The following is a 67,584-nucleotide window of genomic DNA, read 5'->3' as shown; positions in this document are numbered from 1 at the left end:
CAATCCACCCTCCTTAACTCTGCCCATTAGGAACTGATTCTGGGACAGATTTGAAATGTGTTGGGACTAATCTGAACAAAATCAAGAGATTCTCCCCACTGTGAGGGTTTGGGTTAGTTGTGATTCTGGCTTTCTGGTTGTTGGTTTGGTTTCCAATATGGCCACCGGCCAGCCGACTGACCTGGGGCTAGATGGCTTTATACTGACCTGACCTGCGGCTGGTTTGTCTACTTCCTGCTTGCCCTTCCTGCTCCACTCCGCACCGGCCTCGCTCTTCCCTGGGCTTGTGTGTCTGTGGTGGATGGGTATATCCAGGTTGGATGTGTTTGGGTGTTTTGTATATTTGTGAAATCAATTCTGCTCTAAGATCTCTGATGTTTGCTGTGCTTTTTTAAAAACAACTGTCAAGTCATCCTGCTGGACCACAATGCAAGACACTGAGAGTTGAGCAAAACTGAGCTGTCATAAGCTGTGTTCAAAGTTCTTCTCAGTTTTTTGTTGGTTAAAAACAACTCATGGTCCCTTGGGACCTATGCAATGTTATTGGGTCAAATTGCATCAGTGATTCAAAAGGAGAAATTTACAAATGTTTGCTATGAAAATAAATTTGTGAAACCTTGCAAGCAAGCAGTGAGGAAATTTCTTCTTTTGAATCACGTTTTATTTTTCAATGCACCTCCAAAAGCATATTTTTTTCAAATTGCATTATTGAAAAATTGTTATGGTAAGAGATTATACACCTGAAATGCCTCCCCTTTGAATTCTGTGTTTATTTCATGTTGACCATACTGTCTGTTCTGGGAAAAGTATGAAATTGATAGACTAATTTCTGTACCTGGGAAGAAGGTAAGACAGACAATATTTAGTGTTCAAGCCAAGGACAGGTCCTGAGTGTTTCTCCTCAGTAGATAAGGAGTATGTTCATTGTGAGATCTCTTCTATGTATTCTATGTGATATTCTTGGTGTCTTTCCTACAGGGAGCCTGGTTTCACAGTCCTACAAACAGCATGATATTGTGGGTCTGGACTGAGCCAGCAGCTTCATCATCGCCCCCCGTGGTTCTGGAAGGAGAAGGACAAGGCACCTGAACAATTTTTTTTTACTCTCCTAAACTCAAAAGACAATTTGTGACATCACTCAAGACTCTCATTATGACATCACATCCTTCTATCAGTCAGGCTGTTGACTGTGGGGTTTCGTAAACCCACAGGCTGTCTCTCTTTTTGTGTTGCCATGGTTACTTGGATTATCTCCCTTCTATCAAAGACTGCTGTATGAGACCTAATAATATCACAGGTTTGGATGAGAGTTCTGACTGGTAACTCTATGCCCCAGCAACATGGCAGATTCACACTTTCTCTTTTTGCAGTTTTTGGTACTAGTAACAGAAATGGAACAAGAGAAGGGTGGCATGTAGCCTAGTGGTTAAGAGCTTTGGGCCAATAACCGAAAGGTTGCTGGTTTGAATCCCTGAGCAGACTAGGTGAAAAATATGTTGGATGTACCCTTGAGCAAGGCACTTAACCCTAATTGCTCTTTTAAGTCTCTGGATAAGAGCGCCTGCTAAATTACTCAAATGTAGAAGAGGGAAGCAACAATCTGCAATAGTAAAGGATCACCTCTTCTCCATGTCTGTCTTTTTCTCTGTAGTATGACTGTACAGATATAATCATCTGCAGTGTAGTCTGCTTTTAACTCCTATATATATATATTTATGTATTATTATTAAACTATTTTGATTTTGGTGATGCCACCTCTGTAATTATTGAGTCTTCCTGACTGGAGTTTCTTGTCTGTGGAAGAATAGGGTTTTCCTGCCAAAACCCACTGCCTTTTCCCGGGATAAATATGTGAGAAACCGTTAAATTATTTATTTTAAAATTATATGAACAGCGTAATGTGAAATGGAACCGTTAAATGATATGAGATGTCTAAATCTGTCTTCTGTGCTATCTGCATGATGAATCATCAACGCTCAGGGTGGGGACAGAGACCGCATCTCAGTAGGCTATGGAGCGCAGTCCATCTATCATCTTATGGTAACTTTTTTTTCTTGTGACAGTTGGGCCTACAGTGCATTTGCTGTATAATGCGTTGCCTATACTACAGTATGATAATATAACAACTGAATGCACATCTCATTTACACATCTCCACCTGGCTTTCAGGGGTCACCTTACTTTTTCATAGTAAAGATCTATATATTTTTTATTTGCAGCTGCAGAGTTTTAAACAGTATATTACTAGGATACCATTGCTTTAAATCAGTGCACATTTGAACACTGTCATTCTCCATTAATTCCATTCAAATTGAGTCCAAAATAGATAATCCTGTTCAAGATTGGTGTGTGTGTATATGTCTATACATATATAATATGTTTGTATATACAGTTGAAGTCGGAAGTTTACATACACCTTAGCCAAATACATTTAAACTCAGTTTTTCACAATTCCTGACATTTAATCCTAGGAAAAGTTCCCTGTTTTAGGCCAGTTAGGATCACCACTTTATTTTAAGAATGTGACATGTTAGAATAATAGTAGAGTGATTTTATTTCAGCTTTTATTTCTTTCATTACATTCCCAGTGGGTCAGAAGTTTACATTCCCAGTGGGTCAGAAGTTTACATACACTCAATTAGTATTTGGGAGCATTGCCTTTAAATTGTTTAACTTGGGTCAAACGTTTCAGGTAGCCTTCACAAGATTCTCACAATAAGTTGGGTGAATTTTGGCCCATTCCCCCTGACAGAGTTGGTGTAACTGAGTCAGGTTTGTAGGCCTCCTTGCTCACACATGCTTTTTCAGTTCTGCCGAGAAATGTTATATAGGATTGAGGTCATGGCTTGGTGATGGCCACTCCAATACCTTGACTTTGTTGTCCTTAAGCCATTTTGCCACAACTTTGGAAGTATGCCTGGGGTCATTGTCCATTTGGAAGACCCATTTGTGTCCAAGCTTCAACTTCCTGACTGATGTCTTGAGATGTTGCTTCAAAATATATCCACATAATTGTCCTTCCTCGTGATGCCATCCATTTTAATGAAGTGCCCCAGTCCCTCCTGCAGCGAAGCACCCCCACAACATGATGCTGCCAGCCCTGTGCTTCACGGTTGGTTCTTTGGCTTGCAAGCCTCCCCCTTTTTCCTCCAAACATAACAATGGTCATTATGGCCAAACAGTTTTTGTTTCATCAGACCAGAGGACATTTCTCCAAAAAGTATGATCTTTGTCCCCATGTGCAGTTGCAAACCGTAGTCTGGCTTTTTTATGGCGGTTTTGGAGCAGTGACTTCTTCCTTGCTGAGCGGCCTTTCAGGTTATGTCGATATAGGACTCGTTTTACTGTGGATATAGTAATTTTTGTTCCTGTTTCCTCCAGCATCTTCACGAGGTCCTTTGCTGTTGTTCTGGGATTGATTTGCACTTTTCGCACCAAAGTACGTTCATCTCTAGGAGACAGAATGCGCCTCCTTCCTGAGCGGTATGATGGCTGCGTGGTCCCATGGTGTTTATACTTGCGTACTATTGTTTGTACAGATGAACGTGGTACCTTCAGGCGTTTGGAAAATGCTCCCAAGGATGATCCAGACTTGTGGAGGTCTACAAAAACAGACTTGTGGAGGTCTTGGCTGATTTCTTTTGATTTTTCCATGATGTCAAGCAAAGAGGCATTGAGTTTGAAGGTAGGCCTTGAAGTACATCCACAGGTACCCCTCCAATTGACTCAAATGATGTCAATTAGCCTAACAGAAGCTTCTAAAGCCATGACATAATTTTCTGGAATTTTCCAAGCTGTTTAAAGGCACAGTCAACTTAATGTATGTAAACTTCTGACCCACTAGAATTGTGATACAGTGAATTGTAAGTGAAATAATCTGTCTGTAAACAATTGTTGGGAAAATTACTTGTGTCATGCACAAAGTAGATGTCCTAACCAACTTGCCAAAAGTATAGTTTGTTAACAAGACATTTTTGGAGTGGTTGAAAAACGAGTTTTAATGACTCCTACCTAAGTGTATGTAAACTTCCAACTTCAACTATATAATGTTCGGGAGCCAAGCTATATTTTTTATTTTACCTTTATTTAAGCATAGAGTCACCATATTGGATAACGGCACAATAATTTGGCCTTCTTTGGGCATGGACTCATAAAGTTTCCATTGTGTATTTTTCATCAGGCTCAGGTTTGAATTTTCAATCAAGGCGTATTTATATGCTTTAGAATGACACTTCCGGTTTTGGCGGGAAATACCGGGGAGAAAAGTGATTTATTCTTGGGATGGAACATTTGTAAAATTCCGGGAAAATATTCAGCCCTATTACACAGTACACATACTGTAGTATGCTCTCCACCAATCAGAGCGAATGCAGTCCAGTCACCATTGTAACCTTCAGAATACTATGACACAGGTTTGTGCCACATGATGTCGCTGCTGCAGCACCAATCTCCCAGCACAGCGGAGTGGAGCCTGGTGAGGTATAGCCTCACTGCCTGGCAAAGCTACATGGTGATAATGAATAGCTTTTCTCTGTCATTTGGATTCCATTTTGTGCTTCTGCACAGTTGGATTCCATTTTGCCTTTATTTTAAAAAGAACTGACAAAAAAAAAGAGAGAAATATGGATTGTGATTGAGAATAGAGAAAAGACACATAGCCAACTGGCCAGTTCTACATCAGATCCCAGTGTGTGCATTGTTTATCTGGTAGAGGGAACCAACTTTGAGTGTTGCAGATGAAAATGTACCATATAGGTAAAAAATCACAGTTGTCTGACTGTGTGTGTCTGCACATCTGGCCACCCTCTCAGGCTGTCAGGGTGAAATAGGAATGAGTGAATGGGCAGAAAAATGAGTGTTTCCTTAGCATGGCTGACTGGCTCATCATTCACACTGGTTACATAAGACTGAGCTCATTAGATGATTGGCCAGATGTATCGCGTGTTGGTGTTCTGGTGTTGGGTGGGTTCTGCTGACGACATGGGTTTGGAGTCAGGCTATGGACAGGCTGGAAGAATTTAAACCAGGAAGAAGTCTCATTCAGATCAATGTCAGATACTCAAGTGACACCCTATGCTACCTTGGCTGAAGACAGTACTGTGCCATGGCCTATAGCATGCACTATGATGGTGTTGACCAGAGTGTTTATGTGGGGTCGTCGTGCACTTTATGAAATATGTGAAATAGGGTGTCATTTAAGGTTTGCTCAAGGAATCTATTTCCCATTGTTGTCAGCTATTTACAGTACATGGTATAATCTTTCCAGATATCAGATCATCTCTGTAATGACTGATGACTGACCACCATAATCAAAACCTGTTTATTAGCTAGCCTGTTGTCAACATGACATGAACTACGGAGGCCTACGAGGGTGAACATTGACCACATATTGATGTGGTGTAAAGGGTCCATTAAGAGGAGTGAGTCCATCTACTTGTCTCCTTTTAGTTATCGACACACTGATATAAAAGTTGACCGGTCGAATCAAATTCCTGCCAGGCCATATTGCATTTAGCCATCTTGTTTCTTCAGATCAGTTAGGTCCATGTTGGACAGCTCAACGAGGGCAATGGTGTCTCTGTTCTAGGAAACAGAGTGGAAGACCACATGTACATGTGACTCAACATTGTAAATGGATGTGGAAACAACTCCATAATAATACCGATTTACAAAATGACTGGAGGCCAAACCTGCTGTGAGAACTAAACACATTAGCCTAGTCTGAAAAGTAAACAACAAGCTCCTACCCCTTCTGTTTTAGCAAATCTGAAGGAACAGAATAGGTAAGGAGGCTCTATGGAAGGATAGATTAAGCTAAATGCACCTTATCGGATCACATCGTAGAATCTAAATTCAAACACTGGACAGGTTTTAGTAGCTAATTAAAATATATTTATTACAACCACATGTACATCATCCTCATGTTCCAAAAAGAGTCTTCTGAAAAGTGAAAATGAGCAGAACCAGAGATTTGCAGGGAAACAGTCCGAGGGGAAACAGTCCGGGGGAAACAGTCCGGGGGAAACAGTCCGAGGGGAAACAGTCCGAGGGGAAACAGTCCGGGGGAAACAGTCCGGGGGAAACAGTCCGGGGGAAACAGTCCGAGGGGAAACAGTCGGGGGGAAACAGTCCGGGGGAAACAGTCCGAGGGGGAAACAGTCCGGGGAAACAGTCCGGGGAAACAGTCTGAGGGGAAACAGTCCGGGGGAAACAGTCAGGGGGGAAACAGTCCGGGGAAACAGTCCGAGGGGAAACAGTCCGAGGGGAAACAGTCCGGGGGAAACAGTCCGAGGGGAAACAGTCCGGGGGAAACAGTCCGAGGGGAAACAGTCGGATGGGAAACAGTCCGGGGGAAACAGTCCGGGGGAAACAGTCCAGGGGGAAACAGTCCGAGGGGGAAACAGTCCGAGGGGAAACAGTCGGGGGGAAACAGTCCGAGGGGAAACAGTCCGAGGGGAAACAGTCCGAGGGGAAACAGTCCGAGGGGAAACAGTCCGAGGGGGAAACAGTCCGGGGGAAACAGTCCGAGGGGAAACAGTCTGAGGGGAAACAGTCCGGGGGGAAACAGTCCGGGGAACAGTCCGGGGGAAACAGTCCGAGGGGGGGAAACAGTCCGGCGGGGGAAACAGTCCGGGGAAACAGTCCGAGGGGAAACAGTCCGAGGGGAAACAGTCCGGGGAAACAGTCTGAGGGGAAACAGTCCGGGGGGAAAACAGTCCGGGGGGAAACAGTCCGGGGAAACAGTCGGGGGAAACAGTCCGGGGGGAAACAGTCCGAGGGGAAACAGTCCGGGGAACAGTCAGGGGGGAAACAGTCCGGGGAAACAGTCCGAGGGGAAACAGTCCGAGGGGAAACAGTCCGGGGGGAAACAGTCCGAGGGGAAACAGTCCGGGGGAAACAGACCGGGGGAAACAGTCCGAGTTGAAACAGTCGGATGGGAAACAGTCCGGGGAAACAAACCGGGGGAAACAGTCCAGGGGGAAACAGTCGAGGGGGAAACAGTCCAGGGGAAACAGTCGGGGGGAAACAGTCCGAGGGGAAACAGTCCGAGGGGAAACAGTCCGAGGGGAAACAGTCGAGGGGGAAACAGTCCGGGGAAACAGTCCGAGGGGGAAACAGTCCGAGGGGAAACAGTCTGAGGGGAAACAGTCCGGGGGAAACAGTCCGGGGGGAAACAGTCCGGGGAAACAGTCCGGGGGAAACAGTCCGAGGGGGAAACAGTCCGAGGGGGAAACATTCCGGGGGGAAACAGTCCGAGGGGAAACAGTCCGGGGGGAAACAGTCCGAGGGGAAACAGTCCGGGGGGAAACAGTCCGAGGGGAAACAGTCCGAGGGGAAACAGTAAAGAGGGGGTAGAGAAAAAACTCTGAGGTGTGCAGAGCTTTAAAACACAAGTGTCTCTCCTGTGTGCTTTCACTTCTCCTAGGAAAGGAGGGCTATTTTCAGCCTTGATAATCCTCACATATAGCGGGAGGAGGGGGATGAAGGGAATAAATCCTATCTTCTCATCCATTATTCAGGGAGTTTGAGTCATGCCGAGTGTGACGTGGAACACCTTGAGGAGAGAGCGAGCAACATTTTCTCTCTTTTTATTTATTTATTTATCCGTCTATATATATATATATATATATACAGTTGAAGTCGTAAGTTTACATAAACCTTAGCCAAATACATTTTAAACAATTCCTGACATTTAATCCTAGTAAAAATTCCCTGTCTTAGGTCAGTTAGGATCACCACTTTATTTAAGAATGTGAAATGTCAGAATAATAGTAGAGAGAATTATTTATTTCCTCTTATTTCTTTCATCACATTCCCAGTGGGTCAGAAGTTTACATTACACTCAATTAGTATTTGGGAGCATTGCCTTTAAATTGTTTAACTTGGGTCAAACGTTTCAGGTAGCCTTCCACAAGATTCTCACAATAAGTTGGGTGCCTTTTGGCCCATTCCCGAGTCAGGTTTGTGGGCCTCCTTGCTCGCACACGCTTTTTCAGTTCTGCCCACACATTTTCTATAGGATTGAGGTCAGGGCTTTGTGATGGCCACTTTTCCATGATGTCAAGCAAAGATGCACTGAGTTTGAAGGTAGGCCTTGAAATACATCCACAGGTACACCTCCAATTGACTCAAATTATGTCAATTAGCCTATCAGAAGCATCTAAAGCCATAAAATAATTTTCTGGAATTTTCCAAAGCTGTTTAAAAGCACTTAGTGTATGTAAACTTCTGACCCACTGGAATGCTGATACAGTGAATTATATGTGAAATAATCTGTAAACAATTGTTGGAAAAATGACTTGTATCGTGCACAAAGTAGATGTCCTAAGCGACTTGCCAAAACTATAGTATGTTAACAAGAAATTTGTGAAGTGGTTGAAAAATAAGTTTTAATGACTCTTACCTATTTGTATGTAAAATGCCAACTTCAACTGTATATATATATATAATCTCTCTCTCTCTGTTGTTCCTTTCTTTTTCTTTCTTCTGCCTCTCTCATCTCCACACCAGACAGGTGTGAGTCCTACTTGCTGTGTGTGTAAGAATCACATGCACGCTGAGTGAGTGTGTGAGAAACACACACAGTGCATTAAGGTGTGTGATCCTGTAGCCTCAGTAATAATGAGTGCTGATAACGCTACGCAAAAAGCAAATCCCACCTCTGATCACACCTTTCATTTCAGTTATCAATGATAGTATGAGTAGTACCTACCACAGTGGCTTTAGTTAACATTTGCTGCATAGCCCTGACATAAGCCTGCATAACCCTGACATAAGCCTGCATAACCCTGACATAAGCGTACATAACCCTGACATAATCCTGTATAACCCTGTCATAAGCCTATTTGACATCTGACCCCTATCTATTGATCAATTAAGTGAGAAACAAAATGTGACAGACAGAGCGTGACACCACACCACCAGTGTTGAACCCGAGCGTTGTACCCTAGCGTTGTACCCTAGCGTTGTACCCTAGCGTTGTTCCGTACGTTCCATAATGAATATGTACTAAACAACAACAGCCCTGACCTCCAGAGACCTCCAGCAACAAACCACCAACCCCTGGCCAGCTCAGCCTACACCATCTACTCTGCAGTACCTATCTCTGGAACAACCACTTCAGAATACAGAATGAATGCCTCAATAGACAGGCAATGTAAACATCATTCCAATGATAGGATGGATTGCGTTAGTTGTTGTGCAATCAAGGGTACCAGGTAGTTTTAGCACGATCACATCCGGTAGCAAAATCTTCTACTGCAGCACCATTCCCCTTTCAGACTGTTACAAAAACACATTGATTGTGTAGGGTGGTTATCAATCCACAGTTCTCCACTAGCTTTGTTGTGGCATCTCCTCTCCAGTAAGCTGCTGTTTTCTGGTGGATTCTCTTACAATGCAGTATTGCTTTTAGAAATCTCAATCACAACTTTATTTGAGGCATAAAAGTCCAAATGTAAGAGTTTCATCAATGTCACCAGGCAGCATTTTTGCACTCAAAAGATACCCAAAGATAAAATCAACAAAATGACATGATATTATATTGTGTTTCAAATTGATTCACAAACCCCATGAGCATGAGGTAGCCATACATGGTGCAGACACACACACAGAGACCGATCCTCTCTCACACAGACACACAGATTGTAATAGATACACACTTGCAGTGCGTTGCAGTAGTCAGTAAGAAGGTCTGACACATACACACACTTTGTCAGAGGTGCTGTACATTGGTGACACACACTTATATACTCACACGCATACACTTACCCTAAAACAAATGTATTGTCCATGGTGCTTTATGGTGGAAAAACACACAGACATACACGCAGAGACACACTCTATACTGTAGTCACAGTCAGTAGTGAGCTGGGACAGAGGGACATCTCCTCCCCGGCGCCCAGCCTTGTCCCATGAGTAAGCAGCTCCTCCACCGTCGTCCAATCATCTAACAGCTTCCTGTTCCTCAGACGACTCAACTTCTTTTGGCTGAGCTCAAGCACCGTGCTGCACCGGCCGTCTCCCAAAGACCCTCCCCCTCCAGACATAGCCTCTCCTTCTCGGATAACTCCTCCCCCCTGTCCACCCATAGCTCCTCCTCTTGTGTTGACCCCTGTATCTCTCATAGATCCTGATCCTCCATTGGCTCCTGGCCTGGTGTAAGCCTGCTGCCCTCTGGCCTGCTGTTGTTGTTGTTGCTGCTGTTTCTGCTCGCGGGCCAGTAGGAGGTGCTCCCGTCTCTCAGTGCGGCTCCAGTACCTCCCCCTCATCACCTCCTGGCTCTCCTCATCTGTACTCATCCCGCTGCGCTCGTCCGCTAGCCGCGATGCCCGGTCACGGAGAATCTGGTTCCTCACAGCCCTTGCGTTAGGGTTAGGAAGGTTGGGGTTGGTGTTGGTGTTAGGGGTAGTATCAAGGTTGTGGTTAGGATTGGAGCCCATCCTGGACACTCCAATGACCCCAGATCCGAACCCAGTGTGGCTCTCCAGGGTGCTGTAGAGGCCCCCACCACCCCCGGACCCCTGGCGGGACAGACGGTTGGCTGGTTTAGGCCATGTCTCATGGATGTCCATGGATGTCTGGGGAGGGTGGCTGAGGGTGTGGAAGCGGTGCACCTCTCTTCCTCTCTCTCTTTGTTTTTCTCTTTCCCGCTCTCTTTCTTTCTCTTGTTCTCTTTCTCGTTCTCTTTCTTGCTCTCTTTCTCTTTCTCGCTCCCTCTCCCACACTGGTAGGTCTGTCATGAAGCTCCTCTCCAGCTGCCTCCTGTCATTAACCAGCTGGTCACGGCCTCCACTATTGTCCCAGTAATGTCCCCTGGGTAAGGGCATGGCCCCTCTGTGTTCCCCCGGAGAGGTTGCATGGTGCAGAGGTGAGGGGGCAAGTCCTGCTGGGTGTCTGAGCACTAGTTCTGGTTCTCCCTCTTCAGGCAGGCCCAGCTCCAGGCCTCTAAGTGAAGCTACTCCACAGTGCTGCAGGGTGGCGTAAGAGGGGGAGGACGGGTGACTGGCCCGTCTGACACGCTCCTGGGGTGGAGCCCGGTGGTGCAGGGTCCTGCTTCTCCTCAGCTGACCCTCTGAGCTGGAGCCCTGGTGCTGCAGCAGAAGCCTGTGGTGACCGGAGGGGGTACTGCAGGTGGAGAGGACAGGGGCGTGGACAGAGAGGGGGCCAGAGGTGTGCTGGGGGTTGAAGAGGGAGCCACTGCTGGAGCTGTGTTTGCCCAGACAGGGACGATCCGCTTTCCGGAACTGAACAGACGACACCCTGAAGAAACAGAAAACTATTAGACACAGAAGCGATAAATACAATGGTACCGTGGTGAACAACCTGCATTATCATCGTTGAACCCTGGATGGAGAACACTTTGAAGATGGGGTTTGGATGGTTATGGATCATGTTATCATGATAAGCTATGATAATCACAGTGATGTTAGTCTGGTGATAAGCTCCTACCTGAAGAGTCCTCGGGGTGGAGGGCCCATGGATGGAGCAGTCAGGCCAGGCGTGAGGCAGTGCTGGGGCTGCATGGTCAGTGCCTCAGGGATGGCCTCCAGCAGCTCTCTGTGGTTCTTCTGCCAGCTGTCGCCGCGCTCCCGTGCACACACCTCCCCTTGGTGGTGCAGACGAGCATTGTACAGGCGCATGCGTTTCTCTAACAGCCTCTGGAAACGGCGGAACTCTCCGGTGCTCACGCTATAGAAGCCAGAGTCACTCAGCTCAGACGAGATGAAGGATTCAGAGGACGGAGACCCACCACCTCCACCCCCTCCTCCACTGACCAGCAGGCCCCCACCGGAGCCTCCCCTGGGGTGACACTCCTCCAGACCCCCCTCCTCAGTCTCCAGGCCAGAGAGGTCTCCCTGGTGCAGGCTACCGTCGGTCCAGCCCAGGCCGCTGTCCAGCTCATGGTGGAGAGGTAGGTAGCCCAGAGGTTTCTCCAACATATAGTCCTCATCCTCAGTCTGAAGGAGAGAGAGAGAACACAGTCACACACACGTACAGTATGTAGATATACAGTACACAGATACACATACATTATGTAGATATACAGGACACAGACACACACAGTATGTAGATATACAGTACACAGTCACACATACAGTACATAGATATACAGTACACAGACACACATACACACCTGGCTGTGGAAACTGCTGGGCTCCTCAAGGTTGGTGTTGCAGCAGCCAGTCAAACAGCTCTGATCCCTTGGAACACAATGGTCCAGCTCTGGGTCCTTAGGGAGAGAGAGAGAAAGAGCGGTTAATCAATGTTTAACTAACTGTGAATAATGTGTGTTTACGTGAATGAACAAGCATTTAATTTTTTTATGCTAATTCTAGAACTTTGGTTATGTAATTCAAATGTTCATCCAGCCTCTCTCCCCCAAAAATATCCCTAAAATATCCCTATGTTATCAAGAGTCCTGATTATTAAGTATGGCCTTTAATGGAACTGCATCACATGCTGTAGGTTTGCAATCCAGATTGACTGAACTGAAGCTTGTGTCTTGCAGCAGTGGTTAAATCAGTCTGTAGACAGTAAATGTTTGTAGATGGGAGAGAGGAGTGTGTTTTTCCCTCTGTCTCTCTAAGCTGAGCACCCTTCCATTCTCCAAGGGGATTTCATTAGGCACAGCTCACAATCCACCCACTGAACACGTTCTGTTTATGACTGTGTGACTGTGTGATGTAGATGTAGATGTGGTGGTGATTTAGATGTACATGTGGTGGTGATTTAGATGTACTGTACATGTGGTGGTGATTTAGATGTACACGTGGTGGTGATTTAGATGTACTGTACATGTGGTGGTGATTTAGATGTACTGTACATGTGGTGGTGATTTAGATGTACTGTACATGTGGTGGTGATTTAGATGTAGATGTGGTGATGATTTAGATGTACACGTGGTGGTGATTTAGATGTACTGTACATGTGGTGGTGATTTAGATGTACTGTACATGTGGTGGTGATTTAGATGTAGATGTGGTGGTGATTTAGATGTACTGTACATGTGGTGGTGATTTAGATGTACACGTGGTGGTGATTTAGATGTACACGTGGTGGTGATTTAGATGTACTGTACATGTGGTGGTGATTTAGATGTACTGTACATGTGGTGGTGATTTAGATGTACTGTACATGTGGTGGTGATTTAGATGTACTGTACATGTGGTGGTGATTTAGATGTAGATGTGGTGGTGATTTAGATGTACACGTGGTGGTGATTTAGATGTACATGTGGTGGTGATTTAGATGTACTGTACATGTGGTGGTGATTTAGATGTACTGTACATGTGGTGGTGATTTAGATGTACACGTGGTGGTGATTTAGATGTACAGGTGGTGGTGATTTAGATGTACACGTGGGGGTGATTTAGATGTACACGTGGTGGTGATTTAGATGTACACGTGGGGGTGATTTAGATGTACACGTGGTGGTGATTTAGATGTACAGGTGGTGGTGATTTAGATGTGCTGTACATGTGGTGGTGATTTAGATGTACACGTGGTGGTGATTTAGATGTACACGTGGTGGTGATTTAGATGTACTGTACATGTGGTGGTGATTTAGATGTACATGTGGTGGTGATTTAGATGTACACGTGGTGGTGATTTAGATGTACTGTCATGTGGTGGTGATTTAGATGTACACGTGGTGGTGATTTAGATGTAGATGTGGTGATGATTTAATGTACATGTGGTGGTGATTTAGATGTACTGTACATGTGGTGGTGATTTAGATGTACTGTACATGTGGTGGTGATTTAGATGTACTGTACATGTGGTGCTGATTTAGATGTACACGTGGTGGTGATTTAGATGTACTGTACATGTGGTGGTGATTTAGATGTACTGTACATGTGGTGGTGATTTAGATGTACTGTACACGTGGTGGTGATTTTAGATGTAGATGTGGTGGTGATTTAGATGTACTGTACATGTGGTGGTGATTTAGATGTACTGTACATGTGGTGGTGATTTAGATGTACTGTACATGTGGTGGTGATTTAGATGTAGATGTGGTGGTGATTTAGATGTACTGTACATGTGGTGGTGATTTAGATGTACATGTGGTGGTGATTTAGATGTACATGTGGTGGTGATTTAGATGTACACGTGGTGGTGATTTAGATGTACATGTGGTGGTGATTTAGATGTACACGTGGTGGTGATTTAGATGTACACGTGGTGGTGATTTAGATGTACATGTGGTGGTGATTTAGATGTACACGTGGTGGTGATTTAGATGTACTGTACATGTGGTGGTGATTTAGATGTACTGTACATGTGGTGGTGATTTAGATGTACTGTACACGTGGTGGTGATTTAGATGTAGATGTGGTGGTGATTTAGATGTACTGTACATGTGGTGGTGATTTAGATGTACACGTGGTGGTGATTTAGATGTACACGTGGTGGTGATTTAGATGTACTGTACATGTGGTGGTGATTTAGATGTACACGTGGTGGTGATTTAGATGTACTGTACATGTGGTGGTGATTTAGATGTAGATGTGGTGGTGATTTAGATGTACTGTACATGTGGTGGTGATTTAGATGTACTGTACATGTGGTGGTGATTTAGATGTACATGTGGTGGTGATTTAGATGTACTGTACATGTGGTGGTGATTTAGATGTACTGTACACGTAGTGGTGATTTAGATGTACAGGTGGTGGTGATTTAGATGTACTGTAGATGTGGTGGTGATTTAGATGTACACGTGGTGGTGATTTTAGATGTACAGGTGGTGGTGATTTAGATGTACACGTGGTGGTGATTTTAGATGTACAGGTGGTGGTGATTTAGATGTACACGTGGTGGTGATTTTAGATGTACAGGTGGTGGTGATTTAGATGTACACGTGGTGGTGATTTAGATGTACTGTACATGTGGTGGTGATTTAGATGTACACGTGGTGGTGATTTTAGATGTAGATGTGGTGGTGATTTAGATGTACACGTGGTGGTGATTTTAGATGTAGATGTGGTGGTGATTTAGATGTAGATGTGGTGGTGATTTAGATGTACACGTGGTGGTGATTTTAGATGTAGATGTGGTGGTGATTTAGATGTACACGTGGTGGTGATTTAGATGTACAGGTGGTGGTGATTTAGATGTACACGTGGGGGTGATTTAGATGTACACATGGTGGTGATTTAGATGTACACGTGGTGGTGATTTAGATGTACTGTACATGTGGTGGTGATTTAGATGTACACGTGGTGGTGATTTAGATGTACACGTGGTGGTGATTTAGATGTACTGTACATGTGGTGGTGATTTAGATGTACTGTACATGTGGTGGTGATTTAGATGTACTGTACACGTGGTGGTGATTTAGATGTACACGTGGTGGTGATTTAGATGTACACGTGGTGGTGATTTAGATGTACTGTACATGTGGTGGTGATTTAGATGTACACGTGGTGGTGATTTAGATGTACTGTACATGTGGTGGTGATTTAGATGTAGATGTGGTGGTGATTTAGATGTACTGTACATGTGGTGGTGATTTAGATGTACTGTACATGTGGTGGTGATTTAGATGTACATGTGGTGGTGATTTAGATGTACTGTACATGTGGTGGTGATTTAGATGTACTGTACACGTAGTGGTGATTTAGATGTACAGGTGGTGGTGATTTAGATGTACTGTAGATGTGGTGGTGATTTAGATGTACACGTGGTGGTGATTTTAGATGTACAGGTGGTGGTGATTTAGATGTACACGTGGTGGTGATTTTAGATGTACAGGTGGTGGTGATTTAGATGTACACGTGGTGGTGATTTTAGATGTACAGGTGGTGGTGATTTAGATGTACACGTGGTGGTGATTTAGATGTACTGTAGATGTGGTGGTGATTTAGATGTACACGTGGTGGTGATTTAGATGTACTGTACATGTGGTGGTGATTTAGATGTACACGTGGTGGTGATTTTAGATGTAGATGTGGTGGTGATTTAGATGTACACGTGGTGGTGATTTTAGATGTAGATGTGGTGGTGATTTAGATGTAGATGTGGTGGTGATTTAGATGTACACGTGGTGGTGATTTTAGATGTAGATGTGGTGGTGATTTAGATGTACACGTGGTGGTGATTTAGATGTACAGGTGGTGGTGATTTAGATGTACACGTGGGGGTGATTTAGATGTACACATGGTGGTGATTTAGATGTACACGTGGTGGTGATTTAGATGTACTGTACATGTGGTGGTGATTTAGATGTACACGTGGTGGTGATTTAGATGTACACGTGGTGGTGATTTAGATGTACAGGTGGTGGTGATTTAGATGTACACGTGGTGGTGATTTAGATGTACTGTACATGTGGTGGTGATTTAGATGTACAGGTGGTGGTGATTTAGATGTACACGTGGTGGTGATTTAGATGTACACGTGGTGGTGATTTAGATGTACATGTGGTGGTGATTTAGATGTACACGTGGTGGTGATTTAGATGTACACGTGGTGGTGATTTAGATGTAGATGTGGTGGTGATTTAGATGTACAGGTGGTGGTGATTTAGATGTACACGTGGTGATGATTTAGATGTACACGTGGTGGTGATTTAGATGTAGATGTGGTGGTGATTTAGATGTACACGTGGTGGTGATTTAGATGTATACGTGGTGGGAATTTAGATGTACACGTGGTGGTGATTTAGATGTACTGTACATGTGGTGGTGATTTAGATGTACACGTGGTGGTGATTTAGATGTAGATGTGGTGGTGATTTAGATGTACACGTGGTGGTGATTTAGATGTACATGTGGTGGTTATTTAGATGTACACGTGGTGGTGATTTAGATGTACATGTGGTGGTGATTTAGATGTAGATGTGGTGGTGATTTAGATGTACAGGTGGTGGTGATTTAGATGTACACGTGGTGGTGATTTAGATGTACACGTGGTGGTGATTTAGATGTACATGTGGTGGTGATTTAGATGTAGATGTGGTGGTGATTTAGATGTACAGGTGGTGGTGATTTAGATGTACACGTGGTGGTGATTTAGATGTACACGTGGTGGTGATTTAGATGTAGATGTGGTGGTGATTTAGATGTACTGTACACGTGGTGGTGATTTAGATGTACTGTACACGTGGTGGTGATTTAGATGTACACGTGGTGGTGATTTAGATGTAGATGTGGTGGTGATTTAGATGTACTGTACACGTGGTGGTGATTTAGATGTACTGTACATGTGGTGGTGATTTAGATGTACACGTGGTGGTGATTTAGATGTAGATGTGGTGGTGATTTAGATGTAGATGTGGTGGTGATTTAGATGTACATGTGGTGGTGATTTAGATGTACATGTGGTGGTGATTTAGATGTACACGTGGTGGTGATTTAGATGTACATGTGGTGGTGATTTAGATGTACATGTGGTGGTGATTTAGATGTACACGTGGTGGTGATTTAGATGTAGATGTGGTGGTGATTTAGATTTGGTTACTCTTATTTATGCAGCATAGCATCCTGCTGTTTGGGCCTGAGCAATCAGGCTTGTCTGTGTGTACTGTATTTGTATGTGTACGTCTTTGTCTGTGTGTGAGTGTGTGTGAGTGCATGTGTGTGTATAGTTCCACTCAGGTCTCAGATGCTTGGTGGCAGCATGTATAATTCCAGACTGGGTTGGCTGCTCCATTTAAAAAAAGGCATTTTGCCATTAAAGCCTTAATCACCGAACTTCAAGGTGCTTTTCCTCCAAGAGAGACTCCAATATGGACAATATGGACGTTAGCCCTGATTCAGACCAAACAGTTGCAATCTGAATTCTATTCAGTCAAAAAGGTTATCTGGATGTCTACGGTTTATTCCACATACACACACACAAACAAACAAACAAACCTGGAGAAGTAAGCCCTGATCCTCCTCTAGTGCAGTCCCCTGTTCAGAGCCCTGTGTACACTCTGACCTTCAGAGCCCTGTGTACACTCTGACCTTCAGAGCCCTGTGTACACTCTGACCTTCAGAGCCCTGTGTACACTCTGACCTTCAGAGCCCTGTGTACACTCTGACCTTCAGAGCCATACAGCCCACCACTACACCCACACAAGCTTCCCAGTGTTGTTTATTTAACATGACAGTTTTCTTCTATAGAAGATGCATTTCCATCCTCTCAATGGACAGAACAACACAGACACACAGTATGCTGTAGTTCTAGCTACTTCCGTCACATGTGCTGTACCATACAATACAGTGGGTCAATTCTATTGGCTTTATTATCACCAGTGACAGAATAAGTCATATCAGTCACAATAATTAGTGGGGTGCAGGATTTAACACTGGTGTAAGGCCTTTAATTGATGTGTCTTGTAACTGATACAGGTACTGAGTGATGAATGGTGGTACACTCACAAACAGAGTGCCCACATGTGTAGACCTTGTAGACTATAGGGTATGGCTTTGGTTGGCAACATCAAGTGATGATCTTTCATTCAAAACTAAATGGCATCCTACTACTACTACTACTACTAGTGTGTGTGTGTGTGTGTGTGTGTGTGTGTGTGTTTTGTCTCACCTGGTAGCCCAGTGGATCCATGTCCTCTATGTCTTGTGGAGAATTGGGCAGGTACTCATATCTCCCGTTGTCATGGTGATCACGAGGCAGACTCATGTGGCTGCAGTAGTGTCTGAGAGAAAGAAGTCGAGTCAATAAATCTAACATTTATTGGGGTAAGATATTACTGAATTTTATAGACATCTGAAGTGTGTGTGTGTTAGAGAGAGACAGAGAGACCATTTGTCTCTGTGTGTGTGTGTGTGTGTGTGTGTGTGTGTGTGTGTGTGTGTGTGTGTGTGTGTGTGTGTCTATCTTTGACTCTACCCGTCCGGGTTGACCCTGGACATGGTCTCGGCTGCTGTGACCCCCAGACTGTGTAGGGCCAGGTGGGGGGCCAGGGGAAGGTGCTCCCAGTGTCTTTCCGTCTGCGTGCTGCAGTCCTGTAAGCCATAACCCCTCCCACGCCGGCCCTTGATCTGCAGCGTGATTGGGTGCTCATAGGCAGCCAGGATTCTAAGAGCATCCCGTTTGCTCAGGTGAGAAAGATCCCGTTTAGTCAGGTGACTCAGATTCCGCCCATTGACCTGTGAGGAGACACAGAGACACACAGATGACATCCTATTCCCCATATAGTGCACCAGGGATGCATTGTGGGGGTTCAGAGGTGACTCATCTACTCTGGAGAACACTCAAAACAAGGGAGGGGATGCAGAGATGAAAACTAAAGGGTTTCGATACCTGGCTTCTACGTTGTACCCGATGCCAAGCATAGCACCAGAGCCATGCCACTAGAGCCGTGAGCTAACAACACATGACCCAACCCAACCAGAGTGACAGTTGTACACAGCATTTCAGAACTACTCCCTATCACTAACATGACTCACCACCTACTACAGTACACACACAACTACAGAGACAGCACAGGAGGCTGGTGAGAGGAGGACGGATCCTAATAATGGTAGGAATGAAGTGAATGGAATGGTATCAACCACATTGTAACCATGTGTGGGATGTGTTTGATACCATTCCACTTACTCCATTCCAGCCATTACTATGAGCCTGTCCTTCCCAATTAAGGTGCCACCAGCCACCTGGAAGAGACAGAGCGAGAGAGAAAGTATTTACTATGTAGATTACAGAGAGAGTACTGTGTGTGTGCCATATTTCTCTGTGAGGGTAACTGAAATATGTGTTGTATTCAAACACAGTCAAACCCTGTGTGTGGTTCTGATTTGCAGTTGTGTGTGTGTGCGTGTGCGTGTGCGTGTGCGTGTGTGTGTGTGTTTGTGTAAACAACGATGTAAGAGCTTGTTTGTGCATCTGCTTGTCGACATGCTAACGTCATGTGGAGATACCCAGCCAAGCACACATCCAGCCTTACCTGAGGCATGCTGTAACATACACACACACTGGCAGTATTATGGTGGCCTTTTAATGCATGCCATGTGCACTGATACAAAATGCCACCTGTACAAAAAAACTCTGTGGAGGAAGAGACAGGGGACTGGCCATCACCCCACGACAGAAAGAGAAAAAGAGAGGAGAGGAGACTGGGCATCACCCCACGACAGAAAGAGAGAGAGAGAGAGAGAGAGGAGAGGAGACTGGACATCACCCCACGACAGAAAGAGAGAGAGGAGAGGAGAGGAGACTGGGCATCACCCCACGACAGAAAGAGAGAGAGAGAGAGAGAGGAGAGGAGACTGGACATCACCCCATGACAGAAAGAGAGAGAGGAGAGGAGAGGAGACTGGGCATCACCCCACGACAGAAAGAGAGAGAGGAGAGGAGACTGGACATCACCCCACAACAGAAAGAGAGAGAGGAGAGGAGAATGGGCATCACCCCACGACAGAAAGAGAGAGAGAGAGAGAGAGGAGAGGAGACTGGACATCACCCCACGACAGAAAGAGAGAGAGGAGAGGAGACTGGACATCACTCCACAACAGAAAGAGAGAGAGGAGAGGAGAATGGGCATCACCCCACGACAGAAAGAGAGAGAGGAGAGGAGAGGAGACTGGGCATGACCCCACGACAGAAAGAGAGAGAGGAGAGGAGACTGGACATTACCCCATGACAGAAAGAGAGAGAGGAGAGGAGAGGAGACTGGGCATCACCCCACGACAGAAAGAGAGAGAGGAGAGGAGACTGGACATCACCCCACAACAGAAAGAGAGAGAGAGAGAGAGAGAGGAGAGGAGACTGGACATCACCCCACGACAGAAAGAGAGAGAGGAGAGGAGACTGGACATCACCCCACAACAGAAAGAGAGAGAGGAGAGGAGACTGGACATCACCCCACAACAGAAAGAGAGAGAGGAGAGGAGACTGGACATCACCCCACAACAGAAAGAGAGAGAGAGAGAGAGGAGAGGAGACTGGGCATCACCCCACGACAGAAAGAGAGAGAGGAGAGGAGACTGGGCATCACCCCACAACAGAAAGAGAGAGAGAGAGAGAGAGAGGAGAGGAGACTGGACATCACCCCACGACAGAAAGAGAGAGAGGAGAGGAGACTGGACATCACCCCATGACAGAAAGAGAGAGAGGAGAGGAGAGGAGACTGGGCATCACCCCACGACAGAAAGAGAGAGAGGAGAGGAGACTGGACATCACCCCACGACAGAAAGAGAGAGAGGAGAGGAGACTGGGCATCACCCCACGACAGAAAGAAAGAGAGAGAGGAGAGGAGACTGGGCATCACCCCACGACAGAAAGAGAGAGAGGAGAGGAGAATGGGCATCACCCCACGACAGAAAGAGAGAGAGGAGAGGAGAGGAGAATGGGCATCACCCCACAACAGAAAGAGAGAGAGGAGAGGAGAGGAGACTGGGCATCACCCCACGACAGAAAGAGAGAGAGGAGAGGAGACTGGGCAATACCCCACGACAGAAAGAGAGAGAGGAGAGGAGAATGGGCATCACCCCACGACAGAAAGAGAGAGAGGAGAGGAGAGGAGAATGGGCATCACCCCACGACAGAAAGAGAGAAAGGAGAGGAGAATGGGCATCACCCCACGACAGAAAGAGAGAGAGGAGAGGAGACTGGACATCACCCCACGACAGAAAGAGAGAGAGGAGAGGAGACTGGGCATCACCCCACGACAGAAAGAGAGAGAGGAGAGGAGACTGGACATCACCCCATGACAGAAGGAGAGAGAGGAGAGGAGAGGAGAGGAGACTGGGCATCACCCCACGACAGAAAGAGAGAGAGGAGAGGAGACTGGCCATCACCCCACAACAGAAAGAGAGAGAGGAGAGGAGACTGGACATCACCCCACAACAGAAAGAGAGAGAGGAGAGGAGACTGGGCATGACCCCACGACAGAAAGAGAGAGAGGAGAGGAGAATGGGCATCACCCCACGACAGAAAGACAGAGAGGAGAGGAGAGGAGACTGGGCATCACCCCACGACAGAAAGAGAGAGAGGAGAGGAGAATGGGCATCACCCCACGACAGAAAGAGAGAGAGGAGAGGAAACTGGGCATCACTCCATGACAGAAAGAGAGAGAGGAGAGGAGACTGGTTATCACCCCACGACAGAAAGAGAGAGAGGAGAGGAGACTGGTTTTCACCCCACGACAGAAAGAGAGAGAGGAGAGGAGACTGGACATCACACCATGGCAGAAAGAGAGAGAGGAGAGGAGACTGGACATCACACCATGGCAGATAGAGAGAGAGGAGAGGAGACTGGACATCACACCATGGCAGATAGAGAGATTGTGAAAGGAGGGGAGACGGAAGGAGGAGAGCAGAGGAGAGGTGAGAAGAGAAGAGAGGAGGAGAGAAGAGAGCAGAGGTGAGGAGAGGAGAAGAGAGAAGGGAGCAAAGGTGAGGAGAGGAGAAGAGAGAAGGGAGCAGAGGTGAGGAGAGGAGAAGAGAGAAGAGGTGAGGAGAGGAGAGGAGAGAAGGGAGCAGAGGTGAGGAGAAGAGAGGAGGGATCAGAGGTGAGGAGAGGAGAAGAGAGGAGGGAGCAGAGGTGAGAAGAGAGAAGGGAGCAGAGGTGAGGAGAGGAGAAGAGAGAAGGGAGCAGAGGTGAGGAGAGGAGAAGAGAGGAGGGAGCAGAGGTGAGAAGAGAGAAGGGAGCAGAAGAGAGGAGGGAGCAGAGGAGAGGAGAAGAAAGAAGAGGTGAGGAGAGGAGAGGAGAAGAGAAGGGAGCAGAGGTGAGGAGAAGAGAAGAGAGGAGGGAGCAGAGGTGAGGAGAGGAGAAGAGAGGAGGGAGCAGAGGTGAGAAGAGAGAAGGGAGCAGAGGTGAGGAGAGGAGAAGAGAGAAGGGAGCCGAGGTGAGGAGGTGAGAAGAGAAGGGAGCAGAGGTGAGGAGGTGAGAAGAGAGAAGGGAGCAGAGGTGAGGAGAGGAGAAGAGAGAAGGGAGTAGAGGTGAGGAGAGGAGAAGAGAGGAGGGAGCAGAGGTGAGGAGAGAGAAGGGAGCAGAGGTGAGGAGAGGAGAAGAGAGAAGAGAGCAGAGGTGAGGAGAGGAGAAGAGAGAAGGGAGCAGAGGTGAGGAGAAGAGAGGAGGGAGCAGAGGTGAGGAGAGGAGAAGAGAGAAAGGAGCAGAGGTGAGGAGAGGAGAGGAGAAGAGAGAAGGGAGCAGAGGTGAGGAGAGGAGAGGAGAAGAGAGAAGTGAGAAGAGGTGAGGAGGTGAGAAGAGAGAAGGGAGCAGAGGTGAGGAGAGGAGAAGAGAGAAGGGAGCAGAGGTGAGGAGAGGAGAAGAGAGGAGGGAGCAGAGGTGAGGAGAGAGAAGGGAGCAGAGGTGAGGAGAGGAGAAGAGAGAAGAGAGCAGAGGTGAGGAGAGGAGAAGAAAGGAGGGAGCAGAGGTGAGGAGAGGAGAAGAGAGAAGAGGTGAGGAGAGGAGAGGAGAAGAGAAGAGAGAAGGGAGCAGAGGTGAGGAGAAGAGAAGAGAGGAGGGAGCAGAGGTGAGGAGAGGAGAAGAGAGAAGAGGTGAGGAGAAGAGAAGAGAGGAGGGAGCAGAGGTGAGGAGAGGAGAAGAGAGAAGGGAGCAGAGGTGAGGAGAAGGGAGCAGAGGTGAGGAGGGGAGAAGAGAAGGGAGCAGAGGTGAGGAGGTGAGAAGAGAGAAGGGAGCAGAGGTGAGGAGAGGAGAGAAGGGAGCACAGGTGAGAAGGGAGCAGAGGTGAGGAGAGGAGAAGAGAGAAGGGAGCAGAGGTGAGGGAGAGGAGAAGAGAGGAGGGAGCAGAGGTGAGGGGAGGAGAAGAGAGAAGAGAGCAGAGGTGAGGAGATGAGAAGAGAGGAGGGAGCAGAGGTGAGGAGAGGAGAAGAGAGAAGGGAGCAGAGGTGAGGAGAGGAGAAGAGAGAAGAGAGCAGAGGTGAGGAGAGGAGAAGAAAGGAAGGAGCAGAGGTGAGAAGAGAAGAAGAGAGAAGGGAGCAGAGGTGAGGAGAAGAGAGAAGGGAGCAGAGGTGAGGAGAGGAGAAGAGAGAAGGGAGCAGAGGTGAGGAGAGGAGAGGAGAAGAGAGAAGGGAGCAGAGGTGAGGAGAGGAGAGGAGAAGAGAGAAGTGAGAAGAGGTGAGGAGAGGAGAAGAGAGAAGGGAGCAGACGTGAGGAGAGGAGAAGAGAGGAGGGAGCAAAGGTGAGGAGAGGAGAAGAGAGAAGAGAGCAGAGGTGAGGAGAGGAGAAGAAAGGAGGGAGCAGAGGTGAGGAGAGAAGAAGAGAGAAGGGAGCAGAGGTGAGGAGAAGAGAGAAGGGAGCAGAGGTGAGGAGAGAGAGGAGAAGAGAGAAGGAGCAGAGGTGAGGAGAGGAGAGGAGAAGAGAGAAGGGAGCAGAGGTGAGGAGAGGAGAGGAGGAGAAGAGAGAAGTGAGAAGAGGTTAGGAGAGGAGAAGAGAGAAGGGAGCAGACGTGAGGAGAGGAGAAGAGAAGGAAGCAGAGGTGAGGAGAGGAGAAGAAAGGATGGAGCAGAGGTGAGGAGAGGAGAAGAGAGAAGGGAGCAGAGGTGAGGAGAAGAGAGGAGGGAGCAGAGGTGAGGAGAGGAGAAGAGAGAAGGGAGCAGAGGTGAGGAGAGGAGAAGAGAGAAGGGAGCAGAGGTGAGGAGAGGAGAAGAGAGGAGGGAGCAGAGGTGAGGAGAGGAGAAGAGAGAAGAGAGCAGAGGTGAGGAGAGGAGAAGAAAGGAGGGAGCAGAGGTGAGGAGAGGAGAAGAGAGAAGGGAGCAGAGGTGAGGAGAAGAGAGAAGGGAGCAGAGGTGAGGAGAGGAGAAGAGAGAAGGGAGCAGAGGTGAGGAGAGGAGAGGAGAAGAGAGAAGGGAGCAGAGGTGAGGAGAGGAGAGGAGAAGAGAGAAGTGAGAAGAGGTGAGGAGAGGAGAAGAGAGAAGGGAGCAGACGTGAGGAGAGGAGAAGAGAAGGAAGCAGAGGTGAGGAGAGGAGAAGAAAGGATGGAGCAGAGGTGAGGAGAGGAGAAGAGAGAAGGGAGCAGAGGTGAGGAGAAGAGAGGAGGGAGCAGAGGTGAGGAGAGGAGAAGAGAGAAAGGAGCAGAGGTGAGGAGAGGAGAAGAGAGAAGGGAGCAGAGGTGAGGAGAGGAGAAGAGAGGAGGGAGCAGAGAGGAGAGAGAGAAGGGAGCAGAGGTGAGGAGAGGAGAAGAGAGAAGAGAGCAGAGGTGAGGAGAGGAGAAGAAAGGAGGGAGCAGAGGTGAGGAGAGGAGAAGAGAGAAAGAGAGGTGAGGAGAGGAGAGGAGAAGAGAAGAGAGAAGGGAGCAGAGGTGAGGAGAGAGAGAGAGGAGGGAGCAGAGGTGAGAGGAGAAGGGAGCAGAGGTGAGGGAGAAGAGAAGAGAGGAGGGAGCAGAGGTGAGGAGAGGAGAGAGAGAGAGGAGTGAGAAGAGAAGAGAGAGGAGGGAGCAGAGGTGAGGAGAGGAGAAGAGAGAAGGAGCAGAGGTGAGGAGAGGAGAAGAGAGAAGAGAGCAGAGGTGAGGGAGAGGAGAAAAAGGAAGGAGCAGAGGTGAGAGAGAAGAAGAGAGAAGGAGCAGAGGTGAGGAGAAGAGAGAAGGGAGCAGAGGTGAGGAGAGGAGAGAGAGAAGGGAGCAGAGGTGAGGAGAGGAGAGAGAAGAGAAAGGAGCAGAGGTGAGGAGAGGAGAGGAGAAGAGAGAAGTGAGAAGAGGTGAGGAGAGGAGAAGAGAGAGGGAGCAGACGTGAGAGAGGAGAAGAGAGGAGGGAGCAAAGGTGAGGAGAGGAGAAGAGAGAAGAGAGCAGAGGTGAGGAGAGGAGAAGAAAGGAGGGAGCAGAGGTGAGGAGAGAAGAGAGAGAAGGGAGCAGAGGTGAGGAGAAGAGAGAAGGGAGCAGAGGTGAGGAGAGGAAGAGAGAAGGGAGCAGAGGTGAGGAGAGGAGAGGAGAAGAGAGAAGGAGCAGAGGTGAGGAGAGGAGAGGAGAAGAGAGAAGTGAGAAGAGGTTAGGAGAGGAGAAGAGAGAAGGGAGCAGACGTGAGGAGAGGAGAGAAGAGAAGGAAGCAGAGGTGAGGAGAGGAGAAGAAAGGATGGAGCAGAGGTGAGGAGAGGAGAAGAGAGAAGGGAGCAGAGGTGAGGAGAAGAGAGGAGGGAGCAGAGGTGAGGAGAGGAGAAGAGAGAAGGGAGCAGAGGTGAGGGAGGAGAAGAGAGAAGGGAGCAGAGGTGAGGAGAGAGGAGAAGAGAGGAGGGAGCAGAGGTGAGGAGAGGAGAAGAGAGAAGAGAGCAGAGGTGAGGGAGAGGAGAAGAAAGGAGGGAGCAGAGGTGAGAGAGGAGAAGAGAGAAGGGAGCAGAGGTGAGGAGAAGAGAGAAGGGAGCAGAGGTGAGGGAGAGGAGAAGAGAGAAGGGAGCAGAGGTGAGGAGAGGAGAGGAGAAGAGAGAAGGGAGCAGAGGTGAGGGAGAGGAGAGGAGAAGAGAGAAGTGAGAAGAGGTGAGGAGAGGAGAAGAGAGAAGGGAGCAGACGTGAGGGAGAGGAGAAGAGAAGGAAGCAGAGGTGAGGGAGAGGAGAAGAAAGGATGGAGCAGAGGTGAGGAGAGGAGAAGAGAGAAGGGAGCAGAGGTGAGGAGAAGAGAGGAGGGAGCAGAGGTGAGGAGAGGAGAAGAGGAAAGGAGCAGAGGTGAGGAGAGGAGAAGAGAGAAGGGAGCAGAGGTGAGGAGAGGAGAAGAGAGGAGGGAGCAGAGGTGAGGAGAGAGAAGGGAGCAGAGGTGAGGAGAGGAGAAGAGAGAAGAGAGCAGAGGTGAGGAGAGGAGAAGAAAGGAGGGAGCAGAGGTGAGGAGAGGAGAAGAGAGAAGAGGAGAGAGAGAGAGGAGAAGAGAGAGAGAGAAGGGAGCAGAGGTGAGGAGAAGAGAAGAGAGGAGGGAGCAGAGGTGAGGAGAAGGGAGCAGAGGTGAGGAGAAGAGAAGAGAGGAGGGAGCAGAGGTGAGGAGAGGAGAAGAGAGAAGAGGTGGGAGGAGAAGAGAAGAGAGGAGGGAGCAGAGGTGAGAGAGGAGAGAGAGAAGGGAGCAGAGGTGAGGAGAAGGGAGCAGAGGTGAGGAGGTGAGAAGAGAAGGGAGCAGAGGTGAGGAGGTGAGAAGAGAGAAGGGAGCAGAGGTGAGGAGAGGAGAGAAGGAGCACAGGTGAGAAGGGAGCAGAGGTGAGGAGAGGAGAAGAGAGAAGGGAGCAGAGGTGAGGAGAGGAGAAGAGGAGGAGGGAGCAGAGGTGAGGAGAGGAGAAGAGAGAAAGAGAGCAGAGGTGAGGAGATGAGAAGAGAGGAGGGAGCAGAGGTGAGGAGAGGAGAAGAGAGAAGGAGCAGAGGTGAGGAGAAGGGAGCAGAGGTGAAGGTGAGAAGAGAAGGGAGCAGAGGTGAGGAGGTGAGAAGAGAGAAGGAGCAGAGGTGAGGAGAGGAGAAGAGAGAAGGGAGCAGAGGTGAGGAGAGGAGAAGAGAGAGGGAGCAGAGGTGAGGAGAGGAGAAGAGAAGAAGCAGAGGTGAGGAGAGGAGAAGAAAGGAGGGAGCAGAGGTGAGGAGAGGAGAAGAGAAGGGAGCAGAGGTGAGGAGAGAAGAAGAGAGAAGGAGCAGAGGTGAGGAGAAGAGAGAAGGGAGCAGAGGTGAGGGAGAGGAGAAGAGAGAAGGGAGCAGAGGTGAGGAGAGGAGAGGAGAAGAGAGAAGGGAGCAGAGGTGAGGAGAGGAGAGGAGAAGAGAGAAGTGAGAAGAGGTTAGGAGAGGAGAAGAGAGAAGGGAGCAGACGGAGGAGAGGAGAAGAGAAGGAAGCAGAGGTGAGGAGAGGAGAAGAAAGGATGGAGCAGAGGTGAGGAGAGGAGAAGAGAGAAGGAGCAGAGGTGAGGAGAAGAGAGGGGAGCAGAGGTGAGGAGAGGAGAAGAGAGAAGGGAGCAGAGGTGAGGAGAGGAGAAGAGAGAAGGAGCAGAGGTGAGGAGAGGGAGAAGAGAGGAGGGAGCAGAGGTGAGGAGAGGAGAAGAGAGAAGAGAGCAGAGGTGAGGAGAGGAGAAGAAAGGAGGGAGCAGAGGTGAGGAGAGGAGAAGAGAGAAGGGAGCAGAGGTGAGGAGAAGAGAGAAGGGAGCAGAGGTGAGGAGAGGAGAAGAGAGAAGGAGCAGAGGTGAGGGAGAGAGAGAGAGAAGAGAGAAGGGAGCAGAGGTGAGGAGGAGAGGAGAAGAGAGAAGAGAAGAGGTGAGGAGAGGAGAAGAGAGAAGGGAGCAGACGGAGGAGAGGAGAAGAGAAGGAAGCAGAGGTGAGGGAGAGGAGAAGAAAGGAGGGAGCAGAGGTGAGGAGAGGAGAAGAGAGAAGGGAGCAGAGGTGAGGGGAAGAGAGGAGGGAGCAGAGGTGAGGAGAGGAGAAGAGAGAAAGGAGCAGAGGTGAGGAGAGGAGAAGAGAGAAGGGAGCAGAGGTGAGGAGATGAGAAGAGAGGAGGGAGCAGAGGTGAGGAGAGAGAAGGGAGCAGAGGTGAGGAGAGGAGAGAGAGAAGAGAGCAGAGGGAGAGAGAGAAGAAAGGAGGGAGCAGAGGTGAGGAGAGGAGAAGAGAGAAGAGGTGAGGAGGGAGAGGAGAAGAGAAGAGAGAAGGGAGCAGAGGTGAGGAGAAGAGAAGAGAGGAGGGAGCAGAGGAGGAGAAGGGAGCAGAGGTGAGGAGAAGAGAAGAGAGGAGGGAGCAGAGGTGAGGAGAGGAGAAGAGAGAAGAGGTGAGGAGAAGAGAAGAGAGAAGGGAGCAGAGGTGAGAGAGGAGAAGAGAGAAGGGAGCAGAGGGAGAGAAGGGAGCAGAGTGAGGAGGTGAGAAGAGAAGGGAGCAGAGGTGAGGAGAGTGAGAAGAGAGAAGGGAGCAGAGGTGAGGAGAGGAGAGAAGAGCACAGGTGAGAAGGGAGCAGAGGTGAGGAGAGGAGAAGAGAGAAGGGAGCAGAGGTGAGAGAAGAAGAGAGGAGGGAGCAGAGGTGAGGAGAGGAGAAGAGAGAGATGAGAGCAGAGGTGAGGAGATGAGAAGAGAGGAGGGAGCAGAGGTGAGGAGAGGAGAAGAGAGAAGGGAGCAGAGGTGAGGAGAAGGGAGCAGAGGTGAGGAGGTGAGAAAAGAAGGGAGCAGAGGTGAGGAGGAGAGAAGAGAGAAGGAGCAGAGGTGAGAGAGGAGAAGAGAGAAGGGAGCAGAGGTGAGGAGAGAGAAGAGAGGAGGGAGCAGAGGTGAGGAGAGGAGAAGAGAGAAGAGAGCAGAGGTGAGGGGAGAGGAGAAGAAAGGAGGGAGAGAGGTGAGGAGAGGAGAAGAGAGAAGGACAGAGGTGAGGAGAAGAGAGAGGGAGCAGAGGTGAGGAGAGGAGAAGAGAGAAGGGAGCAGAGGTGAGGAGAGGAGAGGAGAAGAGAGAAGGGAGCAGAGGTGAGGAGAGGAGAGGAGAAGAGAGAAGTGAGAAGAGGTGAGGAGAGGAGAAGAGAGAAGGGAGCAGACGTGAGGAGGAGAAGAGAAGGAAGCAGAGGTGAGGAGAGGAGAAGAAAGGATGGAGCAGAGGTGAGGAGAGGAGAAGAGAGAAGGGAGCAGAGGTGAGGAGAAGAGAGGAGGGGAGCAGAGGTGAGGAGAGGAGAAGAGAGAAGGGAGCAGAGGTGAGGAGAAGAGAGGAGAAGAGAGAAGGGAGCAGAGGTGAGGAGAGGAGAAGAGAGAAGGGAGCAGAGGTGAGAGAGGAGAAGAGAAGAGCAGAGGTGAGAGAGAGAAGAAAGGAGGGAGCAGAGAAGAGGAGAAGAGAAGGAGCAGATGGGGAGGAGAGGAGAAGAGAGAAGGGAGCAGAGGTGAGGAGAAGAAAGGAGGGAGCAGAGGGGAGGAGAGTCAAAGAGAGAAGGGAGCAGAGGAGAGGAGAAGAAAGGATGTAGCAGAGGGAGGAGAGGAGAAGAGAGAAGGGAGCAGAGGTGAGGAGAGTCAAAGAGAGAAGGGAGCAGAGGAGAGTGAGGAGAAGAAAGGAGGGAGCAGAGGGAGGAGAGTCAAAGAGAGAAGGGAGCAGAGGTGAGGAGAGGAGAAGAAAGGATGGAGCAGAGGTGAGGAGAGGAGAATTGAGAAGGGAGCAGAGGGGAGGAGAGTCAAAGAGAGAAGGGAGCAGAGGTGAGGAGAGGAGAATAAAGGATGGAGCAGAGGGAGGAGAGAGAGAAGAGAGAAGGGAGCAGAGGTGAGGTGAGGAGAAGAAAGGAGGGAGCAGGGGGGAGAGAGAAGAGAGAGAAGGGAGCAGAGGTGAGGAGAGGAGAAGAAAGGATGGAGCAGAGGTGAGGAGAGGAGAAGAGAGAAGGGAGCAGAGGTGAGGAGAAGAAAGGAGGGAGCAGAGGGGAGGAGAGTCAAAGAGAGAAGGGAGCAGAGGTGGAGAGAGGAGAAGAAAGGATGGAGCAGAGGTGAGGAGAGGAGAAGAGAGAAGGGAGCAGAGGTGAGGAGAAGAGAAGAGAGAAGGGGACAGAGGTGAGGAGAAGAGAGGAGGGAGCAGAAGTGAGGAGAGGAGAAGAGAGAAGGGAGCAGAAGAGAGGAGAAGAGAAGGGAGCAGAGGGGAGGAGAAGAGAAGAAAGAAGGGAGCAGAGGGAGGAGAGGAGAGAAGGGAGCACAGGTGAGAAGGGAGCAGAGGTGAGAGAGGAGAAGAGAGAAGGGAGTAGAGGTGAGGAGAGGAGAAGAGAGGAGGGAGCAGAGGTGAGGAGAGAGAAGAGACAGAGGTGAGGAGAGGAGAAGAGAGAAGAGAGCAGAGGTGAGGAGAGGAGAAGAGAGAAGGGAGCAGAGGTGAGGAGAAGGGAGCCAAGGTGAGGAGGTGAGAAGAGAAGGGAGCAGAGGTGAGGAGGTGAGAAGAGAGAAGGGAGCAGAGGTGAGGAGAGGAGAGAAGGGAGCACAGGTGAGAAGGGAGCAGAGGTGAGGAGAGGAGAAGAGAGAAGGGAGCAGAGGTGAGGAGAGGAGAAGAGAGGAGGGATCAGAGGTGAGGAGAGAGAAGGGAGCAGAGGTGAGGAGAGGAGAAGAGAGAAGAGAGCAGAGGTGAGGAGAGGAGAAGAAAGGAGGGAGCAGAGGTGAGGAGAGGAGAAGAGAGAAGGGAGCAGAGGTGAGGAGAAGAGAGAAGGGAGCAGAGGTGAGGAGAGGAGAAGAGAGAAGGGAGCAGAGGTGAGGAGAGGAGAGGAGAAGAGAGAAGGGAGCAGAGGTGAGGAGAGGAGAGGAGAAGAGAGAAGTGAGAAGAGGTGAGGAGAGGAGAAGAGAGAAGGGAGCAGACGTGAGGAGAGGAGAAGAGAAGGAAGCAGAGGTGAGGAGAGGAGAAGAAAGGATGGAGCAGAGGTGAGGAGAGGAGAAGAGAGAAGGGAGCAGAGGTGAGGAGAAGAGAGGAGGGAGCAGAGGTGAGGAGAGGAGAAGAGAGAAAGGAGCAGAGGTGAGGAGAGGAGAAGAGAGAAGGGAGCAGAGGTGAGGAGAGGAGAAGAGAGGAGGGAGCAGAGGTGAGGAGAGAGAAGGGAGCAGAGGTGAGGAGAGGAGAAGAGAGAAGAGAGCAGAGGTGAGGAGAGGAGAAGAAAGGAGGGAGCAGAGGTGAGGAGAGGAGAAGAGAGAAGAGGTGAGGAGAGGAGAGGAGAAGAGAAGAGAGAAGGGAGCAGAGGTGAGGAGAAGAGAAGAGAGGAGGGAGCAGAGGTGAGGAGAGGAGAAGAGAGAAGAGGTGAGGAGAAGAGAAGAGAGGAGGGAGCAGAGGTGAGGAGAGGAGAAGAGAGAAGGGAGCAGAGGTGAGGAGAAGGGAGCAGAGGTGAGGAGGTGAGAAGAGAAGGGAGCAGAGGTGAGGAGGTGAGAAGAGAGAAGGGAGCAGAGGTGAGGAGAGGAGAGAAGGAGCACAGGTGAGAAGGGAGCAGAGGTGAGGAGAGGAGAGAAGAGAGGAGCAGAGGTGAGGAGAGGAGAAGAGAGGAGGAGCAGAGGTGAGGAGAGGAGAAGAGAGAAGAGAGCAGAGGTGAGGAGATGAGAAGAGAGGAGGGAGCAGAGGTGAGGAGAGGAGAAGAGAGAAGGGAGCAGAGGTGAGGAGAAGGGAGCAGAGGTGAGGAGGTGAGAAGAGAAGGGAGCAGAGGTGAGGAGGTGAGAAGAGAGAAGGGAGCAGAGGTGAGGAGAGGAGAAGAGAGAAGGGAGCAGAGGTGAGGAGAGGAGAAGAGAGGAGGGAGCAGAGGTGAGGAGAGGAGAAGAGAGAAGAGAGCAGAGGTGAGGAGAGGAGAAGAAAGGAGGGAGCAGAGGTGAGGAGAGGAGAAGAGAGAAGGGAGCAGAGGTGAGGAGAAGAGAGAAGGGAGCAGAGGTGAGGAGAGGAGAAGAGAGAAGGGAGCAGAGGTGAGGAGAGGAGAAGAGAGAAGGGAGCAGAGGTGAGGAGAGGAGAGGAGAAGAGAGAAGTGAGAAGAGGTGAGGAGAGGAGAAGAGAGAAGGGAGCAGACGGAGGAGAGAAAGAGAAGGAAGCAGAGGTGAGGGAGAGGAGAAGAAAGGATGGAGCAGAGGTGAGGAGAGGAGAAGAGAGAAGGGAGCAGAGGTGAGGAGAAGAGAGGAGGAGCAGAGGTGAGGGAGGAGAAAGAGAGAAAGGAGCAGAGGTGAGGAGAGGAGAAGAGAAGGGAGCAGAGGTGAGGAGAGGAGAAGAAAGGAGGGAGCAGAGGGGAGGAGAAGAGAAGGGAGCAGATGGGAGGAGAGGAGAAGAGAGAAGGGAGCAGAGGTGAGGAGAAGAAAGGAGGGAGCAGAGGGGAGGAGAGTCAAAGAGAGAAGGGAGCAGAGGAGTGGAGAAGAAAGGATGTAGCAGAGGTGAGGAGGAGAAGAGAGAAGGGAGCAGAGGTGAGAGAGTCAAAGAGAAGGAGCAGAGGAGAGTGAGGAGAAGAAAGGAGGGAGCAGAGGGGAGGAGAGTCAAAGAGAGAAGGGAGCAGAGGTGAGGAGAGGAGAAGAAAGGATGGAGCAGAGGTGAGGAGAGGAGAATTGAGAAGGGAGCAGAGGGGAGGAGAGTCAAAGAGAGAAGGGAGCAGAGGTGAGGAGAGGAGAATAAAGGATGGAGCAGAGGGAGGAGAGTCGAAGAGAGAAGGGAGCAGAGGTGAGGTGAGGAGAAGAAAGGAGGGAGCAGAGGGGAGGAGAGTCAAAGAGAGAAGGGAGCAGAGGTGAGAGGAGAAGAAAGGATGGAGCAGAGGTGAGGAGAGGAGAAGAGAGAAGGGAGCAGAGGGTGAGAGAGAAGAGAAGAGAGAAGGAGCAGAGGGAGGAGAAGAGAAGAGGGAGCAGAAGTGAGGAGAGGAGAAGAGAGAAGGGAGAGGAGGGAGGAGAAGAGAAGGGAGCAGAGGGAGGAGAAGAGAAGAAAGAAGGGAGCAGAGGGGAGGAGAGGAGAGAAGGGAGCACAGGTGAGAAGGGAGCAGAGGTGAGGAGAGGAGAAGAGAGAAGGGAGTAGAGGTGAGGAGAGGAGAAGAGAGGAGGGAGCAGAGGTGAGGAGAGAGAAGGGAGCAGAGGTGAGGAGAGGAGAAGAGAGAAGAGAGCAGAGGTGAGGAGGGAGAAGAGAGAAGGGAGCAGAGGTGAGGAGAAGAGAGAAGGGAGCAGAGGTGAGAGAGAGGAGAAGAGAGAAGGGAGCAGAGGTGAGGAGAGGAGAGGAGAAGAGAGAAGGGAGCAGAGGTGAGGAGAGGAGAGGAGAAGAGAGAAGAGAAGAGGTTAGGAGAGGAGAAGAGAGAAGGGAGCAGACGTGAGGAGAGGAGAAGAGAAGGAAGCAGAGGTGAGGAGAGGAGAAGAAAGGATGGAGCAGAGGTGAGGAGAGGAGAAGAGAGAAGGGAGCAGAGGTGAGGGGAGAAAGAGGAGGGAGCAGAGGTGAGGAGAGAGGAGAAGAGAGAAGGGAGCAGGTGAGGAGAGAGGAGAAGAGAGAAGGGAGCAGAGGTGAGGAGAGGAGAAGAGAGGAGGGAGCAGAGGTGAGGAGAGGAGAAGAGAGAAGAGAGCAGAGGTGAGGAGAGGAGAAGAAAGGAGGGAGCAGAGGTGAGGGGAGGGAGAAGAGAGAAGGGAGCAGAGGTGAGGAGAAGAGAGAAGGGAGCAGAGGTGAGGAGAGAGGAGAAGAGAGAAGGGAGCAGAGGTGAGGAGAGGAGAAGAGAGAAGGGAGCAGAGGTGAGGAGAGGAGAGGAGAGAAGAGAGAAGTGAGAAGAGGTGAGGGAGAGGAGAAGAGAGAAGGGAGCAGACGTGAGGGAGAGGAGAAGAGAAGGAAGCAGAGGTGAGGAGAGGAGAAGAAAGGATGGAGCAGAGGTGAGGAGAGGAGAAGAGAGAAGGGAGCAGAGGTGAGGAGAAGAGAGGAGGGAGCAGAGGTGAGGAGAGAGAAGAGAGAAAGGAGCAGAGGTGAGAGAGAGGAGAAGAGAAGGGAGCAGAGGGTGAGGAGAGAGAGAAGAAAGGAGGGAGCAGAGGGGAGGAGAAGAGAAGGAGCAGATGGGAGGAGAGGAGGAGAAGAGAAGGGAGCAGAGGTGAGGAGAAGAAAGGAGGGAGCAGAGGGGAGGAGAGTCAAAGAGAGAAGGGAGCAGAGGAGTGGAGAAGAAAGGATGTAGCAGAGGTGAGGAGAGGAGAAGAGAGAAGGGAGCAGAGGTGAGGAGAGTCAAAGAGAGAAGGGAGCAGAGGAGAGTGAGGAGAAGAAAGGAGGGAGCAGAGGGGAGGAGAGTCAAAGAGAGAAGGGAGCAGAGGTGAGGAGAGGAGAAGAAAGGATGGAGCAGAGGTGAGGAGAGGAGAATTGAGAAGGGAGCAGAGGGGAGGAGAGTCAAAGAGAGAAGGGAGCAGAGGTGAGGAGAGGAGAATAAAGGATGGAGCAGAGGGGAGGAGAGTCGAAGAGAGAAGGGAGCAGAGGTGAGGGAGGAGAAGAAAGGAGGGAGCAGAGGGGAGGAGAGTCAAAGAGAGAAGGGAGCAGAGGTGAGGAGAGGAGAAGAAAGGATGGAGCAGAGGTGAGGAGAGGAGAAGAGAGAAGGGAGCAGAGGTGAGGAGAAGAGAAGAGAGAAGGGAGCAGAGGTGAGGAGAAGAGAAGAGGGAGCAGAAGTGAGGAGAGGAGAAGAGAGAAGGGAGCAGAGGGGAGGAGAAGAGAAGGGAGCAGAGGGGAGGAGAAGAGAAGAAAGAAGGGAGCAGAGGGGAGGAGAGGAGAGAAGGGAGCACAGGTGAGAAGGGAGCAGAGGTGAGGAGAGGAGAAGAGAGAAGGGAGTAGAGGTGAGGAGAGGAGAAGAGAGGAGGGAGCAGAGGTGAGGAGAGAGAAGGGAGCAGAGGTGAGGAGAGGAGAAGAGAGAAGAGAGCAGAGGTGAGGAGAGGAGAAGAGAGAAGGGAGCAGAGGTGAGGAGAAGGGAGCCAAGGTGAGGAGGTGAGAAGAGAAGGAGCAGAGGTGAGGAGGTGAGAAGAGAGAAGGGAGCAGAGGTGAGGAGAGGAGAGAAGGAGCACAGGTGAGAAGGGAGCAGAGGTGAGGAGAGGAGAAGAGAGAAGGGAGCAGAGGAGTGAGGAGAGGAGAAGAGAGGAGGGAGCAGAGGTGAGGAGAGAGAAGGGAGCAGAGGTGAGGAGAGGAGAAGAGAGAAGAGAGCAGAGGTGAGGAGAGGAGAAGAAAGGAGGGAGCAGAGGTGAGGAGAGGAGAAGAGAGAAGAGGTGAGGAGAGGAGAGGAGAAGAGAAGAGAGAAGGGAGCAGAGGTGAGGAGAAGAGAAGAGAGGAGGGAGCAGAGGTGAGGAGAGGAGAAGAGAGAAGAGGTGAGGGAGAAGAGAAGAGAGGAGGGAGCAGAGGTGAGGAGAGGAGAAGAGAGAAGGAGCAGAGGTGAGGTGAGAAGGGAGCAGAGGTGAGGAGGTGAGAAGAGAAGGGAGCAGAGGTGAGGAGGTGAGAAGAGAGAAGGGAGCAGAGGTGAGGAGAGGAGAAGGAGCACAGGTGAGAAGGGAGCAGAGGTGAGAGAGGAGAAGAGAGAAGGGAGCAGAGGTGAGGAGAGGAGAAGAGAGGAGGGAGCAGAGGTGAGGAGAGGAGAAGAGAGAAGAGAGCAGAGGTGAGGAGATGAGAAGAGAGGAGGGAGCAGAGGTGAGGAGGAGAAGAGAGAAGGGAGCAGAGAGGAGAAGGGAGCAGAGGTGAGGAGGTGAGAAGAGAAGGAGCAGAGGTGAGGAGGTGAGAAAGAGAAGGGAGCAGAGGTGAGGAGAGGAGAAGAGAGAAGGGAGCAGAGGTGAGGAGAGGAGAAGAGAGGGAGCAGAGGTGAGGAGAGGAGAAGAGAGAAGAGAGCAGAGGTGAGGAGAGGAGAAGAAAGGAGGGAGCAGAGGTGAGGAGAGGAGAAGAGAGAAGGGAGCAGAGGTGAGGAGAAGAGAGAAGGGAGCAGAGGTGAGGAGAGGAGAAGAGAGAAGGGAGCAGAGGTGAGGAGAGGAGAGGAGAAGAGAGAAGGGAGCAGAGGTGAGGAGAGGAGAGGAGAAGAGAGAAGTGAGAAGAGGAGGAGAGGAGAAGAGAGAAGGAGCAGCGTGAGGAGAGGAGAAGAGAAGGAAGCAGAGGTGAGGAGAGGAGAAGAAAGGATGGAGCAGAGGTGAGGAGAGGAGAAGAGAGAAGGGAGCAGAGGTGAGGAGAAGAGAGGAGGGAGCAGAGGTGAGGAGAGGAGAAGAGAGAAGGGAGCAGAGGTGAGGAGAGGAGAGAGAAGAGAGAAGGGAGCAGAGGAGGAGAGGAGAAGAGAGAAGGGAGCAGACGTGAGGAGAGGGAGCAGAGGGAGGAGAGAGGTGAGGAGAGGAGAAGAAAGGAGGGAGCAGAGGGGAGGAGAAGAGAAGGGAGCAGATGGGAGGAGAGGAGAAGAGAGAAGGGAGCAGAGGTGAGGAGAAGAAAGGAGGGAGCAGAGGGGAGGAGAGTCAAAGAGAGAAGGGAGCAGAGGAGAGGAGAAGAAAGGATGTAGCAGAGGTGAGGAGAGGAGAAGAGAGAAGGGAGCAGAGGTGAGGAGAGTCAAAGAGAGAAGGGAGCAGAGGAGAGTGAGGAGAAGAAAGGAGGGAGCAGAGGGGAGGAGAGTCAAAGAGAGAAGGGAGCAGAGGTGAGGAGAGGAGAAGAAAGGATGGAGCAGAGGTGAGGAGAGGAGAATTGAGAAGGGAGCAGAGGGGAGGAGAGTCAAAGAGAGAAGGGAGCAGAGGTGAGGAGAGGAGAATAAAGGATGGAGCAGAGGGGAGGAGAGTCGAAGAGAGAAGGGAGCAGAGGTGAGGTGAGGAGAAGAAAGGAGGGAGCAGAGGGGAGGAGAGTCAAAGAGAGAAGGGAGCAGAGGTGAGGAGAGGAGAAGAAAGGATGGAGCAGAGGTGAGGAGAGGAGAAGAGAGAAGGGAGCAGAGGTGAGGAGAAGAGAAGAGAGAAGGGAGCAGAGGTGAGGAGAAGAGAGGAGGGAGCAGAAGTGAGGAGAGGAGAAGAGAGAAGGGAGCAGAGGGGAGGAGAAGAGAAGGGAGCAGAGGGGAGGAGAAGAGAAGAAAGAAGGGAGCAGAGGGGAGGAGAGGAGAGAAGGAGCACAGGTGAGAAGGGAGCAGAGGTGAGGAGAGGAGAAGAGAGAAGGGAGTAGAGGTGAGGAGAGGAGAAGAGAGGAGGAGCAGAGGTGAGGAGAGAGAAGGGAGCAGAGGTGAGGAGAGGAGAAGAGAGAAGAGAGCAGAGGTGAGGAGAGGAGAAGAGAGAAGGGAGCAGAGGTGAGGAGAAGGGAGCCAAGGTGAGGAGGTGAGAAGAGAAGGGAGCAGAGGTGAGGAGGTGAGAAGAGAGAAGGAGCAGAGGTGAGGAGAGGAGAGAAGGGAGCACAGGTGAGAAGGGAGCAGAGGTGAGGAGAGGAGAAGAGAGAAGGGAGCAGAGGTGAGGAGAGGAGAAGAGAGGAGGGAGCAGAGGTGAGGAGAGAGAAGGAGCAGAGGTGAGGAGAGGAGAAGAGAGAAGAGAGCAGAGGGAGGAGAGGAGAAGAAAGGAGGGAGCAGAGGTGAGGAGAGGAGAAGAGAGAAGAGGTGAGGAGAGGAGAGGAGAAGAGAAGAGAGAAGGGAGCAGAGGTGAGGAGAAGAGAAGAGAGGAGGGAGCAGAGGTGAGGAGAGAGAAGAGAGAAGAGGAGGGAGAAGAGAAGAGAGGAGGGAGCAGAGGTGAGGAGAGGAGAAGAGAGAAGGAGCAGAGGTGAGGAGAAGGGAGCAGAGGTGAGGAGGTGAGAAGAGAAGGGAGCAGAGGTGAGGAGGTGAGAAGAGAGAAGGGAGCAGAGGTGAGGAGAGGAGAGAAGGGAGCACAGGTGAGAAGGGGAGCAGAGGTGAGGAGAGGAGAAGAGAGAAGGGAGCAGAGGTGAGGAGAGGAGAAGAGAGGAGGAGCAGAGGTGAGAGAGGAGAAGAGAGAAGAGAGCAGAGGTGAGGAGATGAGAAGAGAGGAGGAGCAGAGGTGAGGAGAGGAGAGGAGAAGAGAGAAGTGAGAAGAGGTGAGGAGAGGAGAAGAGAGTAGGGAGCAGACGTGAGGAGAGGAGAAGAGAAGGAAGCAGAGGTGAGGAGAGGAGAAGAAAGGAGGGAGCAGAGGGGAGGAGAAGAGAAGGGAGCAGATGGGAGGAGAGGAGAAGAGAGAAGGGAGCAGAGGAGAGGAGAAGAAAGGATGTAGCAGAGGTGAGAGAGGAGAAGAGAGAAGGGAGCAGAGGAGAGGAGAAGAAAGGATGTAGCAGAGGTGGGAGGAGAGGAGAAGAGAGAAGGGAGCAGAGGTGAGGAGAGTCAAAGAGAGAAGGGAGCAGAGGAGAGTGAGGAGAAGAAAGGAGGGAGCAGAGGGGAGGAGAGGAGAAGAAAGGATGGAGCAGAGGTGAGGAGAGGAGAATTGAGAAGGGAGCAGAGGGGAGGAGAGTCGAAGAGAGAAGGGAGCAGAGGTGAGGAGAGGAGAAGAAAGGATGGAGCAGAGGGGAGGAGAGTCGAAGAGAGAAGGGAGCAGAGGTGAGGTGAGGAGAAGAAAGGAGGGAGCAGAGGGGAGGAGAGTCAAAGAGAGAAGGGAGCAGAGGGGAGGAGAGTCGAAGAGAGAAGGGAGCAGAGGTGAGGAGAAGAGAAGAGAGAAGGGAGCAGAGGTGAGGAGAAGAGAGGAGGGAGCAGAAGTGAGGAGAGGAGAAGAGAGAAGGGAGCAGAGGGGAGGAGAAGAGAAGGGAGCAGAGGGGAGGAGAAGAGAAGAAAGAAGGGAGCAGAGGGGGAGAGGAGAAGAAAGGATGGAGCAGAGGTGAGGAGAAGAGAAGAGAGAAGGGAGCAGAGGTGAGGGGAGAAGAGAGGAGGGAGCAGAAGTGAGGAGAGGAGAAGAGAGGAGGGAGCAGAAGTGAGGAGAGGAGAAGAGAGTAGGGAGCAGAGGGGAGGAGAAGAGAAGGGAGCAGAGGGGAGGAGAAGAGAAGAAAGAAGGGAGCAGAGGTGAGGAGAGGAGAAGAGAGGAGGGAGCCGAGGTGAGGAGGTGAGAAGAGAAGGGAGCAGAGGTGAGGAGGTGAGAAGAGAGAAGGGAGCAGAGGTGAGGAGATGAGAGAAGGGAGCACAGGTGAGAAGGGAGCAGAGGTGAGGAGAGGAGAAGAGAGAAGGGAGTAGAGGTGAGGAGAGGAGAAGAGAGGAGGGAGCAGAGGTGAGGAGAGAGAAGGGAGCAGAGGTGAGGAGAGGAGAAGAGAGAAGAGAGCAGAGGTGAGGAGAGGAGAAGAGAGAAGGGAGCAGAGGTGAGGAGAAGGGAGCCGAGCTGAGGAGGTGAGAAGAGAAGGGAGCAGAGGTGAGAAGAGAGAAGGGAGCAGAGGTGAGGAGAGGAGAGAAGGGAGCACAGGTGAGAAGGGAGCAGAGGTGAGGAGAGGAGAAGAGAGAAGGGAGCAGAGGTGAGGAGAGGAGAAGAGAGGAGGGAGCAGAGGTGAGGAGAGAGAAGGGAGCAGAGGTGAGGAGAGGAGAAGAGAGAAGAGAGCAGAGGTGAGGAGAGGAGAAGAAAGGAGGGAGCAGAGGTGAGGAGAAGAGAGAAGAGGTGAGGAGAGGAGAGGAGAAGAGAAGAGAGAAGGGAGCAGAGGTGAGGAGAGGAGAAGAGAGAAGAGGTGAGGAGAAGAGAAGAGAGGAGGGAGCAGAGGTGAGGAGAGGAGAAGAGAGAAGGGAGCAGAGGTGAGGAGAAGGGAGCAGAGGTGAGGAGGTGAGAAGAGAAGGGAGCAGAGGTGAGGAGGTGAGAAGAGAGAAGGGAGCAGAGGTGAGGAGAGGAGAGAAGGGAGCACAGGTGAGAAGGGAGCAGAGGTGAGGAGAGGAGAAGAGAGAAGGGAGCAGAGGTGAGGAGAGGAGAAGAGAGGAGGGAGCAGAGGTGAGGAGAGGAGAAGAGAGAAGAGAGCAGAGGTGAGGAGATGAGAAGAGAGGAGGGAGCAGAGGTGAGGAGAGGAGAAGAGACAAGGGAGCAGAGGTGAGGAGAAGGGAGCAGAGGTGAGGAGGTGAGAAGAGAAGGGAGCAGAGGTGAGGAGGTGAGAAGAGAGAAGGAGCAGAGGTGAGGAGAGAGGAGAGAAGGAGCAGAGGTGAGAAGGGAGCAGAGGTGAGGAGAGGAGAAGAGAGAAGGGAGCAGAGGTGAGGAGAGGAGAAGAGAGGAGGGAGCAGAGGTGAGGAGAGGAGAAGAGAGAAGAGAGCAGAGGTGAGGAGAGGAGAAGAAAGGAGGGAGCAGAGGTGAGGAGAGGAGAAGAGAGAAGGGAGCAGAGGTGAGGAGAAGAGAGAAGGGAGCAGAGGTGAGGAGAGGAGAAGAGAGAAGGGAGCAGAGGTGAGGAGAAGAGAGAAGGGAGCAGAGGTGAGGAGAGGAGAAGAGAGAAGGGAGCAGAGGTGAGGAGAGGAGAGGAGAAGAGAGAAGGGAGCAGAGGTGAGGAGAGGAGAGGAGAAGAGAGAAGTGAGAAGAGGTGAGGAGAGGAGAAGAGAGAAGGGAGCAGACGTGAGGAGAGGAGAAGAGAAGGAAGCAGAGGTGAGGAGAGGAGAAGAAAGGATGGAGCAGAGGTGAGGAGAGGAGAAGAGAGAAGGGAGCAGAGGTGAGGAGAAGAGAGGAGGGAGCAGAGGTGAGGAGAGGAGAAGAGAGAAGGGAGCAGAGGTGAGGAGAGGAGAGGAGAAGAGAGAAGTGAGAAGAGGTGAGGAGAGAAGGGAGCAGACGTGAGGAGAGGAGAAGAGAAGGGAGCAGAGGTGAGGAGAGGAGAAGAAAGGAGGGAGCAGAGGTGAGGAGAGGAGAAGAGAGAAGGGAGCAGAGGGAGGAGAAGAGAGGAGGGAGCAGAAGTGAGAGAGGAGAAGAGAGAAGGGAGCAGAGGGGGAGAAGAGAAGGGAGCAGAGGGGAGGAGAAGAGAAGAAAGAAGGGAGCAGAGGGGAGGAGAGGAGAAGAAAGGATGGAGCAGAGGTGAGGAGAAGAGAAGAGAGAAGGGAGCAGAGGTGAGGAGAAGAGAGGGAGGGAGCAGAAGTGAGGAGAGGAGAAGAGAGTAGGGAGCAGAGGGGAGGAGAAGAGAAGGAGCAGAGGGGAGGAGAAGAGAAGAAAGAAGGGAGCAGAGGTGAGGAGAGGAGAAGAGAGGAGGGAGCCGAGGTGAGGAGGTGAGAAGAGAAGAAGGAGCAGAGGTGAGGAGGTGAGAAGAGAGAAGGGAGCAGAGGTGAGGAGATGAGAGAAGGAGCACAGGTGAGAAGGGAGCAGAGGTGAGGAGAGGAGAAGAGAGAAGGCAGTAGAGGTGAGGAGAGGAGAAGAGAGGAGGGAGCAGAGGTGAAGAGAGAGAAGGGAGCAGAGGTGAGGAGAGGAGAAGAGAGAAGAGAGCAGAGGTGAGGAGAGGAGAAGAGAGAAGGGAGCAGAGGTGAGGAGAAGGGAGCCGAGCTGAGGAGGTGAGAAGAGAAGGGAGCAGAGGTGAGGAGGTGAGAAGAGAGAAGGGAGCAGAGGTGAGGAGAGGAGAGAAGGGAGCACAGGTGAGAAGGGAGCAGAGGTGAGGAGAGGAGAAGAGAGAAGGGAGCAGAGGTGAGGAGAGGAGAAGAGAGGAGGGAGCAGAGGTGAGGAGAGAGAAGGGAGCAGAGGTGAGGAGAGGAGAAGAGAGAAGAGAGCAGAGGTGAGGAGAGGAGAAGAAAGGAGGGAGCAGAGGTGAGGAGAAGAGAGAAGAGGTGAGGAGAGGAGAGGAGAAGAGAAGAGAGAAGGGAGCAGAGGTGAGGAGAAGAGAAGAGAGGAGGGAGCAGAGGTGAGGAGAGGAGAAGAGAGAAGAGGTGAGGAGAAGAGAAGAGAGGAGGGAGCAGAGGTGAGGAGAGGAGAAGAGAGAAGGGAGCAGAGGTGAGGAGAAGGGAGCAGAGGTGAGGAGGTGAGAAGAGAAGGGAGCAGAGGTGAGGAGGTGAGAAGAGAGAAGGGAGCAGAGGTGAGGAGAGGAGAGAAGGAGCACAGGTGAGAAGGAGCAGAGGTGAGGAGAGGAGAAGAGAGAAGGGAGCAGAGGTGAGGAGAGGAGAAGAGAGGAGGGAGCAGAGGTGAGGAGAGGAGAAAGAGAGAAGAGAGCAGAGGTGAGGAGATGAAGAGAGGGAGAGGAGCAGAGGTGAGGAGAGGAGAGAAGAGAAGAAGGGAGCAGAGGTGAGGAGAAGGGAGCAAGAGGTGAGGAAGGTGAGAAGAGAAGGAGCAGAGGTGAGGAGGTGAGAAGAGAGAAGGGAGCAGAGGTGAGGGAGAGGAGAGAAGGGAGCAGAGGGGAGAAGGGAGCAGAGGTGAGGAGAGGAGAAGAGAGAAGGAGCAGAGGTGAGGAGAGGAGAAGAGAGGAGGGAGCAGAGGTGAGGAGAGGAGAAGAGAAGAAAGGGAGCAGAGGTGAGAGAGGAGAAGAGGGAGCAGAGGTGAGGAGAGGAGAAGAGAGAGGAGCAGAGGTGAGGAGAAGAGAGAAGGGAGCAGAGGTGAGGAGAGGAGAGGAGAAGAGAGAAGGGAGCAGAGGTGAGGGAGAGGAGAGGGAGAAGAGAGAAGTGAGAAGAGGTGAGGAGAGGAGAAGAGAGAAGGGAGCAGACGTGAGGAGAGAGAAGAGAAGGAAGCAGAGGTGAGGAGAGGAGAAGAAAGGATGGAGCAGAGGTGAGGGAGAGGAGAAGAGAGAAGGGAGCAGAGGTGAGGAGAGGAGAGGAGAAGAGAGAAGTGAGAAGAGGTGAGGAGAGGAGAAGAGAGAAGGGAGCAGACGTGAGGAGAGAGGAGAAGAGAAGGAGCAGAGGTGAGGAGAGGAGAAGAAAGGAGGGAGCAGAGGTGAGGAGAGGAGAAGAGAGAAGGAGCAGAGGTGAGGAGAAGAGAGGAGGGAGCAGAGGTGAGAGAGAGGAGAAGAGAGAAGGGAGAAGAGGTGAGGAGAGAGAGGAGAAGAGAGAAGGGAGCAGAGGTGAGGAGAGGAGAAGAGAGAAGGGAGCAGACGTGAGGAGAGGAGAAGAGAAGGGAGCAGAGGTGAGGAGAGGAGAAGAAAGGAGGGAGCAGAGGGGAGGAGAAGAGAAGGGAGCAGATGGGAGGAGAGGAGAAGAGAGAAGGGAGCAGAGGAGAGGAGAAGAAAGGATGTAGCAGAGGTGAGGAGAGGAGAAGAGAGAAGGAGCAGAGGAGAGGAGAAGAAAGGATGTAGCAGAGGTGAGGAGAGGAGAAGAGAGAAGGGAGCAGAGGTGAGGAGAGTCAAAGAGAGAAGGGAGCAGAGGAGAGTGAGGAGAAGAAAGGAGGGAGCAGAGGGGAGGAGAGTCAAAGAGAGAAGGAGCAGAGGTGAGGAGAGGAGAAGAAAGGATGGAGCAGAGGTGAGGAGAGGAGAAGAGAGAAGGGAGCAGAGGAGAGGAGAAGAAAGGATGTAGCAGAGGTGAGGAGAGGAGAAGAGAGAAGGGAGCAGAGGTGAGGGAGAGTCAAAGAGAGAAGGGAGCAGAGGAGAGTGAGGAGAAGAAAGGAGGGAGCAGAGGGGGAGGAGAGTCAAAGAGAGAAGGGAGCAGAGGTGAGGAGAGGAGAAGAAAGGATGGAGCAGAGGTGAGGAGAGTCGAAGAGAGAAGGGAGCAGAGGTGAAGAGAGGAGAAGAAAGGATGGAGCAGAGGGGAGGAGAGTCGAAGAGAGAAGGGAGCAGAGGTGAGGCGAGGAGAAGAAAGGAGGGAGCAGAGGGGAGGAGAGTCAAAGAGAGAAGGGAGCATAGGTGAGGAGAGGAGAAGAAAGGATGGAGCAGAGGTGAGGAGAGGAGAAGAGAGAAGGAGCAGAGGGGAGGAGAGTCGAAGAGAGAAGGGTCAGAGGTGAGGAGAAGAGAAGAGAGAAGGGAGCAGAGGTGAGGAGAAGAGAGGAGGGAGCAGAAGTGAGGAGAGGAGAAGAGAGAAGGGAGCAGAGGGAGGAGAAGAGAAGGGGAGCAGAGGGGAGGAGAAGAGAAGAAAGAAGGAGCAGAGGTGAGGAGAGGAGAAGAGAGGAGGGAGCAGAGGGGGGAGGAGAGAAGGGAGCAGAGGTGAGGAGAAGAGAAGAAAGAAGGGAGCAGAGGTGAGGAGAGGAGAAGAGAGAAGGGAGCAGAGGAGAGGAGAAGAGAGAAGGGAGCAGAGGTGAGGAGAAGAGAGAAGGGAGCAGAGGTGAGGAGAAGAGAGAGGGGAGCAGAGGTGAGGAGAAGAGAGGAGGGAGCAGAAGTGAGGAGAGGAGAAGAGAGAAGGGAGCAGAGGGGAGGAGAAGAGAAGGGAGCAGAGGGGAGGAGAAGAGAAGAAAGAAGGGAGCAGAGGTGAGGAGAGGAGAAGAGAAGGGAGCAGAGGTGAGGAGAGGAGAAGAAAGGAGGGAGCAGAGGTGAGGAGAGGAGAAGAGAGAAGGGAGCAGAGGTGAGGAGAAGAGAGGAGGGAGCAGAGGTGAGGAGAGGAGAAGAGAGAAGGGAGAAGAGGTGAGGAGAGGAGAGGAGAAGAGAGAAGGGAGCAGAGGTGAGGAGAGGAGAAGAGAGAAGGGAGCAGACGTGAGGAGAGGAGAAGAGAAGGGAGCAGAGGTGAGGAGAGGAGAAGAAAGGAGGGAGCAGAGGGGAGGAGAAGAGAAGGGAGCAGATGGGAGGAGAGGAGAAGAGAGAAGGGAGCAGAGGAGAGGAGAAGAAAGGATGTAGCAGAGGTGAGGAGAGGAGAAGAGAGAAGGGAGCAGAGGAGAGGAGAAGAAAGGATGTAGCAGAGGTGAGGAGAGGAGAAGAGAGAAGGGAGCAGAGGTGAGGAGAGTCAAAGAGAGAAGGGAGCAGAGGAGAGTGAGGAGAAGAAAGGAGGGAGCAGAGGGGAGGAGAGTCAAAGAGAGAAGGGAGCAGAGGTGAGGAGAGGAGAAGAAAGGATGGAGCAGAGGTGAGGAGAGGAGAAGAGAGAAGGGAGCAGAGGAGAGGAGAAGAAAGGATGTAGCAGAGGTGAGGAGAGGAGAAGAGAGAAGGGAGCAGAGGTGAGGAGAGTCAAAGAGAGAAGGGAGCAGAGGAGATTGAGGAGAAGAAAGGAGGGAGCAGAGGGGAGGAGAGTCAAAGAGAGAAGGGAGCAGAGGTGAGGAGAGGAGAAGAAAGGATGGAGCAGAGGTGAGGAGAGTCGAAGAGAGAAGGGAGCAGAGGTGAGGAGAGGAGAAGAAAGGATGGAGCAGAGGGGAGGAGAGTCGAAGAGAGAAGGGAGCAGAGGTGAGGCGAGGAGAAGAAAGGAGGGAGCAGAGGGGAGGAGAGTCAAAGAGAGAAGGGAGCATAGGTGAGGAGAGGAGAAGAAAGGATGGAGCAGAGGTGAGGAGAGGAGAAGAGAGAAGGGAGCAGAGGGGAGGAGAGTCGAAGAGAGAAGGGTCAGAGGTGAGGAGAAGAGAAGAGAGAAGGGAGCAGAGGTGAGGAGAAGAGAGGAGGGAGCAGAAGTGAGGAGAGGAGAAGAGAGAAGGGAGCAGAGGGGAGGAGAGTCGAAGAGAGAAGGGTCAGAGGTGAGGAGAAGAGAAGAGAGAAGGGAGCAGAGGTGAGGAGAAGAGAGGAGGGAGCAGAAGTGAGGAGAGGAGAAGAGAGAAGGGAGCAGAGGGGAGGAGAAGAGAAGGGAGCAGAGGGGAGGAGAAGAGAAGAAAGAAGGGAGCAGAGGGGAGGAGAGGAGAAGAAAGGATGGAGCAGAGGTGAGGAGAAGAGAAGAGAGAAGGGAGCAGAGGTGAGGAGAAGAGAGGAGGGAGCAGAAGTGAGGAGAGGAGAAGAGAGAAGGGAGCAGAGGGGAGGAGAAGAGAAGGGAGCAGAGGGGAGGAGAAGAGAAGAAAGAAGGGAGCAGAGGTGAGGAGAGGAGAAGAGAGGAGGGAGCAGAGGGGAGGAGAGAAGGGAGCAGAGGTGAGGAGAAGAGAAGAAAGAAGGGAGCAGAGGTGAGGAGAGGAGAAGAGAGAAGGGAGCAGAGGAGAGGAGAAGAGAGAAGGGAGCAGAGGTGAGGAGAAGAGAGAAGGGAGCAGAGGTGAGGAGAAGAGAGAGGGGAGCAGAGGTGAGGAGAAGAGAGGAGGGAGCAGAAGTGAGGAGAGGAGAAGAGAGAAGGGAGCAGAGGGGAGGAGAAGAGAAGGGAGCAGAGGGGAGGAGAAGAGAAGAAAGAAGGGAGCAGAGGTGAGGAGAGGAGAAGAGAGGAGGGAGCAGAGGGGAGGAGAGAAGGGAGCAGAGGTGAGGAGAAGAGAAGAAAGAAGGGAGCAGAGGTGAGGAGAGGAGAAGAGAGAAGGGAGCAGAGGAGAGGAGAAGAGAGAAGGGAGCAGAGGTGAGGAGAAGAAAGAAGGGAGCAGAGGTGAGGAGAGGAGAAGAGAGAAGGGAGCAGAGGAGAGGAGAAGAGAGAAGGGAGCAGAGGAGAGGAGAAGAGAGAAGGGAGCAGAGGGGAGGAGAAGAAAGAAGGGAGCTGTGGAGAGGAGAAGAGAGGAGGGAGCAGAGGTGAGGAGAGGAGAAGAGAGAAGGGAGCAGAGGAGAGGACAGGAGAAGAAATGAGGGAGCAGAGGAGAGGAGAAGAGAGAAGGGAGCAGAGGTGAGGAGAGGAGAAGAAATGAGGGAGCAGATGTAAGGAGAGGAGAAGAGAGGAGAGAATGAACAGTACAGATGGATGTGGAGAGGGATGTAATGTAAGGTCAAAAGATGGATAGGAGAGAGAGAGAGATAGGAAAGGATAGAGTGAGAGAATTGAGAGAGGAAGGGAAGTGAAAGAGAGAGAGAGAGTCACAGCTCTCTGTGCTGTTGGATGGAGAAAGCTGTCACTCCTTGTAATCATCAACGCTGGTCACAAGAGGCTGCCATACACACACACACACACACACGCACAAATTCACACACATATGCACACACAACGCTGAATAACCCCAACATAGAAAGCACAATCACGAGCCTCACTATGTTGCTAGAACAGGCAGCAGAACTGATCTGTCTGTAGACACAATCTTTCTACAAGTAAATACAAGGACTCTTTCAAACACATATGGTCATTTCTCTCATAATAAGATCCGTGCCTGTCTAACTCTTATTCTGTACTACTCTCACAAGCACACTCACAGACTCCCACGTATTGACACACACACACACACACACACACACACACACACACACACACACACACACACACACACACACACACACACAGAGAGCAGGCATCATGTCATGGTGTGTATTCTGTTCCGTTATTCTCCATATTCTCTATCATCTACATGACCCTTCCTCTATCCATAAATTCCATCTACACATGTGCCCACACACACACATACACACACATAGAACATAGAAGCGCATACACATGCAAAAAAGAATGCACACGCACGCAGGCATACACGCACCACACAGATTTAGAAGGGTGCACACTAACCCCCATTCCATCGCCGAACCACGGCCCTGAGAGCCGACAGCCCATTGCCACGGCAACGGATGAGCTCTGAGTCCGAGGGTTCCCTCCGTTTTAAAGACAGCGCAGACAACAAGAGGAAGAGGAGGACAAGGAGTTATGCAGGATCCAGCTCGGGCATAGACTCCTGTGCTTCAGCAGAGACCGAGAGAAAGATCTCAACGCTCTCTCTTCTCTCTCTCCCCCTTTCAGGCTCTCTTTCTCCCTTGTTTTCTCTCTATCTCTCCCTACCAGAGACAGAAGGGACTCTCTTGCTCTCAGCTCTCTCTCCGCTTGCTCGCGATCTCCTTCACTCTCTCTCTAGCCCTCTCACACACACATGCTCTTTCAACTGTCATTCTACCCCCCCCTCTATCTATCACACTCTCTCTCTCCTTCCTTCCTCTCTATATCTCTCTCTCCTTCCTTCCTCTCTATATCTCTCTCTCCTTCCTTCCTCTCTATATCTCTCTCTCCTTCCTTCCTCTCTATCTCTCTCTCCTTCCTTCCTCTCTATATCTCTCTCTCCTTCCTTCCTCTCTATATCTCTCTCTCTCTCCTTCCTTCCTCTCTATATCTCTCTCTCCTTCCTTCCTCTCTATATCTCTCTCTCCTTCCTTCCTCTCTATATCTCTCTCTCCTTCCTTCCTCTCTATATCTCTCTCTCCTTCCTTCCTCTCTATATCTCTCTCTCCTTCCTTCCTCTCTATATCCCTCTCTTCCTTCTTATGTGCCAGTCTTGTGTTGAGCCCCCCCCCTTGCACAGCTAGTGCATAGTAACCCTGCTGGACTGTGAATATATACGCACACACACACACACACACACACACACGGTTGGTCACTTGCTCTGGGTTATCAGCTTATTACATGGCCAGGCTAGGGGGTAGATGAGAGGGGTACCCTCCCCCTGCAGGGTTTTCCTCAGATGGAGGGAGATTCTTCTCTGTCTAATACAGTTTCTCATATGCTCTCCTCCTCTCTCTCTCTCCCTTTCCATCTTTCTCCTGTTCTTATAGTCTTCTTCTCTCATTCCTGTACCTCCCACCCTTCCCCTTCTCTCTGCCTCTAAAGTACAGTTATCCTCCTTGTTATCCATTCCCCATCACTCTCCCTCCCTCTCTCACACCCTTCCCCTTCTCTCTGCCTCTAAAGTACAGTTATCCTCCTTGTTATCCATTCCCCGTCACTCTCCCTCCCTCTCTCAGACCCTTCCCCTTCTCTCTGCCTCTAAAGTACAGTTATCCTCCTTGTTATCCATTCCCCGTCACTCTCCCTCCCTCTCTCACACCCTTCCCCTTCTCTCTGCCTCTAAAGTACAGTTATCCTCCTTGTTATCCATTCCCTGTCACTCTCCCTCCCTCTCTCACACCCTTCCCCTTCTCTCTGCCTCTAAAGTACAGTTATCCTCCTTGTTATCCATTCCCCATCACTCTCCCTCCCTCTCTCACACCCTTCCCCTTCTCTCTGCCTCTAAAGTACAGTTATCCTCCTTGTTATCCATTCCCCGTCACTCTCCCTCCCTCATGCTCTCACTCTTTATTCTGTAGAAACATTATGAGCTGCAGGGAGGAACCCTTTTCTCCCCAATAGAACACATGAAGCAGGTCACATATGAACACATATTGTATACAGTACCATGACAGATGTTCTTTACGGTATGTTGCCCCCACACACATAATGAATAATCAGTTCATTGTAGCAGCGCTGTGTCCCAATAATAATGTACTGAGGCAGGCATGGAGATGCTGGACGGATGAGAGAAGGACAGATGGATGTAGGTTTGATTACATGCGACTCATCCTCTGTAACCCCTCACACACTGTGCGTTGCCCTGGATACCAAGATCAGCTCGACAACTAAATGTAAACGTTAACTGTAAGGCAAGTGTGTGCTTACAGTGCCTTCAGAAAGTATTCACACCCCTTGACTTTTTACACATTTTGTTGTTTAAAATGTATTACATTTCAAATGTATTACATATAGATTTTGTGTCACTGACCTACATACAATACCCATAATGTTAAAGTGGAATTTATTTGACTAATTAATACAAAAGGAAAAGCTGAAAGGACTCATCTCTGTACCCTACACATACAATTATCTGTAAGGTCCCTCAGTCGAGCCGTGAATTTCAAACACAGATTCAACCACAAAGACCAGGGAGGTTTTCCAATGTCTCTCAAAGAAGGGCACCTATTGGTAGATGGGAAAACAAAAAGCAGACATTGCATATCTCTTTGAGCAATACAACATGGGGTTTTACTGAGTGGCCTAGTTACCGTTTTGACATAAATGGGCTTGAAAATCTATGGCAAGAATTCAAGTCTGGGCTCTGGCTGGGCCACTCAAGGACATTCAGAGACTTGTCCCGAAGCCACTCCTGCGTTGTCTTGGCTGTGTGCTTGGGGTCATTGTCCTGTTGGAAGGTGAACCTTCACCCCAGACGGAGGTCCTGAGCGGAGGTCTTTCCCTCGATCTTGACTAGTCTTCCAGTCCCACCACTGAAAAACATCCCCACAACATAATGCTGCCACCATCATGCTTACCGTAGGGATGGTGGCAGGTTTCCTCCAGACGGGACACTTGGCATTCAGGCCAAAGAGTTCAATTTTGGTTTCATCAGACCAGAGAATCTTGTTTCTCATGGACTGAAAGTCCTTTAGGTGCCTTTTGGCAAACTCCAAGCGGGCTGTCATGTGCCTTTTACTGAGGAGTGGCTTCCATCGGGCCACTCTACCATAAAGGTCTGATTGGCGGAATGCTGCAGAGATGGTTGTCCTTCTGGAAGTTTCTCCCATCTCCACAGAGGAACTCTGGAGATCTGTTCGAGTGACCATTGGGTTATTGGTTACCTTCCTGACCAAGGCCCTTCTCCCCAGCTTGCTCAGTTTGGCCTGGCGGCCAGCTCTAGGAAGAGTCTTGGTGGTTCCAAACTTCTTCCATTTAAGAATGATGGAGGCCACGGTGTTCTTGGGGACCTTCAATGCTGCAGAAATATGTTTGTACCCATCCCCAGGTCTTGTAGAAACATCTGAAGGATGATCAATGGAAACAGGATGCACCTGAGCTCAATTTCGAATCTCATAGAAAAGTGTCTGAATACATATATAAATGAGGTATTTCAGATTTTTGAATTTTTTTAATACATTTGCAAACCTTTCTAAAAACCTATTTTTGCTTTGTCATTATGGGTTATTGTGTGTAGATTGATGAGGGAAAAATGTATTTCATCAACTTTAGAATAAGGCTGCAACATAACAAAATGGAAATGGTGTGAAAACTATCTGAATGCACTGTACATTTGAGTCATTTAGCAGACACTCTTATCGAGAGCAACTTAGAGTAGTGCATACTTTTTCATACATTTTCCTACTTTTTCATACATTTTCCTACTTTTTCATACATTTTCCTACTGTTTCATACATTTTCCTTGTGGGAATCAAACCCACAACCCTGGCTTTGCAAGCTCCAAGTCCTACCAACTGTCTGTGTGTGTCTGTCTGTGTATGAAGAGTCCTGCTAGATGCATGTCTTAGAAATTCTGTCGTTTGTATGTTGATGTGTGGGGGTGTTAGGATGCGGAAAACAGAGAGAGAGGAGAGAGCAGAGAAAGACAGAGAGCAGAGTATGAAGAACAGAACGAAACACACACACACTCGTTCTCGCACTCTAACACACACACACACACACACACACACACACACACACACACACACACACACACACACACACTCACACCCCATCCATTACACATGGAGTCTGTTTCTGCAACGGTAGTAGAGCAGTGAGCAAGATAATCCAGCCCTTCTGTACATCACAGTCACATTCCATGTAGGCCCCTTCAGTGTGTATTAATTATATAGATGCTCAGAGACTATAAATACTGGTGACTGTGCTCTAAATACAGACCTACACATTCTTCAGTTGCCATCTGTGCCAGGACAAAGAGCCAATCACACCATCTCTGTCTCACTGTGTTCAAGGAAAGAATGAGTGTGTGTGTACGTCACATGGGCTATTAATATATTGCATATACACAAACAGTATTCCATCATTTCTATCTCATTGGTGAAGTTATTTGTGTCTCACCACTGAGTATTAATATGCAGTTAAATGTATTACCTCTTCCCGCTGCAAATCATTTAATTGAGTATGGGATTCCATTCCACAATATAGCATGTACTGTAATAGCATGTACTGTTATAGCATGTCCTGTAATCTTTTAAAATAATTATTCCCCTAGAAAAAAAGAGTAGTGTAAATATTGAGCTAAGCTGTCTCAAAGTGAAATAATGAAATTATAACCAAGCAAGTCCACATCGCTAGTGTCTTTGTTAAGGCTAATAGAACTGGACGCTTGCTGCATCTCTTTTGCATGACCTCCTAAATGTGTTCTCTGCTTTGCTGCTGCTGGTTAGGCTGAACTAACGCTGCCTGGCCTGGCCTTGCTTCTATCTGCACTGGGATGCCACACTGAGCAACACCTAATGAAGTTGGTGTGTACAGTCAGGGTTATGACACAGAGCCTCATTCCCCGCTTTTCAACTAGGGAGGATGAGGGAGGTAGAAGGAGAACGAAAGATGAAAGAAATGATGAGGGGAAGATGGGGGAGAATGAGTGAGGAATAGGGAGGACAGGGAGGATGTGGGAGATAGAAGATGAGGATGAGGGAGGAATAGAGAGAGAATGAGGGAGGGTGAACAAGGGCCTGGGTTCACCCTGAGGGAGAGGAAAGGAGTCACACAAAGACGAGGAGGGACCAGGGTAACAAACCAAACAGTGATAGTGTGACGGAGAGATGAGGGGTGAGAGGCAATCGCTCACATCTCCATACCACACATCCCTTACATATCACATATCCATATCACATATCCCTTACATATCACATATCCATATCACATATCCCTTACATATCCATATATGTATCCACATTGCATTTCCCTTACATATCACATATCCATATCACATATCCCTTACATATCACATATCCATATCACATATCCCTTACATATCACATATCCCTTACATATCACATATCCATATCACATATCCCTTACATATCACATACCCATATCACATATCCCTTACATATCCATATACGTATCCACATCGCATATCCCTTACATCTCCATATCACATATCCATATCCCTTACATATCCATATCACATATCCATATCCCTTACATATCCATATCACATATCCCTTACATATCCATATACGTATCCACATCGCATATCCCTTACATATCACATATCCATATTGCATATCCCTTACATATCCATATACGTATCCACATTGCATTTCCCTTACATATCACATATCCATATCACATATCCATATCACATATCCATATCACATATCCCTTACATATCACATATCCATATCACATATCCCTTACATATCACATATCCATATCACATATCCATATACGTATCCACATCGCATATCCCTTACATCTCCATATACGTATCCACATCGCATATCCCTTACATATCCATATCACATATCCATATCCCTTACATATCCATATCACATATCCATATCCCTTACATATCCATATCCCTTACTGTTACGTTCCCCAGTTTATGTATTGTAGTTTGTATATTTGCATGTGTTTATTTCAGGAAATGGCTTCCTGAAATCCCTCAAGCAGCTGATTGGTTGACTCCATGGCTAATTGGAGAGCTGACCCCGCCCCCTCGTCAAGACGCAGCTGTCTCCAATTACCCATTCCTTCAGAAGCTATATAAAAGCCAGTGTTCTGTTCAGGAGGAGAGATTTTCTGGGAGGTCATTGCAGAGATATTTTGATAGAGGTTGATTTTGCTGGGAGTTCATTGCTGAGAGTTGGTATGTTTTGTGAGTTTGTTGCTTAGATAGAGCTTATTTTGATGTCCTTTGTTTCTTAGTTTGTTTGTGAAATTGTTTAATATTCTGTTTCATTTGTTCCCAGGGGGGAAGGGGAAGGCACCTAGGGAGTGCTTAGGCAAGAGGCCCGCGGGCATACATATACCCGTAGCATATTCGCTGTCTAGGCACACTAGGTAAGACCTGGGCGGACCACCCCCTGTATTTTGGTTAGGGCACCAGGTGGTGCTAAATTAGGTAAGTAGTGGGTAGGCAGGTAAGATAGGAGAGGGGGGGGTTTGAGATTTACTTTCTTTGCTTTGGTTCCGTCCAGCCCCTTTTCCCCATATTACCGTGTAAAGGAATAAAGTCCTTGTAAACGGTACCACATTCTGCTTGTTGTCATTCTTACTCGCACCTACAGTCCATACCTTTTTCACTTCACGGAGAGTTTAATTGTAGCAGGGTGTTGCGTTCCCTCTTCATAGAGGCGTGCGTAACACTTACATATCCATATCCCTTACCCAGTGGCGATTTTAGCATGTAAATATTGGTGGGGGAAAAAAATAAAAGTGGGACGCATGCCAGCAAAGCCACGACACAACACTAAATGAATTGCACTATAACAACGGCCTACATAAAGCTGTCCCAACAGCGGTGCCTTGTCTAGTAGCGAAACAGTTCCTTCAGCCTCATTTCCTGACTTTAAAAAAAACAGCTGATATGGCTGACTTGCTGAAACAAATGTGGTTTCTAGCATAAGAGTACGACAAGCGGATAAGAGACAATCCATAATTTCAATTAAGAAATTAAAGAGTGAGCTAGGACGGACGTAGTCAATATAACTATTTGTTTAGCACTTTTGAAATGTACAGCGACAGAATTCAGAACATGGGGCGTTCTTACAGTGTTCTCCCTGTACACCAAGTCAGAACTGTAGGATAAATAAAGGGGGCATTTAAGCATACAATGAAAGTGCTTACAATATTTGATTACATTTCTCTAAAACTGGTTTTAGGCTACATGAGCACCACCAAGTCAGAACAGTAACAGTAGGCAAAATTAGGGGTAAATAGACTGAATTATTAGGGTGAGGCACATGGGCTACTAACACCTTACTACACAACATAGACTTGTTTCTTAGCTACAGTGTACATATCTCCCTGGTATATTACATCATTTATGCAGCAGCATACAATACATTTTTGGACTCATCTTGTTGTGCTGTGCTACCTTGAACAGGAAGGTGGCGCCGCAGTCCTTCGTGGGCAAATTTTGTCATCAAAGTCTGGCATTCTCTGGATTTATTGTGTTTTCAAAACAACTGGGAACTCTGATCACTCACGATGACGACATTGATCTTCAGATCGTAGCTCTAGAAAGAGGCCGGAATTACAATTCTGAGTTCGATGACCATTCAAAACGTATTTCCCCAGTTGGAGCTCGTTTATTCCCGACTTCCCAGTTGTCTTGAACTCACTGAAGTCAAGTTTTCGCAGTTAAGAGTTGTTTTGAGCACGGCACAAATCATGCGTCATTGACAGCATGGCCAATGTTGAATGTTTATCATTTAAACTTGGAAAAGCACCCCTTAATCCCAGATTTGGGACCACACAGCCACTCTACTGAATAGCAGGCTAGTGATTGCTTTGCAATTCTTGCAGTTAGCCACTGTCACTGATTCCTTCCAAACCACTCATTCCTAAATTTGCGATTTCCAACTTGTTGTGTACTGTTTATGTCCAATGGCTGATGAGCACCAGTATCGTTTTATCTATAATGTCTCTTCATACGATAAGGATTTTAAAGGATTTGCAAGTAGATTGTCAACTTGATTCATGATGATGACTGCTAGCTAAGATTTTGAAAGTATGATGTTGACATGATCAATCCAAACTACTGTACATATAATGTGATTTGACGTCATTTTATCTGTAGCCATTGACCTTCAGCCTTCTTGGATGGGCACTTCTAATGTAACTCTATGGCAGCACCCAAGAGGCTACAATTTTTTAGCTCTACCCTTAGTGATGTGTTGTCCCCATGAGTGACAGAACACTGAGCCAAACACGGTGCAACGCTTTGTATTTTCTGCCGGCTTGCCCCACCATCACAGAAAGCACTGAGCTAGGCTGAAACATCTGTATTTTCTGCTGGCTTGCCCCACCACCACAGAAAGCACTGAGCTAGGCTGAAACATCTGTATTTTGGAGCTGTCTTACTCAAGAAAACAAAAAAGAGACCATGTTTGTATGCAGCTTCATTAACTCAATAATGCCAGCAGCATACCACCCTGCATACCACTGCTGGTTTGCTTCTGAAGCTAAGCAGGGTTGGTCCTGGTCAGTACCTGGATGGGGGAGACCAGATGCTGCTGGAAGTGGTGTTGGAGGGCCAATAGGAGGCACTCTTTCCTCTGGTCTAAAAAAAGAAATGTCCCAAGAAATGTCCACACTGCCCTGTGTAGGGTGCCGTCTTTCGGATGGGACGTTAAACAGGTATCCTGACTCTCTGAGGTCATTAAAGATCCCATGGCACTTATCGTAAGAGCAGGGGTGTTAACCCCGGTGTCTTGGCTAAATTCCCAATCTGGCCCTTGAACCATCACGGTCACCTAATAATCCCCAGTTTACAATTGGCTCATTCATCCCCCTCCTCTCCCCTGTAACTATTCCCCAGGTCGTTGCTGCAAATGAGAACGTGTTTTCAGTCAACTTACCTGGTAAAATAACGGATAAATAAACTCAATGATATATATATATATATATTTTACATTGTTTGCAAACTAATATGTGACAGGTATTAATGCCAAAATAACTTGCAAAACAGGCAAGCCCTCCAAAATGTGTATTTATTATTTATTTATTTATTTCGCTAAAAATGTGGTGCTCAAAACAGGGGCTGAATGATGGGTCGCCACTGCCCTTACATATCTACTGTATATCACATATCCATATCCCTTACATCTCCATATCCCTTACATCTCCATATCTATATCACATATCCATATCCCTTACATCTCCATATCCCTTACATATCTACTGTATATCACATATCCATATCCCTTACATCTCCATATCCCTTACATCTCCATATCTATATCACATATCCATATCCCTTACATCTCCATATCCCTTACATATCTACTGTATATCACATATCCATATCCCTTACATCTCCATATCCCTTACATCTCCATATCTATATCACATATCCATATCCCTTACATCTCCATATCCCTTACATATCTACTGTATATCACATATCCATATCCCTTACATCTCCATATCCCTTACATCTCCATATCTATATCACATATCCATATCACATACATCTCCATATCTATATCACATATCCATATCTATATCACATCTCCATATCCCTTACATCTCCATATCTATATCACATATCCCTTACATCTCCATATCTATATCACATATCCCTTACATCTCCATATCTATATCACATATCCCTTACATATCCATATCTATATCACATCTCCATATCCCTTACATCTCCATATCTATATCACATCTCCATATCCCTTACATCTCCATATCTATATCACATATCCATATCCCTTACATCTCCATATCTATATCACATATCCATATCCCTTACATCTCCATATCTATATCACATATCCATATCCCTTACATCTCCATATCTATATCACATCTCCATATCCCTTACATCTCCATATCTATATCACATATCCATATCTATATCACATCTCCATATCTATATCACATATCCATATCCCTTACATCTCCATATCTATATCACATCTCCATATCTATATCACATATCCCTTACATCTCCATATCTATATCACATCTCCATATCCCTTACATCTCCATATCTATATCACATATCCATATCCCTTACATCTCCATATCTATATCACATATCCATATCTATATCACATATCCATATCCCTTACATCTCCATATCCCTTACATCTCCATATCTATATCACATATCCATATCCCTTACATCTCCATATCTATATCAAATCAAATCAAATTTTATTTGTCACATACACATGGTTAGCAGATGTTAATGCGAGTGTAGCGAAATGCTTGCGCTTCTAGTTCCGACAATGCAGTAATAACCAACAAGTAATCTAACTAACAATTCCAAAACTACTGTCTTATACACAGTGTAAGGGGATAAAGAATATGTACATAAGGATATATGAATGAGTGATGGTACAGAGCAGCATAGGCAAGATACAGTAGATTTACATTACATTTACATTTAAGTCATTTAGCAGACGCTCTTATCCAGAGCGACTTACAAATTGGTGCGTTCACCTTATGACATCCAGTGGAACAGCCACTTTACAATAGTGCATCTAAATCTTTTAAGGGGGGTGAGAAGGATTACTTTATCCTATCCTAGGTATTCCTTAAAGAGGTGGGGTTTCAGGTGTCTCCGGAAGGTGGTGATTGACTCCGCTGTCCTGGCGTCGTGAGGGAGTTTGTTCCACCATTGGGGGGCCAGAGCAGCGAACAGTTTTGACTGGGCTGAGCGGGAACTGTACTTCCTCAGTGGTAGGGAGGCGAGCAGGCCAGAGGTGGATGAACGCAGTGCCCTTGTTTGGGTGTAGGGCCTGATCAGAGCCTGGAGGTACTGAGGTGCCGTTCCCCTCACAGCTCCGTAGGCAAGCACCATGGTCTTGTAGCGGATGCGAGCTTCAACTGGAAGCCAGTGGAGAGAGCGGAGGAGCGGGGTGACGTGAGAGAACTTGGGAAGGTTGAACACCAGACGGGCTGCGGCGTTCTGGATGAGTTGTAGGGGTTTAATGGCACAGGCAGGGAGCCCAGCCAACAGCGAGTTGCAGTAATCCAGACGGGAGATGACAAGTGCCTGGATTAGGACCTGCGCCGCTTCCTGTGTGAGGCAGGGTCGTACTCTGCGGATGTTGTAGAGCACATATGTCAGAGTCAAGGCCCGCGGGCCACATCCGGCCCGCAAGAAGGTTTTTTACGGCCCCTGGGATGATCTTGATTTATTATTAGAACCGGCCCGCAGCAAGCCGGCAGCCCGCAGATCTTTTACACGCACCAATACTACATTTCCCACAATGCAAAGGTGACGCACCGAGCAGTAGGCTGCTTCATTTCAATATTTATTGGCACAGCAGTCGTCAGCATCACAGTAAAATTAACTTTCAGATACCCATCAAAAATGGCAAAACGGAAGGTGGATACTGAGAACCGGGGGGTTTCAAACAAGGTGGGAGTCGGAGTATATGTTCACGAAGGTAGCTGGAAAACCTGTGTGTCTTCTGTGTGGAGAAAGTGTGGCGGTACTGAAAGAGTATAATCTGAGACGACATTATGAAACGAAACACGCGGACAAAAACAAGAATATGGACATGGAACAAAGGCTACAAAAGGCAGAGGAATTAAAACGAGGCCTCAAATCTCGACAGGCTCTGTTCAAAAAAGCCAAATCACAAGGCCAGGCTGCTGTCAAGGCCAGTTTTATTTTGGCAGAAGAGATCGCTAAATCAGCCCGGCCATTTACGGAGGGGATTTCATCAAAAACTGCATGATTAAAGTTTGTGACGAAGTTTGCCCAGAAAAAAGGCAACTCTTTTTAAATGTGAGTCTGAGCAGAAACACCATTGCCGAGAGAGTAGACCAGTTGTCCATCAATCTAAAAGAGCAGCTTGTGAAAAAGGGAAAAGATTTTATTGCATATTCCTTGGCTGTGGATGAGAGCACCGACATTTCTGACATTGCCCAGTTGTCAATTTTCATCCGCGGAGTGGACTCCAACCTAAGCGTGACAGAGGAGTTTTTGGCTTTACGTCCTATGCATGGCACAACTACGGGGCATGATTTGTATGAAGAGGTGTCAAGATGTGTAAATGAGATGGAGCTGCCTTGGGAAAAACTCGTGGGTTTGACAACCGACGGAGCACCTGCGATGTGTGGACACAGGAGCGGACTGGTGGCGAAGATACGGGAAAAGATGCAAGAGGAAAACGCGACAGGTGAGCTGACAGCTTATCATTGTATCATACACCAGGAAGCGTTGTGCGGTAAAGCCTTGAAAATGGAGCATGTAATGAGCATCATCACGCGCACAGTTAACTTTATCAGAGCCAAAGGTTTGAATCACCGCCAGTTCAAGGCATTTCTGACGGAGTTAGAAACGGAGCATGGTGATTTGCCTTATCACACAGAGGTGCGATGGCTAAGCCAGGGAAAGGTGCTTCAAAGATGTTTCGAGCTTCGTGAGGAGATTTGTCTGTTCTTGGACAGCAAAGGGAAAGACACAACACAACTCCGAGACGAAATGTTTCTGTGTGAAATGGCTTTTCTGTGTGACATTACGAGTCATCTGAATGCAATAAACTTGCAGCTGCAGGGTCGGGATCGTGTCATCTCTGATATGTACAGTACAGTGAAGGCATTGAAAACCAAACTGACTCTGTGGGAGACGCAGATGCGGAAAGAAAATTTGAGCCACTTTCCCAGCTGCCAGACCATGAAAGAGAAGCTCTCTACCAGTGCGTTCCCGAGCACACAGTTGGCTGATAAAATAGGTATGCTTGCCGCTGACTTTCGACGCCGATTTGCTGACTTTGAAGCACAAAAAAGCAGGTTGGAACTGCTCGGTAACCCATTTGCTGTTGACGTGGAAAGCTCACCACCAAACCTCCAAATGGAGTTGATTGACCTCCAATGCAATGATGCACTGAGGGCAAAATATGCGGCAGTGGGTGCTGCGGAGTTCGCCCGTTTCCTCCCGGCACAATGCCCCAGCTGCGCATCCAGGCTGCTCAAACGTTGTCTATGTTTGGCAGCACATACCTGTGTGAACAACTGTTTTCTTTGATGAACCTGAACAAAACATCACACAGAAGTCGACTTACTGCTGAACACCTCCACTCAATTCTGAGGATTTCTTCAGCTCAGAGCCTTACCCCGAACATTGATGAACTTGTGGAAAAGATGGGACACCACCAAGTATCACCCTCAACCTCAAACAAGTGAACATTACTGTGCAATCACATATTTAGAGTTTTTACTCAGTTCAAGTTTAAAAGTTAAAATTTAATATTTGTTTTCACTGCATGTTACTTCTCCTTAAACAAAGTGTTGTTTTTGATTAATAGATTTTTGCACTTTATTTTTTTGTATTTCAATCCAATTATATTTTAAAAATATTTCAGTTGAGTGGATGATAGAAAATTGCTATTATTGTTTTTCTTTGAAGTAAATTTAGCCCACTTTTGCTAAAATAGAAAATATAGTCTACTGATGGTGCCTTGAATACCGGTTTCTTTCATTTAATGTTCATGTTATGGGGATATTTATATAAAGGAAATTTGTCTTTTGTGTCTGTTGAAAATTAAAGATTACTGACAGAGCCATAAGAAAATATTGCTTTATTTATCTGATCATATTGTAATATATTTGTTAGGTTTTCAGTAGGTTCAATTAGGTTCACTAGACTATATGCGTCATTTAAAAATTTTCAATGAACATTCGAACAGTCCGGCCCTCGTCTTGTAGCTGATTTTTTTATTTGGCCCTCCGTCCATTTGACTTTGACACCCCTGTTGTAGAGCATGAACCTACAGGAACGGGCCACCGCCTTGATGTTAGTTGAGAACGACAGGGTGTTGTCCAGGATCACGCCAAGGTTCTTAGCGCTCTGGGAGGAGGACACAATGGAGTTGTCAACCGTGATGGCGAGATCATGGAACGGGCAGTCCTTCCCCGGGAGGAAGAGCAGCTCCGTCTTGCCGAGGTTCAGCTTGAGGTGGTGATCCGTCATCCACACTGATATGTCTGCCAGACATGCAGAGATGCGATTCGCCACCTGGTCATCAGAAGGGGGAAAGGAGAAGATTAATTGTGTGTCGTCTGCATAGCAATGATAGGAGAGACCATGTGAGGTTATGACAGAGCCAAGTGACTTGGTGTATAGCGAGAATAGGAGAGGGCCTAGAACAGAGCCCTGGGGGACGCCAGTGGTGAGAGCGCGTGGTGAGGAGACAGATTCTCGCCACGCCACCTGGTAGGAGCGACCTGTCAGGTAGGACGCAATCCAGCGTGGGCCGCGCCGGAGATGCCCAACTCGGAGAGGGTGGAGAGGAGGATCTGATGGTTCACAGTATCGAAGGCAGCCGATAGGTCTAGAAGGATGAGAGCAGAGGAGAGAGAGTTAGCTTTAGCAGTGCGGAGCGCCTCCGTGATACAGAGAAGAGCAGTCTCAGTTGAATGACTAGTCTTGAAACCTGACTGATTTGGATCAAGAAGGTCATTCTGAGAGAGATAGCGGGAGAGCTGGCCAAGGACGGCACGTTCAAGAGTTTTGGAGAGAAAAGAAAGAAGGGATACTGGTCTGTAGTTGTTGACATCGGAGGGATCGAGTGTAGGTTTTTTCAGAAGGGGGTGCAACTCTCGCTCTCTTGAAGACGGAAGGGACGTAGCCAGCGGTCAGGGATGAGTTGATCAGCGAGGTGAGGTAAGGGAGAAGGTCTCCGGAAATGGTCTGGAGAAGAGAGGAGGGGATAGGGTCAAGCGGGCAGGTTGTTGGGCGGCCGGCCGTCACAAGACGCGAGATTTCATCTGGAGAGAGAGGGGAGAAAGAGGTCAGAGCACAGGGTAGGGCAGTGTGAGCAGAACCAGCGGTGTCGTTTGACTTAGCAAACGAGGATCGGATGTCGTCGACCTTCTTTTCAAAATGGTTGACGAAGTCATCTGCAGAGAGGGAGGAGGGGGGGGGGGGGGAGGAGGATTCAGGAGGGAGGAGAAGGTGGCAAAGAGCTTCCTAGAGCTTCCTAGAGTTAGCAAGCAGATGCTTGGAATTTAGAGTGGTAGAAAGTGGCTTTAGCAGCAGAGACAGAAGAGGAAAATGTAGAGAGGAGGGAGTGAAAGGATGCCAGGTCCGCAGGGAGGCGAGTTTTCCTCCATTTCCGCTCGGCTGCCCGGAACCCTGTTCTGTGAGCTCGCAATGAGTCGTCGAGCCACGGAGCGGGAGGGGAGGACCGAGCCGGCCTGGAGGATAGGGGACATAGAGAGTCAAAGGATGCAGAAAGGGAGGAGAGGAGGGTTGAGGAGGCAGAATCAGGAGATAGGTTGGAGAAGGTTTGAGCAGAGGGAAGAGATGATAGGATGGAAGAGGAGAGAGTAGCGGGGGAGAGAGAGCGAAGGTTGGGACGGCGCGATACCATCCGAGTAGGGGCAGTGTGGGAAGTGTTGGATGAGAGCGAGAGGGAAAAGGATACAAGGTAGTGGTCGGAGACTTGGAGGAGTTGCAATGAGGTTAGTGGAAGAACAGCATCTAGTAAAGATGAGGTCGAGCGTATTGCCTGCCTTGTGAGTAGGGGGAAGGTGAGAGGGAGAGGTCAAAAGAGGAGAGGAGTGGAAAGAAGGAGGCAGAGAGGAATGAGTCAAAGGTAGACGTGGGGAGGTTAAAGTCGCCCAGAACTGTGAGAGGTGAGCCGTCCTCAGGAAAGGAGCTTATCAAGGCATCAAGCTCATTGATGAACTCTCCGAGGGAACCTGGAGGGCGATAAATGATAAGGATGTTAAGCTTGAAAGGGCTGGTAACTGTGACAGCATGGAATTCAAAGGAGGCGATAGACAGATGGGTAAGGGGAGAAAGAGAGAATGACCACTTGGGAGAGATGAGGATCCCGGTGCCACCACCCCGCTGACCAGAAGCTCTCGGGGTGTGCGAGAACACGTGGGCGGACGAAGAGAGAGCAGTAGGAGTAGCAGTGTTATCTGTGGTGATCCATGTTTCCGTCAGTGCCAAGAAGTCGAGGGACTGGAGGGAGGCATAGGCTGAGATGAACTCTGCCTTGTTGGCCGCAGATCAGCAGTTCCAGAGGCTACCGGAGACCTGGAACTCCACGTGGGTCGTGCACGCTGGGACCACCAGATTAGGGTGGCCGCGGCCACGCGGTGTGGAGCGTTTGTATGGTCTGTGCAGAGAGGAGAGAACAGGGATAGACAGACACATAGTTGACAGGCTACAGAAGAGGCTACGCTAATGCAAAGGAGATTGGAATGACAAGTGGACTACACGTCTCGAATGTTCAGAAAGTTGAGCTTACGTAGCAAGAATCTTATTGACTAAAATGATTAAAAATGATACAGTACTGCTGAAGTAGGCTAGCTGGCAGTGGCTGCGTTGTTGACTTTGTAGGCTAGCTGGCAGTGGCTGCGTTGTTGATTCGGGGCCAGCTGGCTAGCTAGCAGTGTTGATTACGTTACGTTGCGTTAAAAGAACGACAATAGCTGGCTAGGTAACCTAGAAAATCGCTCTAGACTACACAATTATCTTTGATACAGAGACGGCTATGTAGCTAGCTATGTAGCTAGCTACGATCAAACAAATCAAACCGTTGTACTGTAATGAAATGAAATGAAAATGTGATACTACCTGTGGAGCGAGGCGGAATGCGACCGGGTTGTTGAGTTCTAATCGGTAGACGTTGGCTAGCTGTTGGCTAGCTAGCAGTGTCTCCTACGTTAAGGACGACAAATAGCTGGCTAGCTAACCTCGGTAAATTAAGATAATCACTCTAAAAACTACACACTCTAAACTACACAATTATCTTGGATACGAAGACAGCAAAGACAACTATGTAGCTAGCTAACACTACACTAATCAAGTCGTTCAGTTGAGGGTAATAGCTTCTACAGTGCTGCTATTCTTATTGACTAAAATGATTAAAAATGATACAGTACTGCTGAAGTAGGCTAGCTGGCAGTGGCTGCGTTGTTGACTTTGTAGGCTAGCTGGCAGTGGCTGCGTTGTTGACACTACACTAATCAAGTCGTTCCGTTGAGTGTGATAGTTTCTACAGTGCTGCTATTCGGGGGCTAGCTGGCTAGCTAGCAGTGTTGATTACGTTACGTTTCGTTAAAAGAACGACAATAGCTGGCTAGCTAACCTAGAAAATCGCTCTAGACTACACAATTATCTTTGATACAAAGACGGCTATGTAGCTAGCTATGTAGCTAGCTACGATCAAACAAATCAAACCGTTGTACTGTAATGAAATGAAATGAAAATGTGGTAGATGGTATCGGGTACAGTATATACATATGAGATGAGTATGTAAACAAAGTGGCATAGTTAAAGTGGCTAGTGATACATGTATTACATAAGGATGCAGTCGATGATATAGGGTACAGTATATACGTATGCATATGAGATGAATAATGTAGGGTAAATAACATTATATAAGGTAGCATTGTTTAAAGTGGCTAGTGATATATTTACATCATTTCCCATCAATTCCCATTATTAAAGTGGCTGGAGTTGAGTCAGTGTCAGTGTCAGTGTGTTGGCAGCAGCCACTCAATGTTAGTGGTTGCTGTTTAACAGTCTGATGGCCTTGAGATAGAAGCTGTTTTTCAGTCTCTCTGTCCCAGCTTTGATGCACCTGTACTGACCTCGCCTTCTGGATGATAGCGGGGTGAACAGGCAGTGGCTCGGGTGGTTGTTGTCCTTGATGATCTTTATGGCCTTCCTGTAACATCGGGTGGTGTAGGTGTCCTGGAGGGCAGGTAGTGTGCCCCCGGTGATGCGTTGTGCAGACCTCACTACCCTCTGGAGAGCCTTACGGTTGAGGGCGGAGCAGTTGCCGTACCAGGCGGTGATACAGCCCGCCAGGATGCTCTCGATTGTGCATCTGTAGAAGTTTGTGAGTGCTTTTGGTGACAAGCCGAATTTCTTCAGCCTCCTGAGGTTGAAGAGGCGCTGCTGCGCCTTCTTCGCGATGCTGTCTGTGTGAGTGGACCAGTTCAGTTGGTCTGTGATGTGTATGCCGAGGAACTTAAAACTTGCTACCCTCTCCACTACTGTTCCATCGATGTGGATAGGGGGGTGTTCCCTCTGCTGTTTCCTGAAGTCCACAATCATCTCCTTAGTTTTGTTGACGTTGAGTGTGAGGTTATTTTCCTGACACCACACTCCGAGGGCCCTCACCTCCTCCCTGTAGGCCGTCTCGTCGTTGTTGGTAATCAAGCCTACCACTGTTGTGTTGTCCGCAAACTTGATGATTGAGTTGGAGGCGTGCGTGGCCACGCAGTCGTGGGTGAACAGGGAGTACAGGAGAGGGCTCAGAACGCACCCTTGTGGGGCCCCAGTGTTGAGGATCAGCGGGGAGGAGATGTTGTTGCCTACCCTCCCCATCTGGGGGCGGCCCGTCAGGAAGTCCAGTACCCAGTTGCACAAGGCGGGGTCGAGACCCAGGGTCTCGAGCTTGATGACGAGCTTGGAGGGTACTATGGTGTTGAATGCCGAGCTGTAGTCGATGAACAGCATTCTCACATAGGTATTCCTCTTGTCCAGATGGGTTAGGGCAGTGTGCAGTGTGGTTGAGATTGCATCGTCTGTGGACCTATTTGGGCGGTAAGCAAATTGGAGTGGGTCTAGGGTGTCAGGTAGGGTGGAGCTGATATGGTCCTTGACTAGTCTCTCAAAGCACTTCATGATGACGGAAGTGAGTGCTACGGGGCTGTAGTCATTTAGCTCAGTTACCTTAGCTTTCTTGGGAACAGGAACAATGGTGGCCCTCTTGAAGCATGTGGGAACAGCAGACTGGTATAGGGATTGATTGAATATGTCCGTAAACAAACCGGCCAGCTGGTCTGCGCATGCTCTGAGGGCGCGGCTGGGGATGCCGTCTGGGCCTGCAGCCTTGCGAGGGTTAACACGTTTAAATGTCTTACTCACCTCGGCTGCAGTGAAGGAGAGACCGCATGTTTTCGTTGCAGGCCGTGTCAGTGGCACTGTATTGTCCTCAAAGCGGGCAAAAAAGTGATTTAGTCTGCCTGAGAGCAAGACATCCTGGTCCGTGACTGGGCTGGATTTCTTCTTGTAGTCCGTGATTGACTGTAGACCCTGCCACATGCCTCTTGTGGCGTGTGGCGTTGAATCTCCATATCTATATCACATATCCATATCCCTTACATCTCCATATCTATATCACATTTCCATAGCCCTTACATATCTACTGTATATCACATATCCATATCCCTTACATCTCCATATCTATATCACATATCCATATCCCTTACATCTCAATATCTATATCACATATCCCTTACATCTCCATATCTATATCACATATCCCTTACATCTCCATATCTATATCACATATCCCTTACATCTCCATATCTATATCACATATCCATATCCCTTACATATCCATATCTATATCACATATCCATATCTATATCACATATCCCTTACATCTCAATATCTATATCACATATCCATATCTATATCACATATCCCTTACATCTCAATATCTATATCACATATCCCTTACATCTCCATATCTATATCACATATCCATATCCCTTACATCTCCATATCTATATCACATATCCCTTACATCTCCATATCTATATCACATATCCATATCCCTTACATCTCCATATCTATATCACATATCCCTTACATCTCCATATCTATATCACATATCCCTTACATCTCCATATCTATATCACATATCCATATCCCTTACATCTCCATATCTATATCACATATCCCTTACATCTCCATATCTATATCACATATCCATATCCCTTACATCTCCATATCTATATCACATATCACATATCCACATATCAATATCCATTACATATCTATATCACATATACATATTCCTTACATATACATATCCCTTACATATCCATATCACATATCCATCTCCCTTATGTATCCATATCACATATCCACATATCAATATCCATTACATATCTATATCACATATACATATTCCTTACATATACTTATCCCTTACATATCCATATCACATATCCCTTACATATCCATATCACATATTCATAGCACATATCCATCTCCCTTACATATCCATCTCCCTTACATATCCATGTTACATATCAATCTCCCTTACATATCCATATGCCGTACATCTCCATATCATAGTGTATATCTCTCATTCTATTTTTGCCCAAGAAATGAGCAATGTTTTCGACTGAAGAGACAATTATCAGCAAATGACAAAGAAAAGGTCCTTCATCATACATTAAACACACCGATTGTTTCTGTTTATTTTCCAACTCCACATTCGATAAGCAGGTGTCCACATATTTTTGGTAATGAAGTGTAGTTTTGGCCATATTGCTTTCACCACTGTCATCTATAGGGGACAACTATTTGGAATGAAATTGTTTTATAGGCTATGTCTTGACCAGAATACATGTTTTTA

At 48.9% G+C, this 67,584-nt stretch overlaps 1 protein-coding gene across 1 annotated transcript; it reads right to left on the bottom strand.

The window, feature by feature from the left end:
• Positions 1-7,277: 7,277 nt before the first annotated feature.
• LOC115131664 (uncharacterized) lies at positions 7,278-48,035 on the bottom strand. Its single transcript, XM_065021203.1, has 6 exons — positions 47,495-48,035; positions 18,837-19,096; positions 18,531-18,642; positions 12,136-12,231; positions 11,451-11,959; positions 7,278-11,261 (listed from the first exon to the last, which is right to left on the bottom strand). Exons 1-6 carry the CDS (start codon positions 47,537-47,539, stop codon positions 9,842-9,844), a joined length of 2,442 nt encoding a protein of 813 aa, XP_064877275.1. The 5' UTR covers positions 47,540-48,035; the 3' UTR covers positions 7,278-9,841.
• Between the last annotated feature and the right edge of the window lie 19,549 nt (positions 48,036-67,584).

This window comes from Oncorhynchus nerka, linkage group LG2 (assembly GCF_034236695.1).
Source record: "Oncorhynchus nerka isolate Pitt River linkage group LG2, Oner_Uvic_2.0, whole genome shotgun sequence".
Lineage (NCBI taxonomy): Eukaryota > Metazoa > Chordata > Actinopteri > Salmoniformes > Salmonidae > Oncorhynchus > Oncorhynchus nerka.
Note: the sequence above shows the minus strand (reverse complement) of the source record. Positions and strands in the feature narration are given on the sequence as shown.

Excerpts from the sequence above, each read along its gene's own strand:
- LOC115131664 (XM_065021203.1), bottom strand. The coding sequence starts at position 47,539 with ATGGGCTGTCGGCTCTCAGGGCCGTGGTTCGGCGATGGAATGGGG. Across the intron at positions 11,960-12,135 it reads CCAGCAGTTTCCACAGCCAG|ACTGAGGATGAGGACTATAT; the intron begins GTGTGTATGTGT and ends TCTCTCCTTCAG. Across the intron at positions 11,262-11,450 it reads CCACCCCGAGGACTCTTCAG|GGTGTCGTCTGTTCAGTTCC; the intron begins GTAGGAGCTTAT and ends CTGTTTCTTCAG.